Raw genomic sequence first — 72089 nt, forward strand, 5'->3', positions numbered from 1 at the left:
TGTGGTTGGGGGATGGCACACAAAGAGAGAGGGGTGTGCTTGTGTGAACTGTGCATGAGTGTGTGTGTGTGGATTGTGTGTGTCTTTGTGTGTGTGCCACCTTCAAGCAAGCTTTACAAATATAATGTCACATTATGTGGAGGTAATTTCATTCAATCAGTTCATCTGCATTTATAATTTCCCTTTCTCTATCAATCTTCCTAACAGTGTATGCCGACTCCCCCACTTAGATTGACAACCGAAGATGACCTGCAGAGCTGTTAAAGGAAAACCACAGGCCAGGGACAACGTATCCATGGCGACACATTTTACAACATGTGACTGACTCAACCTGGCCCATGTATGGCAGCCTGCCAGGCAGCACATCTTTTCAGATTGGCACCTCCTCTTTAAGTGACAGGGAAGATGACTGGCTGAGAGTGAGAGTGAAATAACGGTTTGTGTAATTGTGCGAGTGAGCCATTTGGGTTACATAACGCTCTGGACAGGCCAGGGTTGACCTGAAGCTGTCACCGAGTTGTCGCTGAGCCACCATGCCTTCCCATGGGACCATTTGCGTCACGGATATCCTGTAACCATGGTGACCAGATCTCTGTTGACAGGGCCGAGAGTGGAACGCCTTAATAACTACCTCCGTCGTCTCAGCGGCAGTCCTCCAATCGAGCCAAGCTGGCATACATGCTCCACAGCATTCCCCACTGTTTTGTGTCCCTTTCTTTTCATTGATACTATCATCCCTTGTTCTCACTGCCTCATTTCCCCTCAGAGTAAAATGAGTGTATTGAGACTGAGAATACAAGCACTCCTGACAATGTAACTGCATGATGGTTGAAGGATCAGGATGGTATGTACAATTATGGAGAAGTGGGGGGCAGTCTGCATCTGAGAGGCCAGACCCGGAGGGGGCTCTGAATGCCAGCCAAAACATCCTCGGTCATTTTAGTATTTTCTATTTTCTAAGAGTTCAAAATAAGGCAGCTACGTACCCCACAACAGGCTGTCTCCTCAGAGTGGTGTGGACATCCTGCCCCAGTTAGAGCTATGTGTGGGGATGTGGGGTACACCCTCACAAAGCATTTAGTGACCCCAGGTAGCCAAGGTAGCCATAATGACAGATTAACACTAGAAGTCCAGGGGTGGCCTATTGAATAAGATTAGGCCTACAGTATATGTGGTTTCATGATGATTATATTGACATTTATTTTGGAGGGATCTCTTGCTTTTTATCCAAGCAGCTAAGCTCTATCTGTGTGTTACAGAGAGTCCATGGTAATTAAGTTAGGGCAGATTCTATTTCGATTACTGTGAAATCAATTGGCCCTGGGATTTTCCCACAGGTATATTATTCAAGACCGTATACTACAAACAGGATTTTTCATTCACTAGCAACGCACTGTACATAGCAACAACACCCGCTGGAGGTGAGCATAACAAACAAGGAAAAATGTACAGTCATGATATCAAGTGTCTACTGGTGCCGTGATGTCAACCTATGCACTTTCATATTTTATATTGAAATGAAATAGAATAACCCTTGAGTACATTGTGAGGATGACCCATCATGTAGTAGGTGGTGGGTGATGATGTGTCTTCTCTCAATCCCAGGAAGATGGAGGGGGTTTGTGGGCGAGTGATGGTATGGGTAGATAAGGGTTGCCATGTTGTGCAAACATGAGGCATGGAGCTCCCTGTCAAGGCTCGATGACACAGAAAGATAAATAGAGAAAGAGATGGATAGATAGGGAGGGGAGGCGGTAGGCTTTTTTCCCACATACCAAGCATAGGGCTGTGACACAACTTCCTCCCCTTTCCCAAACTGTGGTGGTAAACACATCCAACTTGAACTAATATGGATCAAAATATGGTGTAGAGCCATTCTCAGTCACAAATTGCCTGCTCTCTCTGTCTTTCGCTTTCTTCATTTGTGACTGTATGCCGATTCTCAAACTCTGTCTCGATCTGACCTTCACTCTCTCTTTTATCCTCTGGCCCTCGCTCCCGGACTCTGCATATCTCTCTCTATCTCCTTTTCTTTCTATCTGACCCTTCGCCTCTTTGCTTCACGTTCCCCATATTTGGTTTGTTTATAAATTCTTTGTTGGTCTGTGCAATCTGAGGGAATTATGTGACTCTAATATGGCCATACATTTGGCAGGAGGTTAGGAATTGCAGGTCAGTTTCAACCTCGTTTTGTGTGCAGTGGGCATACAACCTTTCTTCTCTTGAGAGCCAGGTCTGCCTATGGCGGCCTTTCTCAATAGCAAGGCTATGCTCACTTAGTCTGTACATAGTCAAAGCGTGTCTTAATTTTGGGTCAGTTACAGTAGTCAGGTATTCTGCCACTTTATACTCTCTGTTTAGGGCCAGGTAGCATTCCAATTCTTTCCAATGTCTCAAATAGTTCTCTTTTTGTTTTCTCATGATTTGGTGGTCTAATTGTGGCCCTTCTTGCCTTCTCTCTCATATCGTTGACAGCTTTGTGGAAGTTACCTGTGGTGCTGATGTTTAGGCCGAGGTAGGTATAGCTCTTTGTGCACTCTAAGGCAATGGTGTTTAAATGGAATTTGCTTTGTGGTCCTGGCAACTGGACCTTTTTTTGGAACACCATTATTTTTGTCTTACTGAAATTCACAGTTATGGCCCAGGTCTGACAGAATCTGTGCAGAAGATCTAGGTGCTGCTTTAGGCCCTCCTTGGTTGGGGACAGAAGCACCAGATCATCTGCAAACAGTAGACATTTGACATTAGAGTCTAGTAGGGTGAGGCCGGGTGCTGCAGACTGTTCTAGTGCCCTCGCCAATTCATTGATATATACTGTATGTTGAAGAGGGTGGGGCTCCAGCTGCATCCCTGTCGCACCCCACGGCCCTGCAGAAAGAAGTCTGTGTGTTTTGTTCCAATTTTAACTGCGTACTTATTGTTTGTGTACATGTATTTTATAATATTGTCTGTTTCCCCCATTACCGCTTTCCATCAATTTATATAGCAGACCCTCATGCCAAATTGAGTCAAAAGCTGTTTTGAAATCAACAAAGCATGAGAAGACTTTGCTTTTGTTTTGTTTTGGTTGTTTGTGAATTAGGGTGTGCAGGGTGTATACATGGTCTGTTGTACTGTCATTTGGTAAAAAGCCAATTTGACATTTGCTCAGGACATTGTTTTCACTGAGGAAATGTAGGAGTCTACTGTTGATGATGCTGCAGAATATTTTCTCGAGGTTGCTGTTGAAGCATATCCCATGGGAGTTATTGGGGTTGAATTTGTCTACACTTTTGTGGATTGGGGCGATCAGGCCTAGGTTCCAAATATTGAGGAAGGTACCAGAGCTGAGGATAATGTTAGAGAGTTAAAAAATAGCTCATTAGAATTAGTGGTCTATACATTTGATAATTTAGTTTAGAATACCATCAACACCACAGGGCTTTTTGGGTTAGAGGGTTTGTATTTTGTCCTGTAATGTAATTGAAGAATCCAGTGGGTTCTGGTAGTCTTTAATACCTGATTCTACTATTTGTAATTTATTATGTATATGTTTTTGTTATTTGTTATATGACCAAAAAGATTGGAGAAGTGGTTTATCCATACACCTTCAGTTTGGATAAATAGCTCTTTGTGTTGCCATTTGTTTAGTGTGTTCCAATTTTCCCAGAAGTGGTTCGATTCTATGGATTTTTCAATTATATTGATTTCTGACGTGCTGTCCTTTCTTTTTCCTGAGTGTATTTCTGTACTGTTTTAATTTCTCTCTCTGTCTCTCTCTCTCATCAGTGAACTGCAACATTGCACAGATGCCCTATGATTCTGCCAGCTTGTGTTTGCTGCTAAATGTGTGAACCCAGCTAAAGTTGCGGATTACGATAAACGTGGGTTTCTCCGTTGTGGTTGTGTTGTAAATAATGACAGCTGGTTGTTGTTAGTCGGAGATCATGTTTTTAATGAGATACACTTGATCAGAAATGATCAGCCGTAACAAAGGTATAGTTCAGGCAAAATCTATATTTGGGCCGAATTACCCTTACCTTGAGTTGTGTCTGAAGTCCAATGGTGACAGAATCCACAATAATCCATTATTTACTTCTGCCACAACCAGGAGTTAGCATGTTAGCATCGTAAAAATTCATGAATGTAAACAGCCAAACTGATGTTAGCAATGCTGCACTGCAAGCCGAAGCTTCCTCAAAAACACTTCAAACTAAGTTATGTAGCATTGATACTCGTGAAAAACCTGTCCATGTTTTCTTCCTCTGAGGTCATTCTTTTTGCAGTAATATCCGATTATTCCAATGCTCTGATAGTTCCATCAAGCCACAGGTTAGTTTGTTCACAGCTCTGGTAATCCATCCGTGTCTGAGTGCCCAATGGAATACAATACAATACAACTTTATTTTCCATGTTACAGCAAACAACAGCAACAGATGCCGCTGTGAGACTACATGAGGAAATAGTTCCAGTTTTGAGTGACAAAATCCCAACGATTATTACAGCATTATGCACGTAAAAGAATCCCTGCAAACTCCACCAACTACTGAATTTATAGTAGTTTGAAGTGTTTTTGAGGAAGTTTCGGCTTGCAGTGCAGCATTACTAACATCGGTTCGGCTGTTTACATTCATTAATTTTTATGATGCTAATATGCTAACTCCTGGCTGTGGCAGAAGTACAGTGCATTCGGAAAGTATTCAGACCCCTTCACTTTTTCCACATTTTGTTACATTACAGCCTTATTCTAAAATTGATTACATTCATTTTTCCCCTCATCAATACCCCATAATAACAAAGCAAAAACAGGTTTAGACATTTTTGCAAATGTATTACAAATAAAAAACATAAATACCTTATTTATATAAGTATTCAGACTCGAAATTGAGCTCAGGTGCATCCTGTTTCCATTGATCATCCTTGAGATGTTTCTACAATTTGATTGGAGTCCACCTGTGGTAAATTCAATTGATTGGACATGATTTGGAAAGGCACACACCTGTCTATATACGGTCCCACAGTTGACAGTGCATGTCAGAGCAAAAACCAAGCCATGGGGTCGAAGGAATTGTCCGTAGAGCTCCGAGACAGGATTGTGTCGAGGCACAGTGGCCTCCATCATTCTTAAATGGAAGAAGTTTGGAACCACCAACACTCTTCCTAGAGCTGGCCGCCCGGCCAAACTGAGCAATCGGGGGAGAAGGATCTTGGTCAGGGAGGTGACCAAGAACCCGATGGTCACTGACAGAGCTCCAGAGTTCCTCTGTGGAGATGGGAGAACCTGCCAGAAGGACAACCATCTCTGTAGCACTCCACCAATCAGGCCTTTATGGTAGAGTGGCCAGACGGAATCCGCTCCTCAGTAAATGGCACATGACAGCCCGCTTGGAGTTGGCCAAAAGGCACCTAATGGACTCTAAGACCATGAGAAACATGATTCTCCGGTCTGATGAAACCAAGATTGGCCTGAATGCCAAGTGTCACGTCTGGAGGAAACCAGGCACCGCTCATCACCTGGCCAATACCATCTCTACGGTGAAGCATGGTGGTGGCAGCATCATGCTGTGGGGATGTTTTTCAGTGGCAGGGACTGGGAGACTAGTCAGGATCGAGGGAAAGATGAACGGAGCAAAGTACAGAGAGATCCTTGATGAAAACCTGCTCCAGAGTGCTCAGGACCTCAGACTTGGGCGAAGGTTCACCTTCCAACAGGACAACGACCCTAAGCACACAGCCAATACAACGCAGGAGTGGCTTCTGAATGTCCTTGAGTGCCTAGCCAGAGCCTGAACCCGATCGAACATCTCTGGAGAGAACTGAAAATAGCTGTGCAACGATGCTCCCCATCCAACCTGACAGTGCTTGAGAGGATCTGGAGAGAAGAATGAGAGAAACTCCCTAAATACAGGTGTGCCAAACTTGTAGCGCCATACCCAAGAAGACTCGAGGATGTAATCGCTGCCAAGGTGCTTCAACAAAGTACTGAGTAAAGGGTCTGAATACTTATGTAAATGATTTCCATTTTTATTGTATTTTTTTGCAAACATTTCTAAAAACCTATTTTTGCTTTGTCATTACGGGGTATTGTGTCTAGATTGAAGAGGGGAAAAAACAATGTAATACATTTTAGAATAAGGCTGTAATGTAACAAAATATGGAAAAAGTGAAGGGGTCTGAATACTTTCCGAATGCACTGTAAATAATGGATTATTGTGGATTCTCACCATTGGCCTGAATTATCCCTTTAATCTTTACACTGACACATCTGTCTCTCAGAGCCCTGGACTATCGTAACTGTTATTGATTTCAAGTCCAGGCTGGAATTCTTACAACTAATTGCCTTGTCACGTCATCCCGGTGGATTCAAGCTTCTACAGCCCAATGTAACAGAAAAGCATGGTTCCCCTGCACTTTGGGAGCCATGCTTGACGTCTTCACTGTTTTACTAGGACCGGAGCCCTGGTTCTTCTCATCGTTGAGCAATGACTTGATGGTGCAGACGCAGGTCATGGAGGCTGCTGGCTGCTCTTAAGCACTTCTTGTCTGTCACTCTACTTATGGAAGGGCTTGGCTGGTTCCACAGCCTTTATAAAGGAACTGAAGCTGAGGGTGGCCCAATTTAGCATCAATGGCCCATTTAGTCTGTAGGCTAAAACAAGATGTTGCTATGCGACTTCCTAATCTACACATTATGACAAGTACTGAGGATACAAAGAGGCAGATGCAGGAATTATCAAGGTAACGGTTTACTTCACAATGAGAAAGAGAATACCAACACGCGCGTAAACGACACAACCAGTGGCGGCTGGCCGATAGAGGGCGCTAGGGCGCCGCCCCCTTAAATAAAATTATTTTAAAAAATAAAATAAAAAATAAATAAAAATAATAATAATAATAATAAAAACATCAGTATGTCAATATTTGTGTGTTTGAAATATGGAATGCACACAGTAATATGTGTAAGATATGATAGAAAATCATATTCGCAACCTTTCCTCTGCCTGTCAAACGCCTCGTCAGCTCTGGGCGATACAGAAAGTGCCCCGAGGAGGCGGGTCTACGTAGCAGTTAAGCCAATTGCTAATTTAAGATATGAATGTATGACATAAAATGTAGCTAATCAGCTATTTTAATTCGAATCCAAGGAGGGCGATTATTTTATCGCCCCAAGCTCGCCCCTGATAAAATAAGGACCGGGCTCCAGTGGCGCCATTTTTACTAGACGACAATGGCGAGCGCAAACGTTACTCCTCCAAGACCCAACCCTAACTCGGTGAAATCTCTCCTCCAAGATCCGTTTGAGAGGAGAACTTTGTCAGAGAAAGTTCGGGTGAAAGAGCTGGGCCCAGATCAACCTGACCTCTCAATCAGACAGCAGGCTAGCGAGAAAGGGAAGCAGTATATGCGCGGCTTCTCCCGTAGCTGGTACACCAGGAAGGCTTGGCTAGCTGGGTGCACTGATGCTAATGCTTTATTTTGCTTTCCGTGCTTGCTTTTTAAAACGACGGGGTCAGATTCAGCATGGACAGGTACCGGAGTGAGGGATATGAAGCACCTGTCAGAGAAGGTAAAGAAACATGAGAACACCAGGGCACACATGGACAACTCTGTAAAGCTAGCTGTATTAGGAAGGGTGAACATTGCTACGCAGCTGGATGACGGCCACAGGATTGCGGTGAGGAAACACAATGAGGAGGTGGATAAAAACAGGCACATTCTATCCAAAATTATCGATTGTGTGAAGTTCTGTGGGGCTTTTGAGTTGGCCTTGCGTGGGCACGAGGAGACTGACTCCTCGGACAACCCCGGCATTTTCCGGGGCTTAGTGGATTTCGTTGCCTCCCTCGACAGTGTGCTGGAGGAGCACCTGAAGACAGCTACCGTTTTTAAGGGCACGTCAAAGACGATACAGAACGAGCTGTTGGACTGTATGCTGTCAGTGCTTAAGGATTACATCCTGGAGGAAGTAAAGAGTGCTGATTTTATCGCCATTCAAGCTGACGAGACGACTGACGTTTCCACCCACTGCCAGTTGGTGCTTGTGATACGCTACATCGATGCTAAAAGTAACGTCCAAGAGCGTTTTTTCGAGTTCATTTTGATCGAGAACGCAACCGCCCGACACCATCGCTACAGCGCTGCTGGAGAGGCTCAGCACCATACTCTCACATGGACAAAAGGCCAAACTTATTGCCCAGGCTTACGACGGAGCAAGTGTGATGAGGGGAGCCACCGGCGGAGTGCAGCGTAAAATAGTGGATGTGTACGAAAATGCGCACTACGTCCACTGCTATGCACATCAGCTGAACCTCATCATGCAGCAGGCTACTTCACGCATCCCCAGGATCGGCACTTTCTTTTCCGACCTTGCAGGATTTTCTGCTTTCTTCTCCAGGTCTCCCAAGCGAACCACCGTGCTTGACGAAGTGGTTGCGCATAGACTCCCAGAGCCTCTACAACACGGTGGAACTTCCACAGTCGCGCTGTAAACACTGTGTACGAGTACAGGGATGACCTCCTAACGTGTTTCCAGACCATCAGAGACTCTGGGAACTTTGATGCCCCGACTGTCAGAGAGGCGGGGGGCTTTGTGAGGATGCTCGAAGACGAGGCTTTCTGTTTTTTCCTGGCACTGTTCCACAAGATCATGCCAAATGTGGACATGCTTTTCAGCCAGCTGCAGAAGAGGAACATCGACCCTGTCTTCATTAAAGCACTTGTCCAGAGGTTCACAGACAGCATGCTAACAATCAGGTAAATAACTATATTTACTATTGGCTGATAAAGATGTTGTTAGAAAGATGAATAGTTCACTTACAACAGTTTAAAAGCCTAAATGTGTCTGGTCATCAAAGTGAGTGATTATCATAGAGCCGTCACAATTATATTTGTTTTAGTATTTTAAAAGGAAAGAGAAGACACAATCAGACGTTGATAATAATGCAGGAAAGTACTACACAGTTTGTAATAATTATTCAGGTGTCCACCAGGTCAATTTCTAGAAGAGGCCTAGTTGTTATTGAAGATTAACTTTATTGCTAAGTGCACAGCAGAACAAAATGATGTTGCATCCCTCTCACAAATGTAATAGAAAAAGGCTTTAAAACGTAATAACATCAGTTAATTATGTACATCACAGGTTAAAAGCAGTTACTAGACATAGTTTGTGTGTATATACACACTATCTGTCTGTCTGTCTGTCTGTCTATATATATATATATATATATATATATATAAAAGTCACTGGTTGTGTGTTGAGGGGGAATTACAGTGAGTTAAGAAGTCTGATTGCAAGTTATCAAATTAAACTTTATTTTTTGGACCCAGGGCCTCAATTCCCTCTTTGTGTGGGGACAGCGCATCTGACGAGCAGCAACAGCCCATCAAGCGACGGAGGATGCTGGGACCAGGAGAACAACAGAGGTTGGCTATAGAGGTAAGTTGTGATGTAATTGTCAGTGTTTCCCCCTAGAACTTTTTTCAGGCCTGGTAGTATGTAGCCAAAACCCTGAACAATCAGCACCTTGGTAATCATATACTTGAGTTGGACATAGGCATGTGTCAGTCAGGATCACTTGCATCAAAATAGCTTAATTGCAAATTAAAGCTGATGATGTATCTTTTACAGGTATGTGATACCATCCTGAGTCATGCCAAAGAGAGGTTCTCCTTCACCCAGCACCTCATCAGCGCAACACTATTGCACGGAGAGTTGTTCCCACAACACAGTGTGAAGTTCCCCGATACAGCGCTTGAAACAACCGTGGAGGCGTACCCCATGTTGAACAAGGCCAAGCTCAAAACCGAACTGTCCCTCATCTATGAGAACAGTGAGTTCAAGGCTTGTAGTGGTGCAGTGCCCCTGTACCAGTTCTTCATGGAGAACAACCTTCAGAGCACTTTCACAGAGACTGCCAGCCTCCTCAAGATCCTCATCACCACACCCATGACAACTGCTGAGTCAGAAAGGTGCTTCTCTACACTGAAAAGGATCAAGACCTTCCTGAGAAACAGCATGACACAAGATCGCCTGAACGCTCTGGCCATGCTCTCCATGGAGAAGAAACTTGTCAGGGACATTCCTGACTTTAATCAAAGGGTCATTGAGAGGTTTGCCACTCAGAAGGACAGACGGGCAAAATTCCTGTACAAATAAGATGACAGACACACACACACAGAGCAGCTCTGGCCGCATGTTTCTTTGTATATAGTTGACCTTAGCATAAAAAATCCAGTTATATATGGTACTCTAGAAAGTCTTAATAGTGTCTTTGCTAATATTACTGTATATATGTTGTTTTGTATCAATTAATTGTTGCAGTTCTGGAGCACATTAACAATTAGTCACATTTAGTATGATCATAAAATACTGTATGCTATTCTTCCAGTCAAAGGTTTGAGTTCATCCACTTGATATCCATTTCTATATTATACATCCTTTTATACAGTGTAAGATTTCCTATAAACTTTATAATAATTTCATGTTATTGTCCACTTTCCACTCTGTTCTGACAGCATGCCTGTTGCGTTGCCTGTTTACTACCAATGGTGAAAAGTTCACTTTAAATGCAAATGAAAGGCTTGGGTTTGTGTAATATGTTTTTGTGTAAGAATGCCTCAACTTTTTAATATTGGCATTAAATAATTACTGAATGTTTCACTGAGCACTGCTGTCCTGCAGTTTGTGTTAAAATATATCGCGATGGTTACAGGAAAAAAAAAGTATGGCACAGCCCCACCGAGAATATTTTTCACCAGCCGCCACTGGACACAACGCTAACAATTACATACAACAATGAATGAACAGTCCAGGGCTATATAGTGGTGTTGATGAGATGATGAGGTGCAGGTGCGCTGGAGGTGATTAGGGTGTGTTGGGTTGGCTCAGTAGACCGGCGAATCAGAGCGCCGGAGGGGAGCAACGGGAGGAGACGTGACACACATATCCGAATTGAGTTGTGGCAAGTTTATTCTCTGGGGGACAATCAACGATGTGTGCATGTACTGTACTGTCGGCTAGGTTCGGCTCCTGTGTGCCACTTCTGGAACATAACTATTTGAAGTAGTTTACTCACCACCTACACTCCTAGACCAGATCCTGAATGGCACGCAGGCACTGCATTTCTAACCTATTTGATCAAGCAGCATTTCCTGTTCCCAAACTTTTCATGACCCCTCTGTCTCCAAAAAGAGCAACACAAGGGTAAATTGAGGCCTTGCTCTGCCCAAATGAGCTGAGATTCCTGAGCTTTATAATTGTTGTTATTTTGACCCACTGACCCTGATTTTTCTGTCTGTTATTGTGCCAAATATCTTGGGCACTCTGGACAAAATGTTTTTCCCTTTTCGGTCATCAAAAGCTCGAGCAACGTCAATCTAACTTAATAGCACTGAGGCATTGCAAATTGGGGTTGTAAGAAATAATAATATGATCATGAGTCCAGATTAAACGTGTTAGTGTTAGAGTCTCTGTAACCATACTCCAGGTCAATATTGTAGTAAAGTCAAGTAAACCCTATAGACGACTTCTCGGACACAGAGTAATCTATTCCTACCCGGAAGTGGGAACTATGTAATTTTCATTCCAAATGATCCCACTCACTCTCACTGATCCCACTCACCGATAGAGGTCTAATGTAGTTAACACCCATTTGATTCTGCCATTAAAATATATTTGTAGCAAACACAGCTGTATTCTAGTGAACTAATATGGATGAATTTACAACATCCTCTAAATATGTGTAGTTTGTGTTTTTCAGAGAGCTTCATGATAACATTGTACTCGTAGGTTTCATTGGGGTGGTTTCCCAGACACAGATTAAGCCTGGTTCAAAAATATATTTCAATGGAGAAGCTCCATTGAGCTTGCTTTTTAGTCCAGGAATAGGCTTAATCTGTGTCTGGGAAACCGACCCTTTGTGTTCTTGTCCAGTACCAAACCTTTTGTCAGTTAGTGTTTCAAAGTAGTGGTGCTAGTTCCCATTTATGTATACACCTTCACCTCGTCATAAATGTTTAAGGCTAATATCAAAGCCATGAATCCGGTGGATGGTTATCTGCATGAACATATTTCATGAAAACAGGATTCAGAACCAAATCTTTGTTGGCTTTAGGATTAGTCACTGTGCAGAGTAGGCACTGGAGATCCATAGTCTTGAAAGGAAACAGCAGGAGACTAATGGTGTTGTCCAGATCTATGGCACTCTTTGGGTACATGATGGCAAAAAAAAATTGTTTTGTCATTTAGCAGACGCTCTTATCCAGAGCGACTTACAGGAGCAATTAGGGTTAAGTGCCTTGCTCAAGGGCACATCGGCAGATTTTTCACCTAGTCGGCTCGGGGATTAGAACCAGCGACCTTTTGGTTACTGGCACAACGCTCTTACTGCCTTGTACATTCTGATAATGACATAATTGGAGTCAATGAGGTCTCCATTGTTGGAGTATTTGAGGTTCCCAGAGTTCTCCACCACAGCACAGGTCCTACAGCGCTCTGGGCCAGCGTCCACATAGTCAGAAGCACTTCTGAATCTAGAAGTCATCGTCCGGATGTGTAGTACATTTGAGACAGTGACGTGGAGAGCTACTGTACTGGAAGTCCAACGACCGGAGGGCATTTTGAACAAAATAGGATGGCTGTCCAAAATATAGAACAAAGATAGTGGTGATGCAGAGTAGAACGGTGAGAAGCCAAACTTCTCTGATCGTAAAGAAATGCATTTTGTGGATAGTTTTACTTTGTGGTTGCAGCCGCATTTGTTGGGTGGTTCTAATAAAGGTTGCGTCCCGATTCTCCACACTTGTCCCAAAGTGCCCACCAGAAACAATATTGGAAACATCACCTACCCAATACTTACACCAATCCAATGCTTTTAAATCCATGACGGGGAGTGTGAAAGTGCACACCCCCAGGAGGAGCATGGAGATCCACCATACCAATCAACACAAATATATTTGCAATGGATCTCAACCACAAACAATCTAAGTACACAATATGAATCGTACAGCTACCAAATATATAAACACATGACAAGAGGTTAACAGATACGTTCGCTCTCGTTGGTATACAGTGAAAATACAATTCTAATTCATCCTCTGCATCTTTTCCACTCTAAAAATGCATAACTAGTTACACTAGAGCAGCAGCTTGGGTACTGCATTCACTGATACATTTGACTTATCAAATTCAGCAATTCCATGAATGATGGTTCTCTAGAGCTTTTGACAATGATCTGGTAGTAGTTGGAAACCACTGGTCTAGCAGATCTCCAGCAACAAAATTGTTAGTCGAATTGAGTTGTCTAACTTAGAAAAATATAGAGTGTGGTTACTTCTCACCAACGCTTAACCGAGTTGCCTAATACTGGAGCGATTGGCTGTGGTTACCCATCTCTACCAGTTGCTATAAGTAGATGGAAGGTGGAAGGTGATGTACACAATAAGTATTAATAACTTTGTATCTTCACACATCTACTCATACAAGTTCATTCTTTTTTCAAGTCAAGTCAAACTCAGGAAGCAGTGTAGCGCGCTTAAACCGGAACATGTGCCCAAAGGCTTATTTTGCCTCCACACTCTTAATCTCTTCTTCAGGCTTAGTAGGGTTACCCAATAAAAACGACAGAATGGACATCACAAACAGCTGAAATCTCCATGTTGCATCAGACAAGTGACTACAGGGAGAACATAAACAGCGGTAGAGAAGACGAGGGGTTCAGTGGGAGGTATCCTGATCTTTCGACTGGGTTAACGAAAGCCATGTTTGAAGCTTTGGTCATCTAGAACTTCCGAGCATTGGGAGAGAGATGATGATGAAGACACCTAAAAAGCTAGTGGTGCTCTGGATTTAAAGGATCTTGACACAGTGAAGACACTTAAAAAGCTATATTGGTGCTCTGAATTTACAGGTTCTTGACACAGCGAAGACACCTAAAAAGCTAGTGGTGCTCTGGATTTACAGGATCTTGACACAGTGAAGCTAGCAACTTGAAATAACACTCTGTAGAGTTAACTGGGTGACTTCTCATATGAAGAGAACAAAAAACTGTACCCAACTCTCTCAGGTGGCAAAGGCCCTATAAATGTTTAGATCAGAGTCACGTTACTCTCCTCGGAAAACAGGCTTTTAGGGTCTGCCTAATGTCCAAAACACCCACTTAACCACATAAGAGGATTAGCGAAACCCCTCTTATCCCCCTTCATATCCACCTTCACATCCCCCTACCTCTTTAAGGGTTTTACATGGCAAAGAATTCCCCTAATCCGGCTGCCTCTTTAAAGTTTTCTTTGGCTACCATTGGCATGAGCTTGGGACAAGACTATTTTTACAGTAGCATGTGAATGACCATGTCAACCCCCTCTATGACACTGGACACCATCTTAAGGCTGGTGGATCGGGGTAATGAGTGGCACCGTCATAGGATGCCACCTTTCCAACAAGTCAGTTCATCACATTTTTGCCCTGCTAGAGCTGCCACGGTCAACTGTAAGTGCTGTTATTGTGAATTGGAAACGTCTAGGAGCAACAATGGCTCAGCCACGAAGTGGTAGGCCACACAAGCTCACAGAATGGGACCGCCAAGTGCTGAAGCGCGTAACGCGTCAAAATCGTCTGCCCTCGGTTGCAACACTCACTACTGACTTCCAAACTGCCTCTGGAAGCAATGTCAGCAAAATAACTGTTTTTTTTGCCTAAGCCTAAGATCACCATGCGCAATGCCAAGCATCGGCTGGAGTGGTGAATCACGCTTCACCATCTGGCAGTCCGAAGGACAAATCTGGATTTGGCAGATGCCAGGAGAACGCTACCTGCCCCAATGCATAGTGCCAACTGTAAAGTTTGGTGGAGGAGGAATAATGGCCTGGGGCTGTTTTTCATGGTTCAGGCTATGCCCCTTAGTTCCAGTGAAGGGAAATGTTACAGCATACAATGACATTGTAGATTATTCTGTGCTTCCAACTTTGTGGAAACAGATTGGGGAAGGCCCTTTCCTGTTTCAGCATGACAATACCCCCATGTACAAAGCGAGGTCCATACAGAAATGGTTTGTCGAGATCGGGGTGGAAGAACTTGACTGGCCTGCACAGAGCCCTAACCTCAACCCATCGAAAACCTTTGGGATGAATTGGAATGCGGACTGCGAGCCAGGCCTAATCGCCCAACAACAGTGACCAACCTCACTAATGCTCTTGTGGCTGAATGGAAGCAAGTCCCCACAGCAATGTTCCAACATCTAGTGGAAAGCCTTCCCAGAAGAGTGGAGGCTGTTATAGCAGTAAAAGGGGGACCAACTCCATATTAATGCCCATGATTTTGGAATGAGCTGTTCAACGAGCAGGTGTCCACACACTTTTGGTCATGTAGTGTATGTGGTCCTCTGTAGCTCAATTGGTAGAGCATGGCACTTGTAATACCAGGGTAGTGGGTTCGATCCCCGGGACCACCCATACGTAAAAATGTATGCACACATGACTGTAAGTCGCTTTGGATAAAAGCGTCTGCTAAATGGCATAGTATATTATTATTATTTCTGACTGGGGGTGAACGTGTCATTTCCACAGGGGTAGCGTTGTTATGTCTTGTGGTCAAAGCTCTGGCAACCCTGCTGAAAAAAACAGCATAGACAAGCATGTGCTGGTTTTGCTGTTGACCAGTCCTCGCTGTGTTTTTGCTGGTGCCTTCGCTGTGTTTTGAACACTGGTGACCAGTCTTCGCTGTGTGTTTGCTGGTGACCAGCCTTCACTTTGTTTTGGACACTGGTATATGGCATATACTGGTCACCAGCAAAACCAGCATTAAGTCACATTATGATGTTTAATTTCTATTTGAACTTTTGTTCACCCACAAATTGCAAGTCAGAATGATTGTCAGGGTTAGAAAGATGAATAAATGAGACTAACTAAACCATCTAAACTGGAACAACCATTTCAGTAACGGGTGCAATAAGTCCAACTAACAAATTGGATTGGATTAGTTTAGAAACTGTATGTTATTTATCTTTGTGTAGCATAACATTAATTAATCAATCAATGTACAATGTGCAAAAACACAACAAACAAAAACATATTGAAACAAACAATTCTACAAATCTAACTGCAATAGAGCATGCTGTGAAAAATGATAATGATGGGTGTAGTTTTGCAGACCAACTTGACCAGCTAGACCATGCTGGACCAGCATAGACCAGCTTGGTCAGCAGCATACCAGCATACCAGCATTAGCTGGTCACCAGCATCACCAGCTTGACCAGCTAGTCGGCCAGCCTAACCAGCTAGACCATGCTGGTCAGACCAGCTTGATCAGCATCCGACCAGCACAGACCAACATAGACCAACAATGACCAGCATAGACCAGCTTGACATTTATGCTGGTCTGTGCTGTTTTTCTTATGCAGGGAAATAAAGACCCAGGGTTTTAAAGTGGCCAACCTAATGAGAACCATGTGTCACAGGTTTCTGGCTCATACTTCACTTTGTTTTGATCATGTACTTATTTTATGTGTAATGTGTGTGTATGTGCAAATCAATGTGTGTATATGGTGACAGGTGGTAACTTGCCCCTGTCCAATAACACCCAGTCAGTTGTTCTGCTCTTGGCTAATCAATATGGGCAAGGTGGTCCTTCCCCATGTGTCGCGTTAATTTACGTCCTTTTTAATGAGCTTGCGAGAGCCCTAAACTCTGTTTGGTCGCCCCAGCGTACGGTCGATGTTAGGCTTGCAGTATTCTGTGACCTATACTGTGAATATACTGTATGGTGCAAACGCGTAGTACATCTAGGCCTTACTCTAGGCTTCACCAGAGCCCTTCGATGAAAACTGTCACTGACACCATAAGAGTATAATTGGTTGGCCTGGTAGAATGTCATTATGGGGCCACCTATGGCCAATGTTGGAGAACTGAGTAGTAATTTAGAAACGTATGACCACAAGCCTCCAATAACCTGTCCTAAAGGCATGGAAGTTTCTCTGTTCAAGTTGTGCATGTGTGTGTAGGCTAATCTGTGTATATTAATGTCTGTATGAGTGAGTATATCCATTTATGTTTTGTGTGCATAACATTCCTTTTGTTCAAAAAATGTAATATTTCAAAAATATAATATACTTTTTTATCAATGTGTGTATATTAGATATGCAAATATATGTATTTGCTTATGTAAGTGAGTATGTGCCTTTGTGTATTGTGTGTCACAAGTGACACTGACTCTTCTGAGACTAGATTGCCATTCTACCTTCATATTTATATTATCAGCATGTCTTGTTATTTTGCCATCATCCCCTATTTACGAGTGCATTTCACTCAAGTGTGTAATTGACCATGATTGCATTCACCTAACTTCTGACATCCTCATGTGTAAAATTGAATTGCATTAACTATTTGTTTGCTTGCATGGTGTGCTGTGATCTCCCAGATTGGAATAGACTACATTGACTTGAGATAGCTATTACCAATTCCCTATCACCTCCTTCCTCCCCAAACTAATTACTATACACCCACCAGAACTAGTTAAACGGAACTGGAACTTACTTTCAGAGCGCTGTTCTGACCGGGGACCTCTCGACAGACGGACGTACACCTCGTTGCTGCTGCTCCTCTCCAATGTTTGCTGTGGGAAAAATACACAAATCACAACGCTCTCTATAGCACTACTAAAGGAAAGTGCTTGTTTCGAACGTATGAGTGTGACTCCAATTCAGTGGAGGCTTATGAGGAGAGGACGGCATATGCTGGAACGGCATCAAACCATGTAATTGATGTATTTGATACCATTCCAATTGTTCCTCTCCAGACATTACCACAAGCCCGTCCTCCCCACTTAAGGTGCCACCAACGTTCTGTGCTCCAATTGTTGGCGAGTACATGCTCTAATTGTATGTTTTGTATCCCCTTTGACTACAGACACTAGGGACACACCCGACTAGTGACCAGCCTTCGCTGTGTTTTTGCTGGTGACCAGCCTTCGCTGTGTTTTGAACACGGGTGACCAGCCTTCGCTGTGTTTTGAACACGGGTGACCAGCCTTCGCTATATTTTGAACACGGGTGACCAGCCTTCGCTGTGTTTTTGCTGGTGACCAGCCTTCACTTTGTTTTGCTACCATGCAGCCGGGCCGGTGCGGCGCGAGGGACAGCCGGCGACCTGCCATTGACTACCGGACCAGCCATCAACTAACGAGCTGAAGCTGAAACCTGCTCGGGTAGAGCCCAATGAACGAACTCTGCTCGGGTAGAGATTAACAAATGAACCCTGCTCGGGAAGAATCGAAGGAACGAATATTGCCACCTCTCTGTGAGGGAATTAACTGCTGTGTTAGTTTGCCCCGGTGCTCATAGTTATCCTATAGCCCTAAATCCCAGCCTTTTAAAACGTTTCTAATCGGGCCGTAGAGATACTCTGTAATGTCATTGTTGTAAAAGCTGAATTTCTAATAAAGAACCTTTTGATTGTATTTTGGCCTGCCTATGTGGTTGTGTTTTGCCGTGGGATTTTAGAACTCTGTTTTTGATACGTATGTTTGTTCAGTGTGTCTGAGTACATACTGTATGCATGTGCATGGATGCGCTGTGTGTGATGTTGCCGGCTCCTCCAGCACATGTCCTGTTGTCTCGCTCCAGCTAACGGCCAGGAGGGCTGCGTCTCTACGTCTCCCTGCATGTGCCTCAGAGTCCCACTGGGGTGATGATGTGGTTGATGGCCCTCAGCTGTGGCCAGATATTCCGGACACAGAAGATAAACCTCAGTCAGGGTCAAAAGGTCAAATGCCCCTCTTATTAGAAATGGCAGAGGGTCAGACATCTCGGCACGTGATTTTAATTTAGCTGCCAGCGTTAACGATCAGCCGATCTGAGGCACAGGTGCGCGAAGCGACACTAGCGATCTGCGTGGATTGAGCCACTCACCCTTTGGCAGCCCAGGTGCGCCAGGAGTGAGAGGAGGGCTCTGTGTTCCCCTCCTGCGCCCTGTGTGGCATGAGGAACCTGCTATGTGTGGAATGCAGGACCGGCAGGGGCCGACGTGCCCCCTGGAATGCCAGGAATAGGTGACAGTCAGAGGAGCGAGCTGACCTCAAGACTGTTTATTAGCAAACGGCGTGGCGTGGTTGGTTTCGACCAAGTTATTTTTCTAAGTGTCCTTCTCCCACTTAGTCTCTGCCAAGAGGTCACTCTGGTTAATAATTAGCCAACCTGCTCCTTGTTAGTCTCCTGCTGCTGTCCAGGGGGGCGACTTGGAGCAAGGTTCAAGTTGATTGTGAAGTTGGTCTACTTATGAGGATAATTTTCTTTACTGCTGGCTTTCTGTGGCCTGGAGCCAATAGAGTTCAACCAGTACAGATATGCAGGCTGGAGTTTGTCATTAATTGCCAGGTCAAAACAATGGATGTTTTTAGCTCATACTAGCCAAGCCAGGGGAGCAAATTCTTAACCGAACAGGACCGCTGAAGCACGTAGTCTGCTATACCTGCTTTATAAGGAAAACGAGTGATGAGAATTGTCACTCTCAGTATTGTGCAACAGGAATTGGAATGGCTGGAATGTGTATGACTAAATGTTTTATTTTATCCCTTGTTTAATATAGGTTATCCCTCGTTTAACTGGCCCTCAATAGTAATAAAACAGGAAAACGTAACAAATGTTATGCAGTTAAATCATGTAACTATGTAAACAACTGATGGAATTTGTGTTTACCTTGAGCCAAGAACATACTATAGTACATTTTTGGAATCCTATGGTTGCATCACCTTCCATATTACGAGGCAGTTCATGTAGAACCTTTCACAACACGCAAGCTCCCAGGTGTTCCTATAATGTCCAAAAGGGTTGTTTTAAAACGGGAAGATATTTTAAGATAATGTAGTGTGTGACAGACTTAAGTTTCTCCATAACACATACAGTAATCTATCCTCCCCGCACCTTTTTTTTTACCCCATTTGTGATTTGTTTTGGACCACCAAAGAGAGAGAGTCATGCATCTTTAGTGACCACATAGAGTCAGGACACCCGTTAAACATTCCATCCGAAAGATGGTGTAGTGTCGCGTCTGCTGTTGGTGGTTATTGCTGTCAACAAAGAGTCCGCTTAGGCTGCACCGTGATTAGAGGCTTTTATTAATATCACACGTTTACAGCATAAGTTACAGACCCGCGGTGTCTGGAGAAGAACCTTCCCAAATTAATCTGAATGCTTCTGACTCCCCCTTTGTCTAGCTCCTACTTATAAACAATGGCAAAAATGGGTTGCTCCCTCTTTCGTCCAATCACCGGTCTCCCCTGGGGCGTCACCCTCCAAACGGCTACATTTGAACTAAGATAAACATCCTCTGGTTCCATTAAGAAAGTCATAATCTTCAATACACTACAATGGCACCCTACACAGGGCAATGTCTCCAATCACTGCCCTGGGGCATTGGGATATTTTTTTAGACCAGAGGAAAGAGTGCCTCCTACGGGCCCTCCAACACCACTTCCAGGAACATCTGGTCTCCCATCCAGGAAACAACACTGCTTAGCTTCAGAGGCATGCCAGCAGTGGGATGCAGGGTGGTATGCTGCTGAAATTGTTTTTATCTCTGCATTGTTGGTAAGAGCCCGTAAGTAAGCATTTCACTGTTAGTCTACACCTGTTGTTTACGAAGCATGTGACAACTAAAAATTGATTTGATAAACAGCATGTCAAAAATCCCAATACCAGACACAGGCATGAGGCAGACAGTCAGTCTCCACAGTTATTTAATATATTTTCTCAGTATTAAAAAAGGGGGTTACAGGATAAAAGCAATATAGAACAAAACACAAGGACAGGCCTGGCACACTCACACCACATATACGCTAGAGTCCATAGGTGGCAGGTAGCTTAGCGGTTAAGAGCATTGGGCCAGTAACCAAAAAAGGTTGCTGGTTTGCATGCCAGAGCCGGCAAGTTGGAATAATCTGCCGTTCTGCCTTTGAGCAAGGCAGTTAACCCCACCTGCTCCCTGGGATCCGGTGAAATGGACCTCGATTAAGGCAGCCCCCTGCACCGCTCTGGTTCAGAGGGGTTTGGTTGAATGCATTCAGTTGTGCAACTGACTAGGTATCCCCCTTTCCCTTTTGTTTAGTATGGAGCATTTGTCGCGTTGGCATCATGGGGTTCCGATGCAGTAGTCATGGCCTCGGCAGTCTTGTCGTAGCATGCCTCGCCTGGAGGGTGGAGAAAGCGTCACACGTCGCAGGGTCACACTCATCCGTTCCCCTCTCCCCGGACACAGTAGTAGTGGTGTGTGTGTGGCACCTGTCCTCTTCTATTGCTGGCTTGAATCTCCTGAACAATGTCTGAGAGCTACTTTTTTGAAGAGACGGCTCGTTAGCCCCAATGCTCCTCAGGTGTGGGGGGCGTGGCTCAGGTCCCTAACTAACACACTCATTCCCACAACGAGACAAACACTCAAAAGGAGGTTAACCAATTAAAAGTAAAGGAAGTCGGTCAAATAAATAAATAAGAAATCAACCAAAACACAGTACACAATAGGATAAATATTGAAAGCACTTGTAGGTTAACACATTCAAAATAAAGCACACGAGGGTATAAAGAAAAAGGACTAAATAGAGCCATAGGCACACGTGACACACACTCACATGCCAGTAAGACTGTGTGTGTGTGTGTGTGTGTGTGTGTATGTGTGTGTGTGTGTGTGTGTGTGTGTGTGTGTGTGTGTGTGTGTGTGTGTGTGTGTGTGTGTGTGTGTGTGTGTGTGTGTGTGTGTGTGTGTGTGTGTGTGTGTGTGTGTGTGTGTGTGTGTGTGTGTGTGTGTGTGTGTGTGTGTGTGTGTGTGTGTGTGTGTGTGTGTGTGGTATAGGTAGAAGTACGTGGGAAGCGTGCATAATAAATTCTGCGATCCCTCTCATCTTCTCTAAGGGGGTGAAGGTTGTAAAAAATATATCTGTACTCAGCAGTAGTACTTCCCCAGATAAGCTGAAATAAGACTTTTATAGGTTTCGTAGGTACAGTACATCTCTGCATTCACGTGTGCACTGTGCACTGAATGTCCATACCTAATGGACTATGGTAGTAAAAATGTGGACGTGTCTAGCAGAGATCTGTGTACAGAGTGCCTGTTTTTTGGGCCTGCATGTCCGTCCAGCTAGCATGTACATACAGTAGTTACATTTGTTTGTTTCTCACTGGGTAGTGCATGGAGCTCTTGGCAGGGTGCGAGTGGTACCAAGCACATTCCAGTCAATTTAATATGGAGCTTAATGATTAGCTGACTCTGCTTGGGGTCCACCACTCTCCATGGGAGGGTAGCTATTGGGCTGAGTCATCGTCTACCAAACAGAGGAGTTTCTAATATCTCAGCCAGGGAACACTGAAACATGGCACCTTACTGCTGAAATGGACATTCTAACACTCAATCTGGATTCACAACATAAAAGAACGCATGTACAAAAGGACATTTTGACAGTCGTTATCTTGACATAGGCACGATGGATGCCAAGATGTATTCTGGCGGTTGGGTGCAGAGTTTATACTGGAGTGCACTCCTTCATCATAGAAAATGAGATCAGCAAACTTGAAGGCCAATCCTACCAGATAATGCAGATGCTTGCTACCTGAAATCACTACTTATTATTATGGGTTTTACTCATTCAGCTTTGCTTAACAAAAAAATGACTTACTTCTATTTGTCTTGAAGAAAGTTAGCTTGACCGAAACGCTGAGGTTACGTATACAGAGGTACACTACACGCTGATGGCAAAGTATTATTTTCTCTCTTCAGCTGCTGAAATCCACATTGAGAAATTAAATTAGCCTTTATGACCGGCAATCCAATGGATCCTTGTTTACTTATTTATTTGTACTGTAAATGGCAGCACTACCACTAGACCAGCCTTCGACACAGGACTTCTTTAGCATTTGATAGGGAGAGAAACATTTAAGAAATAGGACATTTTCTGACATTTATGATAATTATCTGACATTTCAGTACTGTCACCTGCCCTCAGCCAGTCAATAGAGTCAGTATCATACAATGTACAGTGGGGAAAAAAAGTATTTAGTCAGCCACCAATTGTGCAAGTTCTCCCACTTAAAAAGATGAGAGAGGCCTGTAATTTTCATCATAGGTACACGTCAACTATGACAGACAAATTGAGATTTTTTTTTCCAGAAATTCACATTGTAGGATTTTTAATGAATTTATTTGCAAATTATGGTGGAAAATAAGTATTTGGTCACCTACAAACAAGCAAGATTTCTGGCTCTCACATACCTGTAACTTCTTCTTTAAGAGGCTCCTCTGTCCTCCACTCGTTACCTGTATTAATGGCACCTGTTTGAACTTGTTATCAGTATAAAAGACACCTGTCCACAACCTCAAACAGTCACACTCCAAACTCCACTATGGCCAAGACCAAAGAGCTGTCAAAGGACACCAGAAACAAAATTGTAGACCTGCACCAAGCTGGGAAGACTGAATCTGCAATAGGTAAGCAGCTTGGTTTGAAGAAATCAACTGTGGGAGCAATTATTAGGAAATGGAAGACATACAAGACCACTGATAATCTCCCTCGATCTAGGGCTCCACGCAAGATCTCACCCTGTGGGGTCAAAATGATCACAAGAACGGTGAGCAAAAATCCCAGAACCACACGGGGGGGACCTAGTGAATGACCTGCAGAGAGCTGGGACCAAAGTAACAAAGCCTACCATCAGTAACACACTACGTCGCCAGGGACTCAAATCCTGCAGTGCCAGACGTGTCCCCCTGCTTAAGCCAGTACATGTCCAGGCCCGTCTGAAGTTTGCTAGAGTGCATTTGGATGATCCAGAAGAGGATTGGGAGAATGTCATATGGTCAGATGAAACCAAAATAGAACTTTTTGGTAAAAACTCAACTCGTTGTGTTTGGAGGACAAAGAATGCTGAGTTGCATCCAAAGAACACCATACCTACTGTGAAGCATGGGGGTGGAAACATCATGCTTTGGGGCTGTTTTTCTGCAAAGGGACCAGGTCGACTGATCCGTGTAAAGGAAATAATGAATGGGGCCATGTATCGTGAGATTTTGAGTGAAAACTTCCTTCCATCAGCAAGGGCATTGAAGATGAAACGTTGCTGGGTCTTTCAGCATGACAATGATCCCAAACACACTGCCCGGGCAACGAAGGAGTGGCTTCGTAAGAAGCATTTCAAGGTCCTGGAGTGGCCTAGCCAGTCTCCAGATCTCAACCCCATAGAAAATCTTTGGAGGGAGTTGAAAGTTCGTGTTGCCCAGCGACAGCCCCAAAACATCACTGCTCTAGAGGAGATCTGCATGGAGGAATGGGCCAAAATACCAGCAACAGTGTGTGAAAACCTTGTGAAGACTTACAGAAAACGTTTGACCTGTGTCATTGCCAACAAAGTGTATATAACAAATTATTGAGAAACTTTTGTTATTGACCAAATACTTATTTTCCACCATAATTTGCAAATAAATTCATAAAAAATCCTACAATGTGATTTTCTGGAAAAAAAATTCTCATTTTGTCTGTCATAGTTGACGTGTACCTATGATGAGAATTACAGGCCTCTCTCATCTTTTTAAGTCGGAGAACTTGCACAATTGGTGGCTGACTAAATACTTTTTTTCCCCACTGTATACTGTCCCCTGGGTGACTCAGGCTACATGTAACAAAGTGCCTGTGTAGGTAAAGGGTCAACCCAGATGCAGATCAGGCAGCTCAATAGACAGTCACTGAAGTGTCCTGATTACATCTCAGGAGGCAGACACTCACCCAACAAAGCCGTTTCAAGGAGCCAATCCCTAAAAGGTGAGAGGTCAAGTCCTGTAAAAACCATGGGTGTGGAGATAAGGTGTATTTGATCAGGGAGGAAGTCAAATAATAGACTCATAGTAACAGACACACGTTCACATGCTCACACGCACACTCTCACTCACTCTCAATGGACCACTCTTATTTGGAGGGGCACTACAATCTGTGCACGTGTCTGGATAGAGGCACAGATGGCCCTCAGATGGCACACCGAGAGTAAGTATTGGAGTGATCTGTTTACTCCACACTGTGTGTGTGTACAAGTGTGTGTGCATGTTCAATTTAGGAAGGTGTTAAACAATGGAATTGTTAATGGGAAAAAGCAGAGAACCATTCACACAGACCTGATTCCTTTATTTTGGTTACAGGTTGATGACTAGGTCTTTAGGTGGCTTTTATTTTCCCTTGTTTTTGATCCCCTACCCCTTTTAGATATACCAAAAAGCTGGTATGAAAAAGCAGGTATGGTAAAATTGTGGGATTTTGGTCTGTGTATGAAAGGGATACTAACTGACATAGGTTTAGGGACACAAGTTACCAAACAGCTCTGTCTATATCAATCAATCTTTATTCTCTATTAATATTGACAGATGGGTTGACAACGTCACAACAATACTGCGTGCACAACTCAGAGGTAAAAGGCTGTATGGTAGATGGCTTGTTTCAGCTAGTTTTATCTTGTTCTTGATACCATCTCTTGTTTTGAAGTGTTTTGACGGTTGTCACATTTATGCTAATATAGCTATGTATTTGAGAGACAACAAGTGCTTATTGAGCATATTTACGTTTTCAATAAACATTTGCAGACGAAATATAGCTTACATGTTGTCAATAATCCTTATATTGTAAGCCAACCCTGTCTGTTTTGGCCTCGTAATTGTGCACACTTTGGTTTTGTTGGTAAACACCCCACCCGTCTTTATAGCACTGCTTGCAAATACATTTGTTACATGCTTTAAACAACAATCTAGACTTAAAGCCCCACTGGGAACACTGGTTGATTAAATGTTGTTTTCACGTCATTTCAATGAAATTACGTTGAACCAACGTGGAGTTGACGTTGAATTGACGTCTGTGACCAGTGGGAAGGAAAATCTCCTTTGGAAGGAAGACATCCTCCTCGACTGGCTGGGTAGAAGTACAGAGTGCAGATGACCATTCTTATGCATCCCTAAAACAGTTTATTTTGTGTGATTGCAAGATTCAGGATTCACTTCTCAAACTCAACCAAAATTAAAAGTTAAAGAATGGGATTAAGCCAGTGGCTCAGATGGAACTATCCAAGCATATATATATATACAGTGGGGAGAACAAGTATTTGATACACTGCCGATTTTGCAGGTTTTCCTACTTACAAAGCATGTAGAGGTCTGTAATTTTTATCATAGGTACACTTAAACTGTGAGAGACGGAATCTAAAACAAAAATCCAGAAAATCACATTGTATGATTTTTAAGTAATTCATTTGCATTTTATTGCATGACATAAGTATTTGATACATCAGAAAAGCAGAACTTAATATTTGGTACAGAAACCTTTGTTTGCAATTACAGAGATCATACGTTTCCTGTAGGTCTTGACCAGGTTTGCACACACTGCAGCAGGGATTTTGGCCCACTCCTCCATACAGACCTTCTCCAGATCCTTCAGGTTTCGGGGCTGTCGCTGGGCAATGCGGACTTTCAGCTCCCTCCAAAGATTTTCTATTGGGTTCAGGTCTGGAGACTGGCTAGGCCACTCCAGGACCTTGAGATGCTTCTTACGGAGCCACTCCTTAGTTGCCCTGGCTGTGTGTTTCGGGTCGTTGTCATGCTGGAAGACCCAGCCACGACCCATCTTCAATGCTCTTACTGAGGGAAGGAGGTTGTTGGCCAAGATCTCGCGATACATGGCCCCATCCATCCTCCCCTCAATACGGTGCAGTCGTCCTGTCCCCTTTGCAGAAAATCATTCCCAAATAATGATGTTTCCACCTCCATGCTTCACGGTTGGGATGGTGTTCTTGGGGTTGTACTCATCCTTCTTCTTCCTCCAAACACGGCGAGTGGAGTTTAGACCAAAAAGCTCTATTTTTGTCTCATCAGACCACATGACCTTCTCCCATTCCTCCTCTGGATCATCCAGATGGTCATTGGCAAACTTCAGACGGGCCTGGACATGCGCTGGCTTGAGCAGGGGTACCTTGCGTGCGCTGCAGGATTTTAATGCATGACGGCGTAGTGTGTTACTAATGGTTTTCTTTGAGACTGTGGTCCCAGCTCTCTTCAGGTCATTGACCAGGTCCTGCCGTGTAGTTCTGGGCTGATCCCTCTCCTTCCTCATGATCATTGATGCCCCACGAGGTGAGATCTTGCATGGAGCCCCAGACCGAGGGTGAATAACCGTCATCTTGAACTTCTTCCATTTTCTAATAATTGCGCCAACAGTTGATGCATTCTCACCAAGCTGCTTGCCTATTGTCCTGTAGCCCATCCCAGCCTTGTGCAGGTCTACAATTTTATCCCTGATGTCCTTACACAGCTCTCTGGTCTTGGCCATTGTGGAGAGGTTGGAGTCTGTTTTATTGAGTGTGTGGACAGGTGTCTTTTATACAGGTAACGAGTTCAAACAGGTGCAGTTAATACAGGTAATGAGTGGAGAACAGGAGGGCTTCTTAAAGAAAAACTAACAGGTCTGTGTGAGCCGGAATTCTTACTGGTTGGTAGGTGATCAAATACTTATGTCATGCAATAAAATGCAAATGAATTACTTAAAAATCATACAATGTGATTTTCTGGATTTTTGTTTTAGATTCCGTCTCTCACAGTTGAAGTGTACCTATGATAAAAATTACAGACCTCTACATGCTTTGTAAGTAGGAAAACCTGCAAAATCGGCATTGTATCAAATGCTTGTTCTCCCCACTGTACGTATCCTTTTAAATGTTGATATTTGGTTGCATTGTCAACCAAACACAATTCAATATAACTTCTGTAATACAGTAAATAAACGTTCTTAATGGATTTCACCCATTGACGTTCGAGGGGCATGACTGGACATTGCTCTGTTTTACTACGTGTCCGATAGTATTGACATGCATGTCATCCATGTTGTTCATGCCTGCCTGCCGTCTGGTCGTTATTGATTGGTCCCAGTTGCACAATGCAGTTGGCCTGGGTCGTGTTCATTGCGCAGCAACGGGAACAAACGAAAATGAAACAGGGAGGGAATAACTGGGCTGGTCCAATAAGAAACAACAATTTTTGTTTTCCTTTGCTTGCCCTAACCCACACACTTACGCACTCACTCTCTCTCTCCAGGATCACCAATGATGGTCAAGGCAGGCCAATATCCTCTTCCCTAGGGCCTTATTAGATAACAGTAATCAAATCTCTGTGCTCTCTCAATCCCACGTTCTCTCCATCCAACCGGAGGTCTACTGGTAATGTGAACCTCCCATCTGCGGGCCCTCAATCCCGGACATATCCCAGTCCCCTCTCCCTCTTCCACCCCCCAGTAGCTGGGGCTGTAAGCCTCTGCCTGGCCCTGGACACTTGCATGACTCAGGCAGCTAGTACACCACATCCTGTCTGTGAATGAACAGTCATGTGTACTACAGACAAGCTGGTCTCTCCGGCCTTGTGAATCAGCGTCATTGACTTAGAGGAGGCTGTGGTGGGTATGTGGGTATGTGTGTATGTGGGGGGAGTATGTGTATGTGTATGTGTATGTGTGTGTGTGTGTGTGTGTGTGTGTGTGTGTGTGTTAACAACGTGCCTGCAAGAAGCTGCGAGGTGTGTTTCTGTGCTCCTCGTTTGCTGGCACAGGTGAAACCCCCGGGGCTTCCGGAGAATCCTTGCAGGTCCCCTGTAGCTCTGTTGGTAGTGCATGGCGCTTGCAACGCCAGGGTTGTGGGTTCGTTTCCCATGGGGAGCCAGTATGAAAAATGTATGCACTCACTAACTGTAAGTCGCTCTGGATAAGAGCGTCTGCTAAATGACTAAAATATATTCAGAGAAAAAGACGCCCACTATCTCTCACCAACGTGACCTTAATCTCTCAACCCCCCACTGCTGATCGGAAGTAGAGTTCATTCTGTGGGATCTTCCCGGCGATGCTTGCTTGCTTTCTTGATGACGTGGGCAAGAGAGCGTTGGCAACAGTGACGGCACTGGTTGCCATGGACACCGTGTTTCCCTTCTCCGTTCCGTCCCACAACGATGACATCGTGGCAGCTCTTAGTCTGTGTGGCACAGCAACCTGCTCTCCAACTGGCACAATCCCTCCCACTCCTTACAGACAAGTGTCAACAATGGTGTTGTTCTTGCCATGAACCTTCACATCCATATTCATGAGTACTGATTGAAGCGCTGAAGATCCTAGCGTTTGTTGTGCTTGCGTCACATTTTTCGGGGGGTGGAAGGGAGTGGGAGGGGGTGGATTTCAGAACAGGAGACAATGTTCTAAACAAATGGTTCTCATGACATTTAATTTGTGTATCGGCTCAGAACATCTAACCCAATAGCCGCATTTGCCCCACCCCCTCTCCCAGATACATTACATCACATACTGTATGCAACAGGCAAACACCTTGGAAAAATAATAGTTGCCATGGAGAAAAAAAGGAAATCCCTCACTCCCACCCCTGCCAGAGCTGTACATTCCCGGTATCGCTGTTGGTCTCCATGGACACTGTTAATGGGATGGCAGAAGCTGTGGTAGCTACATACTGTATGCAGTATGGCATACTGATAGTACTTCATTCTAAATACATGTACTTGAACTGTACACTGAGTGTACAAAACATTAAGAACACCTGATCTTTCCATGACATATCCAGGTGAAAGCTGACCCCTTATTGATGTCACTTGTTAAATCAACTTCAATCATTGTAGATGAAGGGGAGGAGACAGGTTAAAGAAGGATTTCTAAGCCTTGAGACAATTGAGACATGGATTGTGTATGTGTGCCATTCAGAGGGTGAATGGGCAAGACAAAAAAGGTTAAGTGCCTTTGAAAAGGGTATGGTAGTAAGTACCAGGCACACCAATTTATGTCAAGAACCGCAACGCTGCTGGGCTTTTCACGCTCAACTGTTTCCCATGTATATCAAGAATGGTCCACCACCCAAAGGACTTCCAGCCAACTTGACACAACTGTGGGAAGCATTGGAGTCAACATGGGCCAGCATCCCTGTGGAATGCTTTTGACACCAAGTAGAGTCCATGCCCTGACGAATTGAGGCTGTTCTGAGGGCAAGGGTGGGGGGGGGGCGCAACTCAATATTGAGGTGTTCCTAATGTATGTTGTACTCAGTATATATGATGTGCATTATACAAGTGTGGTCCTCCCTCCTGGGATAGTTCATCAAAATTCAAAAATTACACATCGGTTTCCTTATCCTGTAAGCAGTCTGTGGACAAGGTATGACAGCAATCCATGCTTTGGTTTAGTTTCCCTGGCAGTGGCTGGCACCGTTTCCAAATGCTAACAGTCATGGGACTGATATTAGCATTTTCGTGCATCATGTTCAAATCATCTATAAGTGACTGTGTTGAGCTTCACAATACATTTTAGATACTTTTGAATGATTTGGACATAATGTTTGAAAAATGCTAATATCGGTCACGACTTGAATGAGATTTGCGCCACAAATGCTAAAACATTAACATTTGGAAACCAAAGCATAGATTGCTCTCATACCTTGTCCACAGACTGCTTACAGGGTAAGGAAACCAATATGCCTTTTTGTAATTTGGGTGAACTATCCCTTTAGTTCATCCTTAACTCCATGGACATGCGTGGCTAATGTATTACAGTATTATGTGTATGAGATATGGTTGAGATGTGTATATCTATTTTCATACAGCATCATTGTGTGTAATCAGATCTTCCTGCCCACCTCCAGAGGTAGTCAGGCACGGACTGTCACTGGATATAATAATATGCCATTTAGCAGACACTTTTATCCAAAGTGACTTACAGTCATGCGTGCATACATTTTTGTGTATGGGTGGTCCCGGGGATCAAACCCACTAACTACCCTGGCGTTACAAGCGCCGTGCTCTACCAGCTGAGCTACAGAGGACAGTTGATATCTTACAAGTGTAGACCGATCTGGAAAGTAAAACCATTTAAATCATCATTATACCATCCCAAAATCATTGACAGCTGGCACCATTGTCTAATGGCAACAATATGTCTTAAAGTAAATAAATAAATATTATTATTAAAAGAATATCTGTCAAATAATTTGCATAGAGGGAGGGACCAGGAAATCTGGTCACAATGAGGACACAGTGGACATATAAAGGACACGTTTTAACACCATGTTTAGACATGTGGACACCAGTACCTCTTGGGACTGCCTCAAGCGCAGTGTCTGTCATTGTGAAATCCCCCATTGCTTGTTATTGCAGGAGTGGATAACCCTCCTCCTGGAGAATTACTGGGTATGCAGGATTCTTCTCCAGCCCTGCTGAACAATAACACCTGATTCTACTAATCAACTGCTCATCAGTACCTTGCTTACATAGCCTTCCTGCTGGATGTGCATCTCTCTACTCACAGTATAATCAAAGCACCCCACATAGCCTCCCTACCCCTTAAGCCAAACTGTCCCTTGAGACATGGTTTCTGCTGGGGTCAACATGTTATGACTAGAGAACTCCCATGTTTGGCCACAACAGTCAGTCAGTCAGTCAGCATCCCACACTTAGATCCTGTCTGGTCCCACAAGGTCAAGTGTATGAGTGAACCTGTGAGTGTGTGTTGTGAGTAAATAAGGGGGCGATGAGGTGGCACGAGCGCCCCTCTTTTGATATGGACGAGGATCTTCGTTTGTTCCTGTTTCATTTGGTCAGAGAAGTCGAATGCAGTCGGGGAAATGGCTTTGAAGGCAGAGCTTAAGTGCAAGGGCTTCAGGGTGATTGACTGCATTTCCCTTGTCGTTGACCTTAGTTAGGAGTTAAACGTTGATGGGGTCTGGCTGCCGTCGCCATAGTGAGTCTATGGGATTAGGTTTGGAAAGCTCAGTTCAGCTATCTTGGCACTGCATTGACAGAATTTGAGAGATTTAGGATTTATGAGAGAGCATGATAAAAGGATAACTTTTTGAATAACACATTTTTGTGCTTTTGAAATGGTCTTGTATTTCATGTTTGGTGTGTTTTAACCCTTCATATAATGGAATTCAATGTATTTCTGTCAGAATAACCTTGGAAACCTTAGTTTAGATTTTCTGTCAGTAATTTGTTAAGTATCTGGGGAGAGGAGTAAGATGTGACTTGGTTAATCTTTACCTCTAGTTGGATTGTGTGAGAAGATGTTCCCCTCTTACAGCGCATTAAGATGATCTCCGGCATGGCTTGACAAATACAGTGCTTGAAAAAATATAAAAGACTTCACTTAAGCATTAATTTCACATTTTATTTTGAAATCGTAGGACCAAGTTCTGTGGTATGCACACTTTGTACAGTTAAAGTCTAATGACTTGTATAACAAACATGACTTCAGTTTTCATAGTTTATGAAAAGTTACCAAAAAAACATGATAGGAATCAGTAGTAGGCTATTGAAATAGACAAGAAGTTTGCCCACTGCATTAACACCCCTATATAAAAGTCAAGTAGGCCTCGGCATTCTTCAAAGATGTAAAATGTACAGCACACTCAATAGAGGGTATTGACATTAATTAACGTCCTAAAGATGAACAGAGAATGGTCCCCAACTGGCTGGCCTTTCAAGATGCCTTGAAGTGTGATTGATGTAGGTACCATGGATGGAAACGCAGCAAAGCTACTGGAGGCTACATGTATACCAACTAAGACAGCAAGTTTAATGATCACACCATTATAATACTACACATTCGCTTGTCTGTCTTGCATAGATTGTCAATAGTCCAAAAAGGGATTGTGCCAATGATAAGACCAAGCAGGCCTGACCCTTAGAACTTTCTGCATGCTGATACAGATTTGTGAAGAGAAATAAATTGTCTATTGCACATAGGTTTTCCACAATACTTCTTCCAGGCATTTAAACAAGAGACCATCTGCATTACAGTTGGCAATTGTATGGCATGTTACATGGCAATCTAACAAGTTGGCAATTTAAGGGCATGTAATGCTACTTTAGGCCACCTGACCTCATAGTCACTCAAGAGTACTTCTTCTGCAGTAAGTATGTTGTCCAAAGGCCCATGTCAGTTTGACAGGATTTGATTGTCAGTCATCTCATTTGAGTAACAATCCAACCGGCTTGTGTTCAGTTAGGCCTACATCATAGCGCTGCGCATTGACCTATTCCAATATGGAAACATAACCATCCACTTTACACATGGACAAGTCCTGGGCCGTTTAGATGCATAACTACAGTAACATCTCAATGTCTCTCGTATTAGGCTATTGGAACTACTCAGTCCTCTTCCTTCCGAAAACTGCGGACATGCTTCTCACAATACCCTTGATCCCAGCTGCCCCCTTCTTGAGCGCCCTCGCCTCTCGGATAAGGTCGAGCAGTTCGTGAAATACCAGCTGTACCTCGTGGTATGTCTCCGCTGCAGAGATCTCAAAGAAGCCACAGTCTGTGGAAAGTGCGAGGAGGCGTCCTTCCTCGCTGGAGACGGTGCGGCGATGCTGGAGGTCACGTTTATTCCCCACGATGATGATGGGAGGGGCGCCGGGGAATTTGCTTTTGGCTTGCTGGACGCGCTGCACCTGTTGCCGCACCACGTTGAAGCTGGCACGGTCACATATGCTGTAAACCAGGATGAAACCGTCCGCCCACTGGAGTTGTCTGTCGCTGATGTGTCCCGCGACCTCACCATTCTAAAACACATGAAGACAAAATACAGTTATTTAGTGAACCTTTTAACCTCCTTGTTGAATAGAAAAACTCCAGAATGCTCTGCATGTTTGAGTATCCACTAGTCAAAGTCTTTGTTGTGACCACTATAACGTTATTATCATCATGTAGCCTAAATTATATAGGATGTTTTCCCTCACCTGGGGGCAAAGCGAGTCCCAGATATTGAAGCAGATCTCCCGTCCGTCTATCCGGTCAGTATGACTGTTGATGGATTCTGTAAAGGCAAAAATAACGGACCATTTAGATATTTGGTTTGATCTACTGTAACCTATTGATTTGAATGCAATTATATCATTATCAATGGATCAAGTCAAAATACCAGCACTTACCAATATCGCCGTATTCGCCGATAAACCTTCTAGTAAGAAACCGCACCGTGAGAGCTGAGGACAGAAAATAGCGCAATTAATGAGACATGTTCATCAGTAAATGTATTACCCCAGGAAATACATTGCATTTGGCCGTCATAACTCCGGTCTACTTTCAAAGATCACAAAAAGTCGCTCTTCATGAATAAAAGTGCAATTAAATTTCAAGGATTAATTAAATTGTGCTCACCAGATTTACCGACGCTTTCAGCTCCAAGTAGTAAGACATTAGCCTCCACCTTTTGCTGACTTCCTTCCATTGTTTTGCTGTAGTGGCGAGTGGGCGGATTTACTTGGACAACCATTTGTTTAAAGGGCGCAACGGCGTTCGTGTCTCTGTTCAACGTGTAGGATGCACCAAATGAACTATATCTCGGATTGTTGATGTCTGGCTGTTTATAACGGGTAGGCGGGCCCTGTTCTCTGATGGACAAAAAGTATGGGCCAATGAGGACTGTGCGCTTGTCTGCGGCCAATGCGCTTCGTCTAGAACTCCGTGCCCAGGGATTAAAACACAGAATAGCATAAATTCCTAACCTTCAAATGTATCGATTTGATCTTCACCATTGTTGTTGGAGTTTAGTTATTTAATGGACACAGATTCATAAGAAACCATAATCTTGGGATTAGCAGAACAATCCATACCAAAAAGACAAATTAATGGCGTGTAGATGCTAAAATAACTTGCAATTAATATTTATCCCACCCTGTAGTCATAAGAGCAAAAACAAGGATGTATAGAGCTATTTGAACCTATATGATGGGGGAACCAACATTTTGCATTCAGTCAATTCATTGATGACCAATGCCACCTGGTGGTGGTAATATTATGGACGTTTCAACATTACCATGGTCCTCTGTTTGAATAGTGCCCCGTAAGATTTTCACTGAGTTTAGACATTTACAAAACTTGATCAAACAAAAGTATACAAAATATGCACATTATTATTTATTGTAAATAGACAAAAGGTTAATTAAATCCCAAAAGTCAAACCATGTGCAACATTGTTTTCATCCCCAGTGTAAAAATCAGGTTTGTAACAAACTAGTTGCAGCCAAATATAATTGGTACCCTTGCACTTCTCAAATAATTTTATTTTTCTTCTAAAATAATTTAAAATGGAGAACTTTGTCTCCAAACCTTGGATTTTCAACATTGCAGAACCCATTGTATTTTTGTAAACTACTAATTTAGAAAGTAAATACAACTGACATCGACAAAATTACAGCCTTTGGCCAACTGCAGACAAACGCTTCTTGTACCATCAATGAGCTTGCTGCACCTTTCTACTGGCAATTTGTCCCACTCTTCACAGCAAACTGCTCTAATTCGAATTCTTCCAACTGCTGTTTTCAGTCCTCACCATAAGTTTTGGATGTGATTTAGATCTGGACTCTTGGCTGGCCACTCCAGAACAGTCCAGCATTTCTTCTTGAACCATTCCATTTGAGAAGTTCAATCAGGCTTTCTTGTGTCTTCTTCAGCAGTGGGGCTACCCATGTTTACCAACGACCAAATTAAGCCTTCAAAGAAAATAACTACAATCAAACATAGGGAAGGTTTGATAATGCTGTGGGGTTGCTTTGCTGCCTCTGGTACTAGGGGCCTTGAACATGTGCAAGACATCATGAAAACAGCAGATTATCAATGTGTTTTGGAGTACAATGTTCAATCCAGTGTAAAAAAAACTGGGTTTCTGTTGCAAGGTTGAGGGTCTTTCAGCAGGACAACAACCCCAAACAAACATCAAAGGCACCCTGGAATGATTCAAGAAGAAACGCTGGCCTGTACTGGAGTGGCCAGCATAGAGTCCAGATCTGAATCACATCCATAACCTATTGTTGAGAGCTGAAAACAGCAGTTGGTGGAGGGCACCCCTCAAACTTTAAAGAATTAGAGCAGTTTGCTGCTGAAGACTGAATAAAATTGCCAGTAATAAGGTGCAGCCAGCTTATTGAAGCATTTGTCTGCAGTTATCTTGGCCAAAGGCTGTGCAACCAGGTACTTTCTCCGGGTTGCCAATAATTTTGTCCATGACAATTTTACTTTGTAAATACACATTTTAAACGTATATTTACCAAAATAAAATTGGTTCTGTAAATGTTGAAAATACAGTAAGGTGTGGAGAACAAACGTTTTTTACAATTTCAAGTTATTTTAGAAGAAATAGGGAATTATTTAAGAAAAGTGCAAGGGTGCCAATATTTGGCCGCAACTGTATGTACAAATATGTTCACCAAGGAATTCAATGGCCAAATTCAATATACAAATACAGGCTTCTGCTGCCATTCTCCATCTTTCATAGAGTCCTGTGTGAAATGTCTCTGCCTGCGCGCTCCTCCTCTCAGTCTCGGATTCTCCTCATGGTCACTTTCTCCTTGTCCCCCTCTTGTTCTGCACTCCACTCCACACTCCGCTTCCCTTTGGTGGGGGTTGACGAGCAGCGAAGGGTGAAGGATCCCCTCGAACGTTTTGCCCAGCTCCTTCCCGAAACATGCCTCAAGTCGGTCCAGGGACTTGGAATACTGAGGAAAAAGAGGAAAGGGTAATGAAGGACAAGAACAACAAAGTGAGATCCATATCACTATATTGATGACTAAAGACAGCAATAGAATACTGCTTTCCAACTCCCAAAGCTCTGACAAATTGTTTCACAATTTACAGGAAAGGTAGGAGTTAGGGGATTTCGCTAAAGAAAACAGCCATTCATTTGGAAATGAAGGCCTACATATGCAACTGTAGCCGTAATATTTCTCTATAGGCAAATCATAGTGCTGAGTCATGGACACATCCACTGTGAGTCTCCTCACCTTCACGCTCTTCAACAGTGTGTGGAGGAGAAGCCAGACATGGGGTGCGATAAGGGGGGGGGGGGGAGCAGTTTCCGCAGCAACCGTCCCCGTATCAAGGTGATGTCGATGAGAAGACCAGGAAGAGAGCTAAGGAGAGGGAGAGAGTCAAAATACAATATTTCTCTAGAGTCAATGCAAGACAACTGACTAACATCAAACTGTAATTGTATACAGTATATCCAACACACACAATTGAAAAACAAAGTCATACTTCAATAAAGGGACTAGTCATTTGTCTGCAACCTACATGGCAATAAACATTGCAGGAAAAAAGTTAGGACCGTCACCAACATTATATTTTTTATTAATATTACATTCATATCAATATTAAAAGTATCATGTGATTATGTGTGACATTCTAATAGCTAACACTATCTATGACAATACTAAAAGAGGGATGCTAAGGATGTGTATGCATAAATGCAGTAAGTTGCATTTGTCGATTACCTTTGCTGGTCTGTAGAGGACAATGCTGTACTTTTGCATGAAAGGACAAGCAGTAGTTGCTCACATCTCTGTAGGGTCTACCCCAAAGAGTAAGCGATGGTTCACACACAAACACACACACACACACACCCCACTGCAGACCAGTGTTTCCCAACTCCAGTCCTCGAGTACCCCCAACAGCATACATTTTTGTTGTAGCCCCAGACAAGCACACCTGATTCAACTTGTCAACTAATCATTAAGCCCTCAATGAGTTGAATCAGGTGACTTTGTCTGGGGCTACAACAAAAATGTATACTGTTGGGGGTGCTTGAGGACTGGAGTTGGGAAACACTGGTCTGCAGTGGTGTGTGTGTGTGTGTGTGTGTGTGTGTGTGAACCATCGCTGTAGACTACACTGGACAAACAAACACCTTGGAGTGGACAAACTAACAGAAGCAATATGACTGGATCTTGATTGGTGATTTAATGGCCAGACTAAAAAACGGTGGGTACGATGAGTTTGGGTTAAAATAACCAATCAAGATCCAGTCATATCAGAAATATATGGTTTACATTCTGATTCTACCCCTGTGTCTTTAAAAAAAAAGCAGACCATCGCCACTAAAATAGAGTCAGGGTCAATAAGTACTAAATGTGACATGCGTAGACATGCTCAGACAGAGAACTGGGCATGCACAGTCTTATGTACCCAGATGCACATATTCAAGTGAAAGCTAGCAGACATGCCCAGACATGCTATGTGAAGTAAAAAGGCTCACCATTTGGTCAGGAGGGCTCATACACAGTTCCCTGTTGGTCCCACTGTAGTCCTGCAGCTCTGCCAGATCAGAGAGGTCCCGCCACAGCATACACTGCCAGCCCTCACTGGGTGAGCAGTATCACACACATCAGGCCAATGCAGAGAGACAAATCTCAATGCTTTATTTGGGCCCACAGTGAAACATCTTTCCACACAGGAGCCCACATTTTTAGAGGTCAATATACAATACAGATTGAAATAAGACATACATTATTTAAGTAATACATAAGTTAAAATAATATGCTGAGAATCACACTTAACAGTTCATTGGGGGGGATTAGAATTAGAATGCAATTAACTTGGTTAATTAAAACAAGCTCACTCGGATAAGGCACAGATGGGTGGAATGTGACACACACTCCCTGTGGAAGCCCCGTCCACACGCGACACAGGGTGAGCTTCCCTCACGTCCTACATGCTGTGCAGTGTTTCCTCCTGGCCAGGAGAGGGCGTAGCTGGGGGGATGGGGTGCGCCTCAGACTGTCTGGGCTCAACATGGAGGAGCAAGGAGACTCTGGCTGCTGGAGGATGTATAAACCAGTGTGAGCAAGAAAATGTGACATTAACATATTCAAACCAATAACATATGCAGTCGGTGAAACCAAACAGTTGGCCTTACCGGCACGTCCGTCTGGATCACCTGAATGACAGTTTCCTGCCCTTTGACCCCTGGGAGGAAGCGGGATGGCGGAGCACCGACAAGGGATGGGCATCCGAAGCAAAGACACCTGCGGAAATCTACAGAGAGCCATGCACTGATGTTACATTTAGCTTAAAATGTTGATATACTTGATAGGCTGTTGAATGTTGATAGGCTATTTCTTCACATTATAAGCGCAGCAATGCGCACATGGCAGTAGGTTATAAGCGTGAATGTTCCATTAGCAGGAAAACACAATTTTCAAAAGTGACTGCAAATGCGATTATGCATGTAATGCTTATATTATTACAAAGGTGCATTTTTATGGTGAAGATTATCTTCCCCAAACTTGAAACTCATGCGCTGCTTATGTATGCCAGTTAGGCTCTAAAGTGATCATATATTATTCACAAGTGATCGGCTAATATTGTCACCCATCAGACAATTCTTGATTTAATCTTCTTTACATATACTAAATAATATGTGTGAAATTTGTTTTGATTTAGAATGGACCATTATCATGCACCTGTCTCGAAACAGGGGCAGTGGGGGAAAAAAATACATGTCATCTATGCATTTAAATAGCGAATGGAGGACGCTTTCCGTGGTTGATTTTCATGCCAGCCAGGTAGGCTATACTCCTGTTGTAAAGATAAACAATGTGCTTAATATTAGGAAAGTTGAGAAATAAATAAAGTAGGCCTAGCCTATAGAAAGCTGATGGGATCCTCCTCTTTTTAGTAGAGGCCATCACTCTGTTTTCTCGCACAATTGCATAGCCTATAGAAATGTTGCACAACATGAGCTCATGGGCTCTAATTAAGTGTTTGATTAGATTTTCGACATTTGCATTGATGTCAGAGTGATTAGAGGGACAATAAAAAGTGCTGAGTACCAGGCAGTTAGCATGTTTGGTAGGCTATTAAATGACCAGCAGCAGCATCAGAGCTTGGAGAAGCCTAATTACCATGACAAAACGGTGATGTAGAATTTGACTGCCTTCATGACTCGTGACCGGCGGTGTGGCAGTAATACGGTCACCGCAACAGCCCTACACTGACCACATTGACAGTGTCATTGGTGGGTACCACATCGGTTTCATTGGTGGTTGACATGTCGGTCTGAATAATCTCTGAAGTCAGTTGGGGCTGGGTCCCTCTGCACAGTCACAGTCTGCATAATGTCGGTAAGGACAGTTTCACTGTGGACTGGTTCCATCTGTGCAGTGTCTGTCTGGACTGTATAAACTGTTTCAGTCAGGACAGGGTCTGTCTGAACGGTTTCAGTCTGGTTAAAGTTCAACTGGACAATTTCGTTCTTCACAGTTTCAATGAAGGTAGAGTCCGTCTGCACTGTTTCAGTTTGCACAAAATCAGTCTCAGCAGTGTCTCAGTCTGCACGGTTTCAGTCTGGTTATCAGTCTGAACAAAGTCGGTCTGCACAGTTTCAGTCTGGACAAAATCCCTCTGCACAGTTTCAGTTGCACGAACCATTTCTGTGTGGACAAGGTCAGTCTGGTCAGTTTCAGTCTGCACAATGTCGCTTTGGACAGTGTTAGTTTGCACAAGGTTCATCTGGACAGGAACAGTTTGGGCAGGGTCAAGCATGTCTGCCCTCACAGACTCCATTGGGCATGTAACTGGCCGTAACGTTTGTTCCTCCTAGATTCCTATTACTTGAGCAGGAACAATTTCCATTTGGGCTGTTTTAGTCTGGACAAGTTCGGCCTGGTTGGTCTCATTCGGGACAAAGTCTGGCTGGGCAGTTGTATTCTGGACAATGTCTGTCTCCGTGGTTTCTTCAACAGCAAAGATTGTCAGACTAGGGTCGGCCTGGACAACGTCTGTCTGGGCAATTTCCATTTGTACAGAGTCTGCCTGGACAGTAGCAGTTTGTATGAGGAGAGTGGAGGCGGCTTCATCCTTTCTGAACAAGCCTGACTGAGCAGTGCCATCCTGGGTGGGCTGCTTGGTGTCCTGAACCGTTTAAATAGTCTTCTTTACCTGTCGAATAATTCTGATTTTGATTGGACCAGTGGAATGAGGAGCTTCCTGTTGAGAGGGTGTGATAGTACCTTATTAATGCGAATGTAAGACTGTATCAAAGGCGTGTTCTTACTTAACAATTTATAAACGCCTTCAAAAAGTTTCCAATTACATTTCAAAATGCAGATATATGATGATTCATTATTCACAGTTGATCTACAATTTTTATACTTCAGATAATGCAACACTACAGTAAGTAGTCATTCTGAAGATTCCCAAATTGTGATTTAGCAGAATTTTCAACTTTCCATTATTTGCTCAACTACACAAGACCTAACTGAGGATACAACAAAATAGGACAATGGGCAAAGCATAAAAGGAGATTTGGGATACCAACAGACAGAATATGGATTTGAGAGGAAGAAAAGAGATGGGAGGCAAAGGAGGAGGACACAGATGAACTACTATGGGATAGGAACTACTAGGAGAAACTATAGATAAGAGGGAAATAAAGAGTAAAGACCTTTTTTCACAACTAACCATTGGGCTCTTTGGAGAGGTGAGGTCTGGCAGACCTGGTGGGCAGGGTCCTCCTGAGACAGAACCAGCTAGCACTTGATGTTGAAAAAGGGCATGTCATTATGGATGAAGACCAGGCTTCGATTGTCAAGCCTGCCCACAGTGCCAGTGGAACCAGAAACTGGAGCGCTGTTGGACAAAACTAAGTATGGGGGGACAGCCCTTACACATCCAAAGCTGGGGGGAGTGTTCACGGTGGCAGGAAAAAAAGAGTGCCATTAGCTGGTGACATGCCCCAAGTGATGGAGTTCCCCCGTAACAGGGAGTGTGAAGGGAGCTAAAACCACCCAATTGGCCATCTTGGCACTCCTGCCAACAACCTGATTTGATTGATGGCTGCCTGAAGCCTTAGTAGCTTTTTGTCTGTCCATTGGAGCCGTTGCATTCTGATCCATGATGGTGGGCGTAGCTTCTTTCCATGACAACTGTAGCAGCCACGTCCACAGCCTGCTTTTCGGCACCTACAGGGGGAACCCTCTCACAGGGGGGAGTCCGCTGGTACCTTCAAGGGCTGCAAACGACTTAGTTTAATTAGAGGACCCACATTTTCATCCCCTGCTTTCCTTTTGACATGAAAGGGCGGGGAAACAAGTTCCACCATCAGGTCAGACTGAGGAGCCACCCTGATACGGGACAGGGGTGTCCTGGGCAACCCCCAATAATGACGAGCAGTCATTGTTTCCCGTGTTTACAGCACTTTGATAAAATTGCTGGGGACCTGTTGCATTCACAGCAGACGTAGAGGACAAGGACAGAGGGCTGTGAGAGCAGGAAGAGGATAGTGCCTGTAAAGAGTCTGCGAGGGTCAGGGGAAAAGTGGTAAAATGACGGTTTCTCTGGTTCATGGGGATAGGGGAAGGGAAAGCGAGTGCATTAGTGTTGGTTGACATTGGGAGAAGGGAGCATTTCCCTTTGATGTACTGGAGGTTTCCTGGGATGAGGGTGACAATGGTGAGGATGCTGTGCTGTTTCTCTGCTGTTCCAGAGAAAATTTGGGAAGATTGATTTGAATGGGACTAACTCAAGTTTTTCTCAGGTTTAGCTGAGCAAATGGGACCTCCTTAGTCACAATTTCCCCTGAACGCAAACAGAATGACACATTAATTAAGAGTACAACTACCACCATCTTCAACCATTTTTCTCTGATCTATAACATTAAAACAATTTTCTGGCAGCATCAAGCCCACAAAAAAGCACCATCACTGCATAGAGATGTCATTATTCATCAGTCCGACAAATCTAGACGTATCACTGCAAGTTTATAAATATGATAATTGAAAGTGTTCAAAATCACATTGCTTTGATAAGTACCAAAACACCCAAGGGTTTGGTGGATGTCCTGGCCACAATGGAGCTTCAGCTCCTTCATGATAAGAGACTTTGCTGGGGTTTTGGGATATATAATGGATCTAAAAGGGGAAAGAAGAGGATGGAAGGAGACAAGATGGTGAGACAACTTGAGCACTGGTGGGTCAAGGAAGGAAGATACATTTATGTACCGTAAAACTTCAATTAAACGCAGAGTCTCAAATAGCCGCCTGTCCCTTTTAAAGGGATACCTCTGGATTTTGGCAATGAGGCCCTTGATCTACCTCCCCAGAACTTGTGGATACCATTTTTATGTATTTGTGTCCAGTATGAATTAAGTTAAGAGGTATACTGAACAAAAAAATAAAACACAACATGCAACAATTTCCAAGATTTTACTGAGTTACAGTTCATATAAGAAAATCAGTCAATTGAAATAAATAAATTAGGCTCTAATCTATGAATTTCACATGACTGGGAATACAGATATACAGTGGGGAAAAAAAGTATTTAGTCAGCCACCAATTGTGCAAGTTCTCCCACTTAAAAAGATGAGAGAGGCCTGTAATTTTCATCATAGGTACACGTCAACTATGACAGACAAAATGAGAAAAAGAAATCCAGAAAATCACATTGTAGGATTTTTAATGAATTTATTTGCAAATTATGGTGGAAAATAAGTATTTGGTCAATAACAAAAGTTTCTCAATACTTTGTTATATACCCTTTGTTGGCAAGGACACAGGTCAAATGTTTTCTGTAAGTCTTCACAAGGTTTCACACACTGTTGCTGGTATTTTGGCCCATTCCTCCATGCAGATCTCCTCTAGAGCAGTGATGTTTTGTGGCTGTCGCTGGGCAACACAGACTTTCAACTCCCTCCAAAGATTTTCTATGGGGTTGAGATCTGGAGACTGGCTAGGCCACTCCAGGACCTTGAAATGCTTCTTACAAAGCCACTCCTTCGTTGCCCGGGCGGTGTGTTTGGGATCATTGTCATGCTGAAAGACCCAGCCACAATTAATCTTCAATGCCCTTGCTGATGGAAGGAGGTTTTCACTCAAAATCTCACGATACATGGCCCCATTCATTCTTTCCTTTACACGGATCAGTCGTCCTGGTCCCTTTGCAGAAAAACAGCCCCAAAGCATGATGTTTCCACCCCCATGCTTCACAGTAGGTATGGTGTTCTTTGGATGCAACTCAGCATTCTTTGTCCTCCAAACACGACGAGTTTAGTTTTTACCAAAAAGTTCTATTTTGGTTTCATCTGACCATATGACATTCTCCCAATCCTCTTCTGGATCATCCAAATGCACTCTAGCAAACTTCAGACGGGCCTGGACATGTACTGGCTTAAGCAGGGGGACACGTCTGGCACTGCAGGATTTGAGTCCCTGGCGGCGTAGTGTGTTACTGATGGTAGGCTTTGTTACTTTGGTCCCAGCTCTCTGCAGGTCATTCACTAGGTCCCCCTGTGTGGTTCTGGGATTTTTGCTCACCGTTCTTGTGATCATTTTGACCCCACGGGGTGAGATCTTGCGTGGAGCCCCAGATCGAGGGAGATTATCAGTGGTCTTGTATGTCTTCCATTTCCTAATAATTGCTCCCACAGTTGATTTCTTCAAACCAAGCTGCTTACCTATTGCACATTCAGTCTTCCCAGCCTGGTGCAGGTCTACAATTTTGTTTCTGGTGTCCTTTGACAGCTCTTTGGTCTTGGCCATAGTGGAGTTTGGAGTGTGACTGTTTGAGGTTGTGGACAGGTGTCTTTTATACTGATAACAAGTTCAAACAGGTGCCATTAATACAGGTAACGAGTGGAGGACAGAGGAGCCTCTTAAAGAAGATGTTACAGGTCTGTGAGAGCCAGAAATCTTGCTTGTTTGTAGGTGACCAAATACTTATTTTCCACCATAATTTGCAAATAAATTCATAAATAAATCCTACAATGTGATTTTCTGGATTTTATTTTCTCATTTTGTCTGTCATAGTTGACGTGTACCTATGATGAAAATTACAGGCCTCTCTCATCTTTTTAAGTGGGAGAACTTGCACAATTGGTGGCTGACTAAATACTTTTTTCCCCCCACTGTACATCTGTTGGTCACAGGTACCTTTAAAAAAAGGTAGGGGCGTGGATCAGAAAACCAGTCAGTATCTGGTGTGACCACCATTTGCCTCATGCAGCACGACATCTCCTTCGCATAGAGTTGATCAGGCTGTTGATTGAGGCCTGTAGAATCTTGTCCCACTTCTCTTCAATGGCTGTGCGAAGTTGCTGGATATTGGCCGGAAATGGAGCACGCTGTCGTACATGTCGATCCAGAGCATCCTAAACATGCTCAATGGGTGACATGTCTGGTGAGTATGCAGGCCATGGAAGAACTGGGACATTTTCAGCTTCCAGGAATTGTGTACAGATCCTTCCAACATGGGGCCGTGCATTATCATGCTGAAACATGAGGTGATGGCGGCGGATGAATGGCACGACAATGGGCCTCAGGATCTTGTCACGGTATCTCTGTGCATTCAAATTGTGATAAAATGCAATTGTGTTCATTGTCCGTAGCTTATGCCTGCCCATATCATAACCCCACCGCCACCACGGGGCACTCTGTTCACAACGTTGACATGAGAAAATCGCTCGCCCACACGACGCCATACACATGAACTGCAGTTGAGGTCGGTTGGACGTACTGCCAAATTCTCAAATTACGTTGGAGGCGGCTTATGGTAGAGAAATTAACATTAAATTCTCTGGCAACAGCTCTGCTGGACATTCCTGCAGTCTGCATGCCAATTGCACGCTCTCTCAACTTGAGACATCTGTGGCATTGTGTTGTGTGACAAAACTGCACATTTTAGAGCGGCCTTTTATTGTCCCCAGCACAAGGTGCACCTGTGTAATGATCATGCTGTTTTAATCAGCTTCTTGATATGCCACACCTGTCAGCTGGATGGATTATTTTGGCAAATAATAAATGCTCACTAACAGGGATGTAATAAAATTTGTGCATAACATTTGAGAGAAATAAGCTTTTTGTGCGCATGGAACATTTCTGGGATCTTTTATTTCAGCTCATGAAACATAGGACCAACTCCTTACATGTTGCGTTTATATTTTTGTTCAGTGTAGTTTCGCAAGCCAATGCTAACTAGCATTAGCACAATGACTAGAAGTCTAATTGCCAAAATTCTGAAGTATCCCTTTAATAGCCGGGCATCGGCACACATTTCAACAAATAATCGCCTGTTTCAAATAAACGCTGTGTCTAAATGAATTGTTTACGAGGTTACCATGGACACAGCGCTGATATTCCCATAGTAATATTATTTGTCAACGCTGCTAGCCATGGCGCCAAGAAGCGGTATACGATAGGCAACCAAGTCTTTGCAAGTCTGATCTGCAACGGATTTGTTATTATAATGTTTATACTGGTCATACTGGTCACAATAAACAGTGTGGTAGTCTTTTCAACATTTTATTTGAGCAAAAGCTGTGTGCATTAAGGAAAGAGACGCCTGGCTCAACAAGAAGCCTGTCTCTAATAAGCACTGGTTATGTTCAGTGATTGAAGCAAATAAACGCTGGGCTATTAATTTAAGTTTTATGGTAATAGATCAGGGCAGTAGCATGCATTATCTCTAATGTTACCTGAGTGTTTCTTTAGGGAGCAATTTCCAAATGCCTGAAGGTATCACGTTCATCTGTACAAACAATAGCACGCAAGTATAAACACCATGGCACCACGCAGCCGTCATACCGCTCAGGAAGGAGACACGTTCTGTCTCCTAGAGATGAACGTACTTTGGTGCGAAAAGTGCAAATAAATCCCAGAACAACAGTAAAGGACCTTGTGAAGATGCTGGAGGAAACAGGTACAAAAGTATCTATATCCACAGTAAAACGAGTCCTATATCGGCATAACCTGAAAGGCCGCTCAGCAAGGAAGAAGCCACTGCTCCAAAACTGCCATAGAAAAAGCCAGACTACGGTTTGCAACTGCACATGGGGACAAAGATCGTACTTTTTGGAGAAATGTCCTCTGGTCTGATGAAACAAAAATAGAACTGTTTGGCCATAATGACCATTGTTATGTTTGGAGGAAAAAGGGGGGCTTGCAAGCCGAAGAACACCATCCCAACCGTGAAGCACGGGGGTGGCAGCATCATGTTGTGAGGGTGCTTTGCTGCAGGAGGGACTGGTGCACTTCACAAAATAGATGGCATCATGAGGAAGGAAAATTATGTGGATATATTGAAGCAACATCTCAAGACATCAGTCAGGAAGTTAAAGCTTGGTCGCAAATGGGTCTTCCAAATGGACAATGACCCCAAGCATACTTCCAAAGTTGTGGCAAAATGGCTTGAGGACAACTAAGTCAAGGTATTGGAGTGGCCATCACAAAGCCCTGACCTCAATTATATAGAAAATCTGTGGGCAGAACTGAAAAAGCGTGTGCGAGCAAGGAGGCCTACAAACCTGACTCAGTTACACCAGCTCTGTCAGGAGGAATGGGCCAAAATTCACCCAACTTATTGTGGGTAGCTTGTGGAAGGCTACCCGAAACTTTTGACCCAAGTTAAACAATTTAAAGGCAATGTTACCAAATACTAATTGAGTGTATGTAAACTTCTGACCCACTGGGAATATGATGAAAGAATTAAAAGCTGAAATAAAAAATTCTCTCTACTATTATTCTGACATTTCACATTCTTAAAATAAAGTGGTGATCCTAACTGACCTAAGACAGGGAATTTTTACTAGGATTAAATGTCAGGAATTGTGAAAAACTGAGTTTAAATGTATTTGGCTAAGGTGTATGTAAACTTCCGACTTCAACTGTACCTGTCTTTTGCAGGAGAGCAGGGAGCTGTGGTCTTCACTCTTCAGGGCTTTCTCTGTGAAAGCCAGCACATACTCCTGCTGCTCTCCCAGCTTCCTAAGATGGGCCCGTCTCTCTGTGACACACTCACTCTCCTTCAAACAGTGATCCTAGGCAAACAATGAGTCGATGACCAATCATTCAAATGCAGTGATAGAGGTATTTTAACAGCTGGCTGGATACTGTGGATAAAACAGCAATTTTTCATTGGCAGGACTGGGTTGACTGGGAATTAAGTTGACCTGTAAGTTGCATGAGGAGTAACCTCATCTGAGACGTGAAGATACCTAGGCTTTAGCTCAGCAGGCTAAACATTATCTAAATTGTACCATACTTGATTGGTTCAGCAGTGAGAAAGTGAGAACAATACACACATTGGTACAAAATTCCTTTACTGATAGAGGATGTAGGCGGGTTGTTATCTACAAACTTAAGCTCATTGGCTCTGAAGTGTATAATTATCACCTTCTTTTGAATTGTCGACAGATGAAAATGTTTAGAACCTTTCTCATATAGCTGCCGTTTCCATTACACATGTTGCAATGGTTTTTGTCGAATAAAACTGGGTCAATGGAAACCTGCCTACTGACAAGGAATAGATGTCCAATGCATAGCCTAACAGGGTGAGGCCCCCCAAGAGCAATTAGCAAAGCAAATGGGGCCATCACATTGCATTATTGACATTGTGATTTACATTACATTTACATTTTAGTCATGCTGGGGGGTACAGTGGGATTACTCTTTGAATAGGTATATTGTTGATGTTTTCAGAAGATGGAGAGGAACTCTGCTGTCCTAGCTTCAGGGGCAAGCTGGTTCCATCATTGGGGTACGTGGACAGAAAATAGCTTTGACTGTCCTCCCGTACTGAGACTGCTCTTCTCTGTGTCACGGAGGCTCTCCGCACTGCTAAAGCTAACTCTCTCTCCTCTGCTCTCATCCTTCTAGACCTATCTGCTGCCTTTGATACTGTGAACCATCAGATCCTCCTCTCCACCCTCTCCGAGTTGGGCATCTCCGGCGCGGCTCACTCTTGGATTGTGTCCTACCTCACAGGTCGCTCCTACCAGGTGGCGTGGCGAGAATCTGTCTCCGCACCACGTGCTCTCACCACTGGTGTCCCCCAGGGCTCAGTTCTAGGCCCTCTCCTATTCTCTCTATACACCAAGTCACTTGGCTCTGTCATATCCTCACATGGTCTCTCCTATCAATCCTACGCAGACGACACACAATGAATTTTCTCCTTTCCCCCTTCTGATAACCAGGTGGCGAATCGCATCTCTGCATGTCTGGCAGACATATCAGTGTGGATGACGGCTCACCACCTCAAGCTGAACCTCGGCAAGACGGAGCTGCTCTTCCTCCCGGGGAAGGACTGCCCGCTCCATGATCTCGCCATCACGGTTGACAACTCCATTGTGTCCTCCTCCCAGAGTGCAAAGAACCTTGGCGTGACCCTGGACAACACCCTGTCGTTCTCCGCTAACATCAAAGCGGTGAACCGATCATGTAGGTTCATGCTCTACAACATTCGCAGAGTAAGACCCTACCTTACACAGGAAGCGGCACAAGTCCTAATCCAGGCACTTGTCATCTCCCGTCTGGATTACTGCAACTTGCTGTTGGCTGGGCTCCCTGCCTGTGCCATTAAACCCCTACAACTCATCCAGAACGCTGCAGCCCGTCTGGTGTTAACCACCATGAAACAAAAAGGTGAGAAGAAAAGTCTGTCTGTTATTAAGAGTAAAATGCGTACAATGACACAAAGCATTAACCTGGGGTCACACTGGCAGTTACGTTTTATTTTAGCATATCGAATGTTTGCTAGCTAAATGGTTTGTGGCCATGTCTTACTACCGTTGGTATGTGAGACTGGCTAGTCGCAAGGCCCTCAAATTAATTTCCAAGTGACCGTTAGCTAGCTAATGACAGAGCCACTTAACATCTAGCCATTCACATTTAACCTATATTAAAGCAATTGTTAAAATTGGCAACCTTACCTCAGACTCCACGAGAGTAGACAAAAAAGTTGTGTCTTGTCTGTGGTGTTCTCACGACTGTCAATTACCGATTCTCAATTGAAGGGGCAATCTGAAGTTCAAACAATAACAAAGCAGGTACCCCGCCACTGTTTCGGTAAACAGCTGAGTAATGGGGATAGACAAATGTAACCACTTTCAAATTCATAGAAAGAGCTATGTATGCAAGGACTGACCATCCATGATATATATTTTTTAAATGTAACCATGTTTTGAGGCTATACAGTGTTTGTTTACAATTACACATTGTTTACACACAAAGGAGTAAAACAAGCATATACTTTGGGTTTTGATGTGGTTGGACAGTTGAACTGAGATCATGATGCATTTGTAAGTTATATTCTTTAAGAATCAATGGCTATATATCATGAAATTAAAAGTCAAAACATTTATGCAGCAATCAAATTACCCCTTTAAAGACAGAGGAACAACGTGAGGGGGTTGTGTGGAAAGCCATCAGGTAGGCTACCTCTAGGGCCTTTTCCTTGATAGCCACCTTGAGGCTAGTCATGTGTATCCTACCCATAGATAATATGATAGGGGCCTCTAGTGGCCAAAAGGCTGTATCAGGATGGGTAGCACCATTGAGAACTTCCACCATTTTAATGTAGTCAACTGGGTGGGACTTCCAACTTTATTGGCGGATCCCTCCTGGTGACCCTGTTGGAGTCATGTCCAACCGGGTCATCGGGAGGGATCAGTTAATCGTGAATAAGAAAATTGACTCCTTAAATGGAGATAACCTCAATGGCGCCGCCCATGCTGTCACAGACGCTATAATGGCACAGCTTTAAAGATGAGTCCTCCATCTAGCTCTATGATCCTACCGGAGTCATTCATGGAAGAGTTTTTAAATCTGCCAAACCCCATTTGAATCTGCATTTTTTTGGGTCCATTGGAGAAAAGCATGCACACGTTTAAAAACAATATGCTACTTATCGTGTGGTGTACATTAAAGTACTACTTAAGTACTCCCGAGTGGTGCAGCGATCTAAGGCACTGCATCGCAGTGCTTGAGGCGTCACTACAGACCAAGGTTTGATCCCAGGCTGTGTCACAGCCGGCCGCGCCTGGGAGACGGCGCATAATTGGCCCAGCGTCATCCGGGTTAGGGGAGGGTTTGGCCGGCCTGGATTTCCTTGTCCCATCGCACTCTAGCGACTCCTTGTGGCGGGCCGGGCGACTGCAAGCTGACTTCGGTCACCAGCTGGACGGTGTTTCCTCCGACACATTGGTGAGGCTGACTTCCGGGTTAAGCAAGCAGTGTGTCAAGAAGCAGTGCGGCTTGGCAGGGTCGTGTTTCGGAGGATGCATGGCTCTCGACCTTTGCCTCTCCCAAGTCTGTAGGGGAGTTGCAGCGATGGGACAAGACTGTAACTATCAATTGGATATCACGAAATTGGGCAGAAAAAGGGGTAAAAAAATATATATATATATATTTTTTTTAACAATAATATAAAAACAAATTTTTTGGGGGGTATGTGTACTTTACTATTTATATTTTTGACAACTTTTACTTAATACATTTTCTCTGACCCCCAAAAGTACTCGTTACATTTTGAATGCTTAGCAGGACAGGAAAAGGGTCCAATTCACACACTTATCAAGAGAACATCCCTGGTCATCCCTACAGCCTCTGATCAGGCGGACTCACTAAACACTAATTCTTAATTTGTAAATTATGTCTGAGTATTGGTGTGTGCACCTGGCTATCCGTAAATTAAACTAAAAACAAGAAAATGGTGCAATCTGGTTTGCTTAATAAAAATGAATTTTAAATTATTTATACTTTTACTTTTGATACTTAAGAATATTTTAGCAATTCAATTTACTTTTGATACTTAAGTATATTTAAAACAAAATACTTTGACTTTTACTCAAGTAGTATTTTACTGGGTGTCATTTTCTATTAAGGTATCTTTACTTTTACTCAAGTATGACAATTGTGTACTTTTCCACCACTGCTTATCGTGTTATCTATCAAATGTTTTGCACAACTAAAATTTGTTTGTATCACTTTACGTATATATTTTGAGATCCACCTCTATAAACGTAATTTGCCTGATAACGCATGAGTGGAGGAGAGTCATTTCATACAAGCACATTTTCGTCGACTTTCCCTCTCTTCAACGCCTCTCCACGATTACCTTTTTCAAAAGGAGGAATTCAGATAATAATTGAGAAAAGGCCCTATATTTCAAGTCTTCCGCGAAGGACTCGGGTAGGATACACACTATTCTCGATGAGATTTGGCTATTGAGGAGGGAACACTTCCGTTCACTTTCTAACAAATTTACATCTCCTCGACCACTTATCGGTTTCTGGGTCACAGAGGAGAGAGGATGGAGGAGAGAGGGTGGAGAACTGACTTTTTCTGAATGAGAAAAGTTCAAACAAACAAACTGCCCACAATTTATGAATTTAGCTACATAAAATTTAAAAAATATAGCAGGTTACCACTAGTTTCTTGAGTGTGAAGAATAATCAAACCACCAGTTTTAAAAAGGGGTAAAGGTAGAAAGAAAAATGTTGGGGGGGAAAAACAACATTCCAAGTCTGGATTGTTTAAATTTTCCCTCAGATTGTGAGCCGATTGTTGCATGTTGTTTAGGACAGGGCACCTCAATTAAAGGGATGTTCCACTTAATACAATCTAACATGATTTTCTCCCTTACTTTGGCTGTACCTTATTGGCCAAGAAAATATTTTGGATGGATTTTGCTTCCCTAGATATTTTGAGTCATTTTGCGGTCATTGCTGTGACCCACACACTTCTGTACTATTTTGTGATTAAACTAATAGAAATGTCTTAAAATAACAACTAAAATATCAATTCCAGCAACCTTTTGGCGGCCCTTGTAATACGGTAAAAATTACATGCATGCCAAATGTAATCAGTTACAGTGGGGGAAAAAAAGTATTTAGTCAGCCACCAATTGTGCAAGTTCTCCCACTTAAAAAGATGAGAGAGGCCTGTAATTTTCATCATAGGTACACGTCAACTATGACAGACAAAATGAGAAAAGAAAATCCAGAAAATCACATTGTAGGATTTTTAATGAATTTATTTGCAAATTATGGTGGAAAATAAGTATTTGGTCACCTACAAACAAGCAAGATTTCTGGCTCTCACAGACCTGTAACTTCTTCTTTTAGAGCAGGGTTCTTCAATTCCGGTCCTGGAGGGCCGAAACACCTCTGTTTTTCATCCTCTCCTTCTAATCAGGGGCTAATTCAGACCTGGGACACCAGGTGAGTGCAATTAACTACCAGGTAGAAATAAAAAACAGAAGTGTTTCGGCCCTCCAGGACCGGAATTGAAGAACCCTGTTTTAGAGGCTCCTCTGTCCTCCACTCGTTACCTGTATTAATGGCACCTGTTTGAACTTGTTATCAGTATAAAAGACACCTGTCCACAACCTCAAACAGTCACACTCCAAACTCCACTATGGCCAAGACCAAAGAGCTGTCAAAGGACACCAGAAACAAAATTGTAGACCTGCACCAGGCTGGGAAGACTGAATCTGCAATAGGTAAGCAGCTTGGTTTGAAGAAATCAACTGTGGGAGCAATTATTAGGAAATGGAAGACATACAAGACCACTGATAATCTCCCTCGATCTGGGGCTCCACGCAAGATCTCACCCCGTGGGGTCAAAATGATCACAAGAACGGTGAGCAAAAATCCCAGAACCACACGGGGGGACCTAGTGAATGACCTGCAGAGAGCTGGGACCAAAGTAGCAAAGCCTACCATCAGTAACACACTACGCCGCCAGGGACTCAAATCCTGCAGTGCCAGACGTGTCCCCCTGCTTAAGGCAGTACATGTCCAGGCCCGTCTGAAGTTTGCTAGAGTGTATTTGGATGATCCAGAAGAGGATTGGGAGAATGTCATATGGTCAGATGAAACCAAAATATAACTTTTTGGTAAAAACTCAACTCGTCGTGTTTGGAGGACAAAGAATGCCGAGTTGCATCCAAAGAACACCATACCTACTGTAAAGCATGGGGGTGGAAACATCATGCTTTGGGGCTGTTTTTCTGCAAAGGGACCAGGACGACTGATCCGTGTAAAGGAAAGAATGAATGGGGCCATGTATCATGAGATTTTGAGTGAAAACCTCCTTCCATCAGCAAGGGCATTGAAGATGAAACGTGGCTGGGTCTTTCAGCATGACAATGATCCCAAACACACTGCCCGGGCAACGAAGGAGTGGCTTCGTAAGAAGCATTTCAAGGTCCTGGAGTGGCCTAGCCAGTCTCCAGATCTCAACCCCATAGAAAATCTTTGGAGGGAGTTGAAAGTCTGTGTTGCCCAGCGACAGCCCCAAAACATCACTGCTCTAGAGGAGATCTGCATGGAGGAATGGGCCAAAATACCAGCAACAGTGTGTGAAAACCTTGTGAAGACTTACAGAAAACGTTTGACCTGTGTCATTGCCAACACAAAAAATACTTATTTTCCACCATAATTTCCAAATAAATTCATTAAAAATCCTACAATGTGATTTTCTGGAGAAAAAAAATCTCATTTTGTCTGTCATAGTTGACGTCTACCTATGATGAAAATTACAGGCCTCTCTCATCTTTTTAAGTGGGAGAACTTGCACAATTGGTGGCTGACTAAATACTTTTTTCCCCCACTGTACATGGAATGTGTAGGCATGAACAAAGTCTTTGGCTTACAGATGGTGAAATTATTATACGTTATTTTATTAATACTGTAATAATTGTAAGTACAGGCAATGAAAAGTGTAACTGAGCATGATTTACAATGTATTTCATTAATTCTGTGATGTATGCTTTGAAATGTTTTCAATTACACGTTGTATGCTCTACTACAAGGGTTCCCAAACCTTTTCACTCAGGCCCCCTTCCAGCATTGGGGAACATCGCGCACCCCCCTTGCACATGCGTGCGCCACGTCTATTTCTATGGGCACAAGCGCTGTTCATGACACAAACTGTTCACACCCCTCTTGTTGGCGCAGAGAACATTTTGCAGGTTTAAAGCTAATTTTCTTGCTATTCTATACATTTGGCCATGTCTAATGTTTATTGAGTGACTCAAACATTACAACAAAATCTAGCTAAAAAAAAGTTAGCTGACATGGGCGAGTTGAGTTGATCTGGACATTTCGGACAAGTTATAAATAGCTCTCTAAGGTATGCAATGACTGACATGACAAGAGGAAAACTGATGATGCACTACCCAATTTCCAAATTGCACCTTGCCGACCCCTCGGCGCACCACACAGTTTGGGAACCACTTCTCTACTACACAAGCCTAAGTGAAGTGAGTAAATGGAATGTAATTTTTTTTTATGAAGCATTTTGGGTTGCATTTTTGGCTAACAAGCTGGTAAGAATATGACTGACTTATTTGTCCTGCTAAATGGTTCCTCTTGACTTTTCCATCTGATTAAGTTATAAGTTAACATTCCACCATCTTAGATGATGTACATAAAACACAACAGTATGCTGTCACCTTTGCACTCTATGAAGGCTTCCACCCTTTGGCCCTTTAATGTGATACAGCCTTCAGTCAATAAACTCACTGCTAAGCTGGAGCTGAAACCCCTCCAAGTGTTCTTTCAACCGCTCCCTCACATCACCGCTCACCACAGTAGTCCTGATGTCTGAGTGGTGGCCTCCCTGTCCATCAGTGGGCAATATAACCCTCAGCCCTCTACCCTCACCCTCTAAGCACACCCTATTTTTCTCCTCCACCAAGTCTCTGGGAAATCCCACCTCTGACACCAATATGCTTTGTGCTCCCACCTCTTCTGCCACTCCCTCCATCCCAACTGTGCTCTTCAGCCAGTCTTCGGAGGGTACAGGCACTAAGAGCAGTTGGCCCTCCTGCATCCAGAACACCTGCTCCTCCTGCTGCTGCTGGCTGTCCGCTGGCTCTGCTTCTATTGAGTTCAGGTCTGTGAGGAGTAGCCCTTGCTGGGAGGCTGGGCCAGGCTGCAGGAACTGAACCCGGCTGTGGGTATCCTGCAGTGCTGCTCTGCCCAAGGGCTGCGCCTGCATCTGCTGGAGGTCCACCTGTGATTGTGTTTGCAACAGGGGGATGGACAGCTGAGGGTTGCAGTGAAGTTCCACGCCAGCTTTCACCCCTTTCTCAGGTGGCAGCTCCACCATGACTACCTGCACATCTTCACCGCTCTCAGACGCGCCACAGTGATAGTAGTAGCTTTCATAGCTTTCCTGTGGCGCTCCTGCATATGTTGTGGCCTCTCCAACCTTTTGACCTCGAGCCTTCTTTGGAATTTGTCTTCCTCTTCGACCATCTCTGTCCCCCTCACCAACCTGAGAACTCCAAGAGCCATCATCCACAGTTCCCTGTCCACCTTTCCTTATCTGAGAGCTTCCCCTGGACACTTTAACCCCATCGTCTTCTCGCCCTTTTCCACAGTAGAAGCAGTAACCCCCCTCCTCTTCCAACCCAGTTTTAGTCTCTGTAGTCCGGACCCGCCCTCCCCAGTCAATCGGTTCCCCAGGTCCGTCTTCAAATAGCCCCAAGTCCTCTGGCACTCCATCCATCTCAGTCTCCTCTGGCTCGGCCAGGCTGGCACCTCCTCCTGCCTTATCTCCATGTACTCTCCTCTCCAACCCCTGAATTCGACCTCCCCTGCCCTTAGCTCCGTCCCGGGAGCGAAGCAGGGTGTGTTTCAGACGATTCTCTCTGAGGCGCAGGAGCGCATGCCGCAGCCGGTTCTCCCGCCGCCTGGCCGCACTGAGCAGACGCAGGGACTTCTCCAGGCTGTCGATGGCCCTGTCGTAACGCTTCCGCCACACCAGGGGGCAGTGCTGAGCATAGTTGTGTTCCTTCGGCAGGTAGAAGCCGGGAGGTGGGGGTAGGCGCAGCATGTATCGCGATGGGGAATGAGGACGGGGAGAGGATGAAGAGCCAGGAGGGTCTCCGGGTGAAGCGCCTGATGGGTGTTGAGGGGGACTCTGTGGTGTTTCGACAGTCGGTGCAGATATTCCATGGGTGGGAGGGAGGGACTGTGCTTTGCCCTGCTCCATCCAGATATTAGGTTCCCCATTGGGTGTCTCAGAGCTCTGAACTTGTTCTCCACTAACTATGTTTTTTGCTTCAGTTTCTTGTTGTGCGCCATTCTGGTTGTCTTGTTCCACTTTCAGAGAGCGGGACCTCCTAAAAAAGGAAAGATGACATTTAACACGCATCACAGCTCTTATCTACATGTAGGCCTACAATAGCGACTCATCATTTCTAATCATAAAGTGTACGACTACAATCAAATCGCACACTGTGCTACATGTACTTCCATATCCATACATATGATACAAAATATAACAAATACATGTTTTTATTTTATATTACCTAGTCTGTAGGCTTATGACAGTCTGTTTGCCCTTTCCTCTAGGAGTTTCACCCCCTCCTCTTCCTCCTGGCTGCGTGACCATTTCGAAGACTGTGGGCAATGCATCGTCCTTCAGCCTTCGGTACCCACTGTGTAAAGTTACCAGAAGGTAAGATTACGATCATTTAAAATGCTGGCAGTTATCCTTGATGCATTGTTACATACCGTATATTTTCATACACTACATGACCAAAAGTATGTGGACACCTGCTCGTCGAACATCTCATTCCAAAATCATGGCCATTAATATGGAGTTGGTCCCACCTTTGCTGCTATAACAGCCTCCACTCTTCTGGGAAGGCTTTCCACTAGATGTTGGAACATTGCTGCAGGGACTTGCTTCCTTTCAGCCACAAGAGCATTAGTGAGGTCGGCACTGATGTTAGGCAATTAGGCCTGCCTCGCAGTCGGCGTTCTAATCAATCCAAAGGATGTGTGATGGGGTTGAGGTCAGGGCTCTGTGCAGGCCAGTCAAGTTCTTCCACACCGATCTCGACAAACCATTTCTGTATGGACCTCGCTTTCTGCACGGGGGCACTGTCATGCTGAAACAGGAAAGGGCCATCCCAAACTGTTACCACAAAGATGGAGGCACAGAATCGTCTACAATGTCATTGTATGCTGTAGCGTTAAGAGTTCCCCAAGGGGCCTAGCAAGAACCATGAAAAACAGCCCCAGACCATTATTCCTCCTCCACCAAACTTTACAGTTGGCACTATGCATTGGGGCAGGTAGCGTTCTCCTGGCATCCGCCAAACCCAGATTAGTCCGTCGGACTGCCAGATGGTGAAGCGTGATCCATCACTCCAGAGAACGCGTTTCCCCTGCTCCAGAGTCCAATGGAGGCGAGCTTTACACCACTCCAGCCGACGCTTGGCATTGCGCATGGTGATCTTAGGCTTGTGTGTGGAGCTCGGCCATGGAAACCCATTTCATGAAGCTCCCGAAGAACAGTTATTGTGCTGACGTTGCTTCCAGAGGCAGTTTGGAACGCGGTAGTGAGTGTTGCAACCGAGGAGACGATTTTTACGCTCTACGCGCTTCAGCACTCAGCGGTCCCGTTCTGTGAGCTTGTGTGGCCTACCACTTCATGGCTGAGCCGTTGTTGCTCCTAGACGTTTCCACTTCAAAATAACATTACCAACATTTGAACAGTTGACTTGTTGGAAAGGTGGCATCCTATGATGGTGCCACGTTGAAAGTCACGTCAGTAAGACCATTCTACTGCCAATGTTTGTCTACGGAGATTGCATGTCTGTGTGCTCGATTTTATACACCTGTCAGCAATGAGTGTGGATGAAATAGCCAAATCCACTAATTTGAAGGGTTGTCCACATACTTTTGTATAAATAGTGTATCTCTGTATCAATATCAACAGCACTAAGCTTACTTTGCAATTTATTGCATTTTCTTTCATTTCAGTCCTTATACAGACAATCCCCCCAAAATGTTGATTAAGGGGATAAACTGTAACGCTATCCATCAATACATAATCACCCTGACAGTTAGGCTGAAGTTTCTCCAGTGGAAACTAGGCACTAGAGATACAGTACATTATCACCTAATCTATGGAATTCTGAGGTAAACACTGCCCTCTATAAGTTGGAAGAGACACTACATACCTAACTCCTGAGAGTTCAAAACTCTCTGGGGTGAAGTGCTTGGAGCAGAAATAGATGAAGTTGCTCTGGGGGTCCCATGGCCCCTGGCCTTGTGGGCCCTTGCGGTGTGAGTTGATGATCCATAGGTCCCGGCGTGGGGTTCCGCGCTTTGGCAACCTGGCAACCACAGGAACTTAATGAAGACTTGCAATAATATGCATGGCAAAGTAATACATAGCATGCACATGGTTAAGCAGAAGAAACGTGTTCATTTAAAAATCTTCTGTATACAGTGAGGGGAAAAAAAGTATTTGATCCCCTGCTGATTTTGTTCAAAATTTATTCAAAATAAAAAACTGAAATATTACATTTACATAAGTATTCAGACCCTTGTCATGACTTGCCCTCATGGGCTGAGGAGCAAAGATGCCGGCTAGGCAAATGTTTGAACACCCCCTCTCCTGGCGGCCAGTTTTATGACAGGTCGTAAATTCCTTGCAGAAACTTTATTTTCCGTGCCATGCAGTATTGGGAGAGGGAATTCCCTGTGGAACAGAGGAAGTCTTCCCGCCAAGACTCCAACATCCAAAAGTGGATAATGAAACAATATTCCTACTTCAAAGAATGTGGGAAATGGTCGGTGGGGACTTAAAGAACAATCCTGTGAAATTCGTTACTATGTTGTGATGTCATTAAAGACGGTGGAACAACATAACTGTATCTCTGGGGGTGTACACTTCCCAGTTATGAGGTTTGCATCTAATTGTTGTATAAAACAAATGATTAAGTATAATAATACTTTTGTGAAGATAACAATGTGATTTTAGCATTCTAGATGAGATGATTGTTTTCCATATTGATTTGTTCTCAGTCAGTGGCCACACCCAGATGAGCACAAACATGATGGAACGCCCCTTTTACCACGAGGGCATAAAAAGCCTTGAAAAACAAATCAACATTAGACCAGGAAGCGTGAAGTAGTTTACAAATGTCCGATAGGTGAATTCCTTTGTCTCTTCCTTCCCCCCTCTCTCTGAATCAGCCAACCCTCCTTCTACCCAAGCATTCATGCTATTGTTATTCCAGTCCACTAGGGACCTGTTTTCATTGTATTACATTAGTAATCAATAACCTCTGTGTGTGTGGTTATTATTTAGTTAGTTAGTAAATAAATAACCTTTTAAGAGGAACAGGACTAATGAAGAGAATGGAATGTATGTAGCTACTGTACTCAAAATGTAGCTAGCTTGTTGCTACCTGGATAGCTAACTAAACAACAGCTGGAACGACCTAACTGTAATGTTTACAAGTAACGTCATCCCCACAAACTGGCAACTAGATGACCAATAGAACAGTTGGTCCTAATTTGGAATTAATCTAAAACAATTATAGATAACTAACTAGCTAGTTGGCTTGGTAAGATATGTTTGTATTAACCGGGCTTCTGCATTTGGAGACGCTTCTCTCCGTTGGGACAGACGTGAACTAGCTAAATTGATTCAGTAGCTAGCTTTACACTTAACTAGCTAACAGTAGCTACTAAGGGTAAGTTTATAACCTACACTTATTTTTTATTTTATTTTTACATACTGGTAACCGGAGTCGTTTAAAAGGAATTCAAGACAAGGGTGACTAGTTAACGTTAGCTTGACTCTCTCTGTGGGTTTCATACCGTGGGAGGAGGGGTTGGTTCGTTGACAGAGAGCGATGGCTAGCTAATATGCTAACTATTCTAGCTAGCTAACAAACTGGCTGAATAAATTGATGACGTACTCACTCAAACTGTCAAAACTAACCCAAAACTTTACACAACGTTAGACATGGACATGAATGATCTGTTTAGTGTGTTAACACACTATTGGTAGTTTGTTGTAACCGAGTATTGGTGCTAAACATGTGTTATTGGAAGCTAGCATGCTAGTTAGCTATGGCGTCATAGGATACGGTGCCCTGGGCGGTTTTCACGGAAGAATACTGTACCAAATTAGCTAGCTGAATAAACTAAGTTAGAGTCTATTCCTAGAAAATATTGAACCGCTGTAGTTTACAACAATTATAATTTCTAAAGTGGAAGTTGGGAGAGTTATATTTGAGTGTTTCAGTGAAAGGTAAGTGAGGGAGGCCCCGCTCTCTCGCTTCCCCAGATGTTTAGTTAATTTTATTCGGATCTCTTTTGCATTATTGTAGCCTTTTCTGTAGCCTGTCAACTATGTGTCTGTCTATCCCTGTTCTCTCCTCTCTTCACAGGCCATACAAACGCTTCACACCACGTGGCTGCTGCCACTCTAATCTGGTGGTCCCTGAGAGCACGAGCCACGTGGAGTTCCAGGTCTCCGGCAGCCTCTGGAACTGCCGTTCTGAGGCCAACAAGGCATAGTTCATCTCAGCCTATGCTACCCTCCAGTCCCTCGACTTCTTGGCAGTGACAGAAACATGGATTACCACAGAAAACACTGCTACTCCTACTGCTCTTTCCTCGTCTGATCATGTGTTCTCACATACCCGAGAGCATCTGGTCAGCGCGGTGGTGGCACAGGAATCCTCAACTCTCCCAAGTGGACATTCTCTCTTTTTCCCCTGACCCATCTGTCTATCTCCTCATTTGAATTCCATGCTGTCACAGTCACTAGCCCATTCAAGCTTAACATCCTTATCATTTATCGCCCTCCAGGTTCCCTTGGAGAGTTCATCAATGAGCTTGACAAGTTCATTTCCTGAGGATGGCTCACCCCTCACAGTTCTGGGTGACTTTAACCTCCCTACGTCTGCCTTTGACTCATTTCTCTCTGCCTCCTTCTTTCCACTCCTTTCCTCTTTTGACCTCACCCTCTCACCATCCCCCCCTACGCACAAGGCAGGCAATACGCTTGACCTCATCTTTACTAGATGCTGTTGTTCTACTAATCTCACTGCAACTCCCCTCCAAGTCTCTGACCACTACTTTGTATCCTTTTCTCTCTCGCTCTCCTCCAACACTACTCACTCTGCCCCTACTCAGATGGTAATGTGCCGTCGCAACCTTCGCTCTCTCTCTCCCGCTACTCTCTCCTCTTCCATCCTATCATCTCTTCCCTCTGCTAAATCCTTCTCCCTCCGATCTCCTGATTCTGCTGCCTCAACCCTCCTCTCCTCCCTTTCTGCATCTTTTGACTCTCTATGTCCCCTATCCTCCCGGCCGGCTCGGTCCTCCCCTCCTGCTCCGTGGCTTGACGACTCATTGCGAGCTCACAGAACAGGGCGCCAGGCAGCCGAGCGGAAATAGAGGAAAACTAGACTCCCTGCGGACCTGTCATCTTTTCACTCCCTCCTCTCTACATTTTCTTCCTCTGTTTCTGCTGCTAAAGCCACTTTCTACCACTCTAAATTCCAAGCCTCTGCCTCTAACCCTAGGAAGCTCTTTGCCACCTTCTCCTCCCTGCTGAATCCTCCTCCTCGTCCTCCCCCCTCCCTCTCTGTGGATGACTTCGTCAACCATTTTGAAAAGAATGTTGACGACATCCGATCCTCATTTATTAAGTCAAATGACACCGCTGGTCCTGCTCACACTGCCCTACCCTATGCTTTGACTTCTTTCTCCCCTCTCTCTCCAGATGAAATCTTGCGACTTGTGACGGACGGCCGCCCAACAACCTTCCCGCTTGACCCTATCCCCTCCTCTCTTCTCCAGACCATTTCCGGAGACCTTCTCCCTTACCTCACCTCGCTCATTAACTCATCCTTGACCGCTGGCCATGTCCCTTCCGTCTTCGAGAGAGCGAGAGTTGCACCCCTCCTCAAAAAACCTACACTCGATCCCTCCGATGTCAACAACTACAGACCAGTATCACTTCTTTCTTTTCCTCTCCAAAACTCTTGAGCGTGCCGTCTCTAGCCAACTCTCCTGCTATCTCTCTCAGAATGACCTTCTTGATCCAAACCAGTCAGGTTTCAAGACTGGTCATTCAACTGAGACCGCTCTTCTCTGTGTCACAGAGGCTCTCTGCACTGCTAAAGCTAACTCTCTCCTCTGCTCTTATCCTTCTAGACCTATCTTCTGCCTTTGATACTGTGAACCATCAGATCCACCTCTCCACCCTCTCCGAGTTGGGCACCTCCGGCGCTGCTCACTCTTGGATTGCGTCCTACCTGACAGGTCGCTCCTACCAGGTGGCGTGGCGAGAATCTGTCTCCGCACCACGTGCTCTCACCACTGGTGTCCCCCAGGGCTCAGTTCTAGGCCCTCTCCTATTCTCTCTATACACCAAGTCACTTGGCTCTGTCATATCCTCACACGGTCTCTCCTATCATTGCTACGCAGAAGACACACAATTAATTTTCTCCTTTCCCCCTTCTGATAACCAGGTGGCGAATCGCATCTCTGCATGTCTGGCAGACATATCAGTGTGGATGTCGGATCACCACCTCAAGCTGAACCTCGGCAAGACGGAGCTGCTCTTCCTCCCGGGGAAGGACTGCCCGCTCCATGATCTCGCCATCACGGTTGACAATTCCATTGTGTCCTCCTCCCAGAGTGTAAAGAACCTTGGCGTGACCCTGGACAACACCCTGTCATTCTCCGCTAACATCAAAGCGGTGACCCGATCCTGTAGGTTCATGCTCTACAACATTCGCAGTACGACCCTACCTTACACAGGAAGCGGCACAGGTCCTAATCCAGGCACTTGTCATCTCCCGTCTGGATTACTGCAACTTGTTGTTGGCTGGGCTCCCTGCCTGTGCCATTAAACCCCTACAACTTATCCAGAACGCTGCAGCCCGTCTGGTGTTCAACCTTCCCAAGTTCTCTCATGTCACCCCGCTCCTCCGCACACTCCACTGGCTTCCAGTTGAAGCTTGCATCTACTACAAAACCATGGTGCTTGCCTACGGCGCTGTGAGGGGGATGGCACCTCCTTACCTTCAGGCTCTGATCAGACCCTACACCCAAACGAGGGCACTACGTTGATCCACCTCTGGCCTGCTAGCCCCCCTACCTCTACGGAAGCACAGTTCCCGCTCAGCCCAGTCAAAGCTATTCGCTGCTCTGGCACCCCAATGGTGGAAAAAGCTCCCCCACGACAGCGGATTCACTGTCCACCTTCTGGAGACACTTGAAACCCTACCTCTTTAAGGAATACCTGGAATTGTATAACAGTAATCCTTCTACCCCCCCCCCCCCCCCCTCCCCTACATAAAAAAAAAAAGAAGGGGAGTGGTTGTCCCACTGGCTATCCTAAGTTGAACGCACCAATTTGTAAGTCGCTCTGGATAAGAGCTTCTGCTAAATGACTTAAATGTAAATGTCATAATTAAGCCAATTTGTATATTGCTGATTCATCAGTAAGGTTAGGGTTCTTGCAGGTTCAAGCATTATGCAAAGTTCAGAATGAGACTGATAAGAGGTAATTATTGAATAAGTGTCTTATCGATATATAACATATATCTTCTAAGAGTTTAATTCTGGAGATGGTAACTCATTAAACAACTTCTTCCGTGGTGCCCCAAATTCCTAATGAGTTAATTGTTACATGACTTAATTTAATCAAGTGACAATTAAACATAGTTAGTTGATTCGATAAATAACAGTCACCATATTAATATAAGTCACGTCAAGACACCCTTTACTCAGTACTTTGTTGAAGCACCTTTGGCAGCGATTACAGCCTCGAGTCTTCTTGGGTATGACCCTACAAGCTTGGCACACCTGTATTTAAGGAGTTTCTCCCATTCTTCTCTGCAGATCCTCTCAAGCTCTGTCAGGTTGGATGGGGAGCGGCACAGCTATTTTCAGGTCTCTCCAGAGATGTTCGATCGGGTTCAAGTCCGGGCTCTGGCTGAGCCACTCAAGGACATTCAGAGACTTGTCCCGAAGCCACTCCTGCGTTGTCTTGGCTGTGTGCTTAGGGTCATTGTCCTGTTGGAAGGTGAACCTTCGCCCCAGTCTGAGGTCCTGAGTGCTCTGGAGCAGGTTTTCATCAAGGATCTCTCTGTACTTTGCTCCGTTCATCTTTCCCTCGATCCTGACTAGTCTCCCAGTCCCTGCCGCCGATAAATATCCCCACAGCATGATGCTGCCACCACCATGCTTCACCGTAGGGATGGTGCCAGGTTTCCTCCAGACGTGACGCTTGGCATTCAGGCCAAAAAGTTCAATCTTGGTTTCATCGTGTGTATTGTGTGTAGATTGATGAGGGAAAAAATAATTTAATCAATTTTAGATTAAGGCTGTAACGTAACAAAATTTGCAAAAAGGGAAGGGGTCTGAATACTTTCCAAATGCCCTGTACAAGTCACAGGGCTCTATTTTAACAAATCTAACACAATGGTCAATCTTAGTGGTGGTGTTATAGGATCGGGGGTGTGAGAAATATTTTTGCTATTTTCACAACTGGAATTATGGGCACAGTAGCTGCCGGTGGTGCGAAATGGCTGGGTTTTGATGAATAAACAAGTTGTGCATGTGTCGAGGCTTGCCCCTCGCTGGCCAATCAGAACATGCTCCATGAATAAATATGTTATTGCTCCAAGTTGTGTATTTACGGTCTTTTCTGTATTGCGTTGTCATCAACACCAATTAGAATGTTAGTCCGTTATAGCCTAGTTTGTTAAATAGCCTGCCCCATATTTGCTAAATATGTTTAACATGTTTGCAGTCCACAATGTTCTAATTGCTTTGCTTCATTATGGAAATACAGTGAGCTCCATAATTCATTGGACAGTGACCATTGTTTTGTTATTTTGGTTCTGTACTCTAGCACTTTGAGTTTGAAAGGATACAATGACAATGAGCGTGAAGTGCAGACTGTCAGCTTTAATTTGAGGGTATTTTCATACATATCGGATGAACCGTTTAGAAATGACAGCACCTTTTGTACATGGTCCCCCCATTTTAAGGTACTACAAGTATTTGTTAAATTGGCTTCACAGATGTGTGTCGTTAGGCAGGTGTATTCATTTGTGTCGTTAGTGAATGCAGGAGAGCTGTTGATGAATAGTAATGATTCTAGACGTTGCTATTGCCTTTGGAGGTTGTTATTGGGGTGTGACAACATGAGGAAGACAGCAGTGTCGATGCAAATGAAGTTGGCCGTCATAAGGCTCAGAAATGAAAATCAATCATTCAGGAACATTGCAAAAACCCTGGCCATGCCCAAGTCAACAGTTTTGTTCATCATTAACAAGAAAAAAACAACCGGTGAACTCAATTATGTCAAAAGACCCGGTAGACAGAGGAAGACCACTGTAGTGGATGACCGGAGAATACTCTCTATGGTGAAGAAAAAACCCCTGATAACAGCCCAACAGATCAAAAACACTATCCTGGATGCAGGTGTAGATGTGTCAAAGTCTACCATACGCAGAAGACTACACCAGCAGGACTACAGAGGGTACACTACAAAATGCAAACCACTGATAAGCCTGAAGAACAGAAAGGCAAGATTACAGTTTGCTAAAAAGCACCTAAAAGAGCCCCAAGAGTTCTGGAAAAAAAGTATTGTGGACAGATGAGACAAAGATTAACATGTACCAGAGTGATGGAAAGACAAAAGTGTGGAGAAAAAAAAGAAATGCCCATGATCCAAAGCATACCACCTCATCCATGAAACATGGTGGAGGGGGTGTTATGGCTTGGGCCTGTATGGCTGCCAGTGGAACAGGCTCACTTGTCTTCATCGATGATGTGACTGCAGACAGAAGTAGAACAATGAATTCTGAAGTCTACAGAAATATTTTATCTGCTCAGATAAAACCAAATGCCTCCAAACTCATTGGACGGCACTTAATCATGCAACAAGACAATGACCCTAAACATACTGCTAGAGCAACAAAGGGGTTTTTGATGACCAAAAAGTGGAAAATCCTTGACTGGCCGAGTCAATCACCAGATCTGAATCCAATTGAACATGCATTTTACATGCTGAAGAGGAGACTTAAGGCAATAAGTCCCCGAAACAAGCAGGAACTTAAGATGGCTGCAGTACAGGCCTGGCAGAGCATCACCAGGGAAGATACCCACCGTCTGGTGGTGGCGATGCATCGCAGACTTCAAGCAGTCATTGCATGCAAAGGATATGCGACCAAATATTAACAATGATTACTTTATTCTATATTATGTTAAACTGTCCAATGTTTTTTGATGCCCGAAAATGGGGGGGACCATGTACAAAAGCTTCTATAATTCGTAAACGGTTCATCCGATATGTATGAAAATACCCTCAAATTAAAGCTGACAGTCTGCACTTCACCCTCATTGTCATTGTATCCTTTCAAACTCAAAGTGCTAGAGTACAGAACCAAAATAACAAAAGAATGGTCACTGTCCAGTGAATTATGGAGCTCACTGTATATTTTTAAACATAGGCTATAGCATTTGGACTGATATAGGGGCTAGGCCGACTGTAAATTGCAGTACGGACAAGGACATTGATGATATTGATGCCAAACGTAGTCAATAAGCAAGATTAAATTCACTAGGCTATTGATAAGGCCTAAAAAGACAGTGTATAACTCTAATCACATTCTAATAAAAATGAAACAATAACTTGTTTTCAATGTCTAAATACTGTTACAGGCACCATAATTGCTCCCCGTGGGCATATAATACAGACAAGGCATCTTAGACTATGGAGTGTTTGACGCACATCCAAACTTTTCAAAGAGGCTGGATAAAGATCCAATATAAAGACAAAGGGGAAATGTCCACTCACTGTTATACTGCTCGCAAATGTAATGTTTAATAAACATAATGGAACCATTTTACAGATCATATTTTAACTTCTCCAGAAATAGCATTACATTCGAGCCATGTACGTGCACACCATAAACCCATGGACGGTGAATCTTTATTTTAATTTGACGAAAACCTTGTTTTTTAAACCAACAACGATATTTCTAAATAGGATCGGTCATAAAAATGAAAAGAAATCGATTCTCTCGTTCCATGGAACTCTGTGCACACGCAGGCCTAAATATCTTTACGCAGAACATTCGCACCTCTATACAAAATACTAGGCTCCTGTCAATTGTATCGTTGCCTATGTGCAAGGCAGATTCTTTAAAAAATCTGCCATTGATATAGCATTATAGGAGGACAATAGTTTGGACTTGAGCGTGTCTTTGGTAATCCGACGAGGGGCGCTCTTTGAAAATGGGGATGAACAAGCAAAAAGAAGTATGCTAGTAGCCTATGTGAATTGTGAATAATGAAAAAGCATGAGGGCAAAAACCTCCACAATATTTCAAAGCACTCTCAGTAGACTATTTAAAACCCCTTTATTCATAGACTACTTGGCTAATGGCCAGGATAAAAATACACCTACAGTGGGGGAAAAAAGTATTTAGTCAGCCACCAATTGTGCAAGTTCTCCCACTTAAAAAGATGAGAGAGGCCTGTAATTTTCATCATAGGTACACGTCAACTATGACAGACAAAATGAGGAAAAAAAATCCAGAAAATCACATTGTAGGATTTTTAATGAATTTATTTGCAAATTATGGTGGAAATAAGTATTTGGTCAATAACAAAAGTTTCTCAATACTTTGTTATATACCCTTTGTTGGCAATGACACAGGTCAAACGTTTTCTGTAAGTCTTCACAAGGTTTCACACACTGTTGCTGGTATTTTGGCCCATTCCTCCATGCAGATCTCCTCTAGAGCAGTGATGTTTTGGGGCTGTCGCTGGGCAACACGGACTTTCAACTCCCTCCAAAGATTTTCTATGGGGTTGAGATCTGGAGACTGGCTAGGCCTCTCCAGGACCTTGAAATGATTCTTACGAAGCCACTCCTTCGTTGCCCGGGCGGTGTGTTTGGGATCATTGTCATGCTGAAAGACCCAGCCACGTTTCATCTTCAATGCCCTTGCTGATGGAAGGAGGTTTTCACACGATACATGGCCCCATTCATTCTTTCCTTTACACGGATCAGTCGTCCTGGTCCCTTTGCAGAAAAACAGCCCCAAATCATGATGTTTCCACCCCCATGCTTCACAGTAGGTATGGTGTTCTTTGGATGCAACTCAGCATTCTTTGTCCTCCAAACACGACGAGTTTAGTTTTTACCAAAAAGTTATATTTTGTTTTTATCTGACCATATGACATTCTCCCAATCCTCTTCTGGATCATCCAAATGCACTCTAGCAAACTTCAGATGGGCCTGGACATGTACTGGTTTAAGCAGGGGGACACGTCTGGCACTGCAGGATTTGAGTCCCTGGCGGCGTAGTGTGTTACTGATGGTAGGCTTTGTTACTTTGGTCCCAGCTCTCTGCAGGTCATTCACTAGGTCCCCCCGTGTGGTTCTGGGATTTCTGCTCACCGTTCTTGTGATCATTTTGACCCCACGGGGTGAGATCTTGCGTGGAGCCCCAGATCGAGGGAGATTATCAGTGGTCTTGTATGTCTTCCATTTCCTAATAATTGCTCCCACAGTTGATTTCTTCAAACCAAGCTGCTTACCTATTGCAGATTCAGTCTTCCCAGCCTGGTGCAGGTCTACAATTTTGTTTCTGGTGTCCTTTGACAGCTATTTGGTCTTGGCCATAGTGGCGTTTGGAGTGTGACTGTTTGAGGTTGTGGACAGGTGTCTTTTATACTGATAACAAGTTCAAACAGATGCCATTAATACAGGTAACGAGTGGAGGACAGAGGAGCCTCTTAAAGAAGAAGTTACAGGTCTGTGAGAGCCAGAAATCTTGCTTGTTTGTAGGTGACCAAATACTTATTTTCCACCATAATTTGCAAATAAATTCATTAAAAGTCCTACAATGTGATTTTCTGGAATTTTTTTCCTCAATTTGTCTGTCATAGTTGACGTGTACCTAAGATGAGAATTACAGGCCTCTCATCTTTTTAAGTGGGAGAACTTGCACAATTGGTGGCTGACTAAATACTTTTTTTCCCCACTGTATGCTATGCTACTAAACCAGCATTTAATAAGGGGAGGGGAGGCTATGCTTCGTTTTTAATCAAATTAAACAAAATGGGGGGAAACCATTCGTTTTTATGTTTCTAAATACGAGCCTATGAAAATCACCAGCACAAAATAAACGTATCTCATTCCATGGGCACTGTGCATCATGGCTGGATAGGCTGCGCTTCCACTCTCAAAATACATGCCATTATTAACTGCGTTACCGTTAAGACCTGCTTTTTGTGGGTCTTAAAACTTCCCATTAGTGCTGCATGAAATGTTCACTTTTGCACTTGTTTTTAAGGCACACCTCAAATATTGCCACCCCTCCCACCTCAGCGTAAGCGAGCTGACATTATACAGGTAAATTGCCAAACCTGCTGTTAGGGCTGGAAAATGCAATTGCAACAGTTTTTACATGACAAAATTGCAAACTAACATGTGTTTGACACTTGTGTCTCCTTAGCGCCATCCGAAAATAGAGCCCACAGTCTTAATGGTTAGGTAAAATTAGATTGGATCCACTTACCTGTGAAAGGTAATGCCAGCCTTACGATTTTCCCTGGTGTCACGGGATTTGCATCCACCTGCGGAGCAGTGTCTAGGCATCTGAGCAAGATAGCTGGAAAGCTGAGGGGGCAAAACATTTGTTATTACAGCCATCTATAGATAAACCATTCTCTGACTTACCCCTACACATTAACTTATATGGTACTTAATTAGTTTGAATAAAATATTTATATATTTAAGGGTTAATTAAATAAATTTGTCATAACACGAAACATAGTGATTCTGTGACAATGAAGGTACCTGTGCTGTAGTCTACTGCTATTCCCAAATTCTAAACCGTGCGCATTCATTCGTTATTTATGGTCCAGACCCATTTCATTTGTGCTTGCGCCAATAAATAAAAGGAGGAGCACTCGATTTATGTCACCGCCCGACGTGCCATCCGATGGAATGGTCCCAAAAATGTACACCACGCCCACCCGGCTAGCCTTCAAACTAAATCGAGCACATCTAGTCAGTCAAACTCGCGCAATTTGCCTTGCCTGGAAAGCGCTTGTTTCATCATAAAAAGAAAACACGATTGCTGACTCAGGAGTTCATTTGGTTGTTGACCATTGTTAGCAAACAACCATTGCATGTTATTTTTCACAGTGGCAATATCATCGCCGCAAAACACATTCATTTCCAGCAGTCAGACTGTTAGCTAGCTAGCTAACGTACAGAAGTTGTAAGCCAGCAAGCTAGCTAACGACTGGCTAGCTCAGAAACGACTGTGGTTGAAGCTGACTGCCGTCTTTGCTGTCCATACTTCAACAACAGTTTGACTATTAACACATATAGTATAAGGTTGTGCAGTTTGTATTTTAAAAGTGTATAACTTGAAGAATTACCTTAACACGCAATCTTTCGACCTCACGAAGATGGCCGTCTTGCTCTTCCTCCCCTGCGATGACGACTAGCCTACCATAAAGCCCGCCTCCTTTCTATCTAGCCAATGAATGTATGTAGGTGGTAGGTGAGGTAGTTTGCGTTCGATAATATCCAATCAGATCGTTTTTGAAGACATGTTGCTGATCTGGTTATGGTTCAATGTTCCATCCAGAGTTTTTAGTAAGAACTGTGCGGCATCAGAAGCATAAGTACCTTTTCTTAGACAGTAGAATTCTGCTCCAGCATGACAACAACAACAATACACGTTGCTGATTGATGTGTTGTTGTATTGTTTTTCTGCAGTTTTTTACAGGGTAGTGTAGATAGATGTTTTCTTTCTACTAAATGTATTGGTAAGTCATTGTATTTAACAAACTTCAAAGTACTTTTCTTAGGAGCGCGTGGTATGCGCGCAGGCAGCTCGAGATCATTCGATTGACAGTTCTTGGTGCCTAGTGATGGACGTTAGTCTCGCTTCAGAAGCGGGATTCCTTTACAGAAAAGTTAAATGCCCGTTCAGTGGCGCTTATAAACGATCTCCAGATACGTTTTTAGTGTCAACAACATTCTGGATACGTTTCAGGTTTCACAGATGGGCAGATCTAACAAAGTCGGCAGAATTTCTCCGAAACCAGCGAACCACCCCAATAATATGGTTTGAGATCTTCAGATGAGGTCTATATTCCATATGCATCATCAGGGTTTCAAACGTGGGGCAAGTCACGTCATTGGAGTTGACCATTGGTCTGAAAACCAACCATTACTATTCCTGGGACAGAGCAACAATGCATCACACCCAAAAGTGAGAAAATAACTATTGTTTAACTGTGCAACCATTGAAAATAAGGTTGCATGATGATACATACGGGTTCAATATTATACGCATTTGTAAGTGCATTTATAAATGATTAATAGCTGGAGGTAAATAGTGGCTCACTATTTGGCAAGCACTGACTGGCTAGCTCACTATTTTGACCAATGTGTTATAACCCATTTATTAATGGTTTATAATGCATTTACACATGATTAAATAACCGTTATTAACGTAATTACAAACCGTTTAGAAACCATTTACAAATGGAACCTTATTGTAAAGTGTAACCCATTTTACTCTTAAATTTCATTTCTTATAAATTCCAAGACACTCCCAGAGTACCAAATATTATTTGTTTTTATAAAGGTTAGGTATATGCTTTTAGTGCAATCCCCACTTTCTCTGCTATACTATGTCATGTTAGC

The 72089-nt window shown here is 43.8% G+C and overlaps 3 protein-coding genes across 4 annotated transcripts; all 3 read right to left on the reverse strand.

Annotated features, from left to right (window-relative positions):
• Positions 1–389: 389 nt before the first annotated feature.
• LOC121585834 (CMP-N-acetylneuraminate-beta-galactosamide-alpha-2,3-sialyltransferase 2-like) lies at positions 390–12521 on the reverse strand. Its single transcript, XM_045226592.1, has 3 exons — positions 12366–12521; positions 12103–12204; positions 390–413 (listed from the first exon to the last, which is right to left on the reverse strand). Exons 1-3 carry the CDS (start codon positions 12519–12521, stop codon positions 390–392), a joined length of 282 nt encoding a protein of 93 aa, XP_045082527.1.
• A 19634-nt stretch (positions 12522–32155) lies between these two features.
• On the reverse strand, positions 32156–34330 carry zgc:64022 (Ras-related and estrogen-regulated growth inhibitor-like protein). The gene is made up of 4 exons (XM_041902029.2): positions 34171–34330; positions 33942–33995; positions 33750–33826; positions 32156–33572 (listed from the first exon to the last, which is right to left on the reverse strand). Exons 1-4 carry the CDS (start codon positions 34283–34285, stop codon positions 33156–33158), a joined length of 663 nt encoding a protein of 220 aa, XP_041757963.1. The 5' UTR covers positions 34286–34330; the 3' UTR covers positions 32156–33155.
• A 20336-nt stretch (positions 34331–54666) lies between these two features.
• On the reverse strand, positions 54667–70862 carry thap7 (THAP domain containing 7). 2 transcript variants are annotated; one of them, XM_041903962.2, is made up of 5 exons: positions 70811–70862; positions 69940–70040; positions 58540–58695; positions 56878–57006; positions 54667–56688 (listed from the first exon to the last, which is right to left on the reverse strand). In XM_041903962.2, exons 2-5 carry the CDS (start codon positions 70017–70019, stop codon positions 55065–55067), a joined length of 1989 nt encoding a protein of 662 aa, XP_041759896.1. In that variant the 5' UTR covers positions 70020–70040; positions 70811–70862; the 3' UTR covers positions 54667–55064. The 2 variants fall into 2 exon arrangements, with proteins under 2 accessions (XP_041759896.1, XP_041759897.1); XM_041903963.2 differs by lacking the exon at positions 70811–70862 and adding an exon at positions 70221–70310.
• Positions 70863–72089: the final 1227 nt, after the last annotated feature.

The sequence above is a fragment of the Coregonus clupeaformis genome, chromosome 17 (genome assembly GCF_020615455.1).
Source record: "Coregonus clupeaformis isolate EN_2021a chromosome 17, ASM2061545v1, whole genome shotgun sequence".
In the NCBI taxonomy this organism is placed as follows: domain Eukaryota; kingdom Metazoa; phylum Chordata; class Actinopteri; order Salmoniformes; family Salmonidae; genus Coregonus; species Coregonus clupeaformis.

Bases quoted from the DNA above. Each gene is read 5' to 3' on its own strand.
- thap7 (XM_041903962.2), bottom strand. From the start codon at position 70,019: ATGCCTAGACACTGCTCCGCAGGTGGATGCAAATCCCGTGACACCAGG. The intron at 58,696-69,939 runs GTAAGTGGATCC...TGTGGTTGCCAG, and splicing joins GCTGGCATTACCTTTCACAG to GTTGCCAAAGCGCGGAACCC. The intron at 57,007-58,539 runs GTATGTAGTGTC...AACTTTACACAG, and splicing joins TTTGAACTCTCAGGAGTTAG to TGGGTACCGAAGGCTGAAGG.
- zgc:64022 (XM_041902029.2), bottom strand. From the start codon at position 34,285: ATGGTTGTCCAAGTAAATCCGCCCACTCGCCACTACAGCAAAACAATG. The intron at 33,996-34,170 runs GTGAGCACAATT...TTCTGTCCTCAG, and splicing joins TGAAAGCGTCGGTAAATCTG to CTCTCACGGTGCGGTTTCTT. The intron at 33,573-33,749 runs GTGAGGGAAAAC...CATGTGTTTTAG, and splicing joins GGGACTCGCTTTGCCCCCAG to AATGGTGAGGTCGCGGGACA.
- LOC121585834 (XM_045226592.1), bottom strand. From the start codon at position 12,521: ATGACTTCTAGATTCAGAAGTGCTTCTGACTATGTGGACGCTGGCCCA. The intron at 12,205-12,365 runs GTAAGAGCGTTG...AAACAATTTTTT, and splicing joins TTATCAGAATGTACAAGGCA to TTTGCCATCATGTACCCAAA. The intron at 414-12,102 runs GTGACTAATCCT...TCTCACTCTCAG, and splicing joins TCCAGTGCCTACTCTGCACA to CCAGTCATCTTCCCTGTCAC.